The 72,089-nt window shown below is 34.1% G+C and overlaps 1 long non-coding RNA gene and 1 pseudogene across 1 annotated transcript; both read right to left on the bottom strand.

Moving 5' to 3' along the window:
* Positions 1-44,605: 44,605 nt before the first annotated feature.
* On the bottom strand, positions 44,606-52,781 carry LOC149233133 (cytochrome P450 71AU50-like; annotated as a pseudogene).
* A 1,691-nt stretch (positions 52,782-54,472) lies between these two features.
* On the bottom strand, positions 54,473-54,788 carry LOC149233132 (uncharacterized). Its single transcript, XR_016247601.1, has 2 exons — positions 54,702-54,788; positions 54,473-54,559 (listed from the first exon to the last, which is right to left on the bottom strand). It is a non-coding gene; the product is annotated as an uncharacterized LOC149233132 (long non-coding RNA).
* Between the last annotated feature and the right edge of the window lie 17,301 nt (positions 54,789-72,089).

Here is a 72,089-nt window from a genome sequence, read left to right as displayed (position 1 = left end):
CGGCAAATATCTCAAAAGGATCAAGCTCCATAAAATCCCAAAATATGGAGAAAGAAAGAAGTGCAAATAGAAAGATTTGGTATAGCCCTGTATGCTTAAGGACAAGAAAACCAGTGGTACATCGACAGTGGATGCTCAAAACACATGATAGGTGACAAAGAAAAACTACACTCATATAATGCCTTAGAAAAGGAAAAGAGTGTCTCATTTGGAAATGACACTCCTGTTGTCATAAAAGGTAAAGGCTTTGTTTTCTTGAAATAAAAAGTTAAAGCTGGGAATGTTATGTATGTTGATGGCTTAAAGCATAACCTGTTGAGTGTGAGTCAAATGTGTGATCAAGGAAATGAAGTAGTGTTTCGATCAAATGGATGTGTTGTTGGTGAGCTTGATGTAGGAGAAATTTTGATCAAAGGTACAAGAACTCCAAACAACTTATACATACTCAAGGGAGGACAACAACAGTGCTATCTAAGAAAAAATGATGAAAATTGGCCATGGCATAGAAGAATGGGACATCTAAGCTTTTCTCAAATAAGAAAATCATGCAGATTCCAGGTTGTTCATGATCTTCCAGATATCAACATTCCTGAAAATACTATATGCAAATCATGTCAATTCGGTAAGCAAACCAAATCTCACTTTATCGAAAAGGAAAAGTCAGCTAGTAAGCCTGTTAAACTTGTTCGTACTGGTTTATGTGGACCATCAAGGAAAAAGTCACTTCGTGGAGAAGAATAATTTAATTGTTCATTGATGATTTTTCCAGAATCTGTTGGATAGGTCATCTAAAGCATAAAGATGAAGCATTTGAAAAGTTCAAATCCTTCAAAGCTTTGGTTGAAAATGAATCAGATCGCAAAATCAAATGTCTCAGATCTGATCAAGAAGGGGAATTTACCTCGGATGAATTCTTTGACTTTTGTGAAAAACATGGAATGAAAAGGTAGTTCTCCACTGCAAGGACTCCTCAGTAAAATGGAGTGGTAGCAAGGATGAACAGAACTGTTCAACAAATGGCTCGTGTTATGCTAGATGAATCTGGAACTCCTGCATTCTTCTGGGGTGAAGTTGCATTTGCCGCCATCACTATTCTCAACCAAGCAAATGTTCAGGTAAACAACATTCAAACTCCAGATGAACTTTGGTATGGTTAGACTCCTACTATAAAATACTTCAAAGTTTTTGGAAGCAAATGTTACATCAAAAGGATTGATGAAAAAGTTGGTAAGTTTGAACCCAGAGCAGATGAAGGTATTCTTCTTGGCTACTCTTCCCGAAGTAAAGGATACAAATGTTATAATAAAATACTTGGGAAAATTATTGAAAGTATTGATGTTGTGGTTGATGAAGCATGAAAAAATCCAAAACAGATAAAAACCGAAGATTATGATTATATTGTGGGTCACAATATAATCAGAGCCGACATAACAATAATAATGTGAGGGCACAACAATAACAATAGTGGGCTTCTATGGGGCACAATAATAACAATATGAGGACAACATGTGCACAACAATAACAATAAGGGCTACAATGACAATAATAATGGGGGAATACACTAGTATTATAGGTACCTAACGTGCCCCTCTCCTTAAAAAAAATTGTTGTCCTCAACGCTTTAGTGGTTTCGGATGCTTCTGTATAAAATTCTCATCCTCCCATGTGGAATATTCAGTGGGTAAGTTCTTCAAATTGATGAGATACTCTAATATTAATCGATTTCGTAGATGATGAGTTCTTGTTTCTGTGAGTGCTTCAGGTTCTAATATGATTTTTCCTTCTTCACCAAGTTCTAGAAATATTGTATGAACTAGGAGCTTGTCACCTTTAAGCATGAAACATGGAAAACTGGGTGCACTCAGAAAGATGCTTGAAGATCTAATTTGTATTCCATAGTACCAATCTTTCGCAACACTTTGTACGAACCATAATACTTTGGTGATAATTTATTATCCTTCTTATATTGCTTAAGGGACATTTGTTTGTATGGTTGTAGTCGTAGAAATACCCAGTCACATACATTAAAATTACTTTCGCTGCAATGTTGATCTACCTCTTCTTTCATTCCATTCTGGGCCAAAGTTAGCTTATCCTTTAAGAGTTGAAGAACTTGTTGTTGATTCTCTATGTGATCATCCACTACTTGGACCTTAGAATTTTCTCATAAAGATGATGTGATGTCGGTGGTTAATATTCATAAAGTGTCATAAATGGGTTCATTTTTGCTGCAATATTGAAGGAAGTGTTATACCACCATTCAGTCAGAGGAAACAACTTGACCGATTGTGTCTGTTTATCAGATACACATCAATGAAGATATCCTTCCAAACATTAGTTCACTGTCTCAGTTTTCCATCAGATTGAGGATGATAAGGTGAGCTATGAGCTAGTGGAGTACCCACACAAGAAAATAATTTTGTCCAAAAATTTTCAGTGAAAATGGGATCTCTGTAACTTAAAATAATCTTTTTGTTTCCATGTAGCTTTTGTATTGTTTCCATAAATGAAGTAGCAACTGTACTGGATTTAAGTGGATGAGATAATTCACAAAAGCATTCATACTTGGTAAGTCTATCAACTACCACCATGATGAAACTCTCTCCTTTGGACTTGGGTAAATGTATGATAAAACCCATTGAAGCATCCTCCCAACTTTTACTTGGAATGGATAAAGGTTGTAATAGACCTGAGGTCTTAATTTTTTTAACTTTATTTTATTGGCAAACTGAAAATTCCACCACAAATTTTTTAATATAAGATTTAAGGTCATCCAAAAAGAATTCCTTCTTAACCCTATGGTATGTTTTTAAAAATCCTGAGTGCCCTCCTAATGGAGAGGTGTGCAATTTGAGAAGAATCTTTTCTTTGAGTTGGGAATTATTTCAGAGGTATAAGTGATCTTTGTACTGTAATGAATCATTTTCCCAGCTAAATGTGTCAGATGTACTGGGATCTTGTTGCGCCTTTTGAATGAGTGCTCACACTTCTTCATCATTATTCTATTCATCCCTTGCTTCATTTATCCAATCTTATTGGATAACATAAATGGCACAAAGAAATTCTTCCACATCCTCATCCTTTCTTTATAGTGTATCTGCAACGACATTTTGCTTCCCTTTTTTGTAGTTGATTTCAAATTCATAACCCAACATCTTAGTGACCCATTTTTTATTCTCTTATAAAGATAATCTTCATTCTAAAAATTATTTAAGACTAACACAATCCCTTTTTACCTTGAAGTGTCTTCCCATTAGCTAAGGTCACCATTTCTTAAGTGCATGTAGTATTGCCAAAATTTCCTTCTCATAAATAGCTTTGTGTAAATACTTTCCTTTGACTGGATTACTTTTAAAATAAACCGGTCTTCCTTCTTGCATTAAAACAACACCAATTCCATTTCCTGAGGAATTACATTCCAGAATAAAGGTTTTTTTGATGTTTGGCATAGCTAGTATCGGTGCTTGGCACATTGCCTCTTTAAGATGTTTAAAGGCTTGCGTTGCTTCTAGAGTCCAAGAAAATACATCTTTATTCAGTAACATTATTAAAGGTGCTTCTATTCTCCAATAATTTTTAACAAACTTGCGATAATACCCTGTCAACCCAAGAAATCCTCACAGATGCTTTATGGATGTGGGAATTTTCCATTCCTTAATGGATTTAATTTTTCTAGGGTCTACCTTAACACCTTGATGAGATACAATATGACCTAGATATTCCACCTCCTATACTACAAAGAAACATTTGGAAGTTTTTGCATATAATTGTTTCTCCTCCAATAGTTTGAGTACCCTGTAAACATGTTGAACATGATCCTTCTAAGACTTGTTGTAGATTAGTATATCATAAAAAATACTAACACAAATTTCTAAGGAAGGGTTTGAAAATGGAATTCATCAAACCTTAAAATGTAGAAGGTGCATTGGTAAGGCCAAAAGGCATGACCAAGAATTCATAATGACCCTCATGAGTTCTAAATGTTGCTTTTGGAATGTCTTCAGTCTTCATTCTAATTTTGTGATATCCTGATCGAAGATCCAACTTAGTGAAATAAGTAAGTCATCCAATAATTCATCAACGACAAGAATGGGAAATTTATCTTTAATAGTGAGCTTGTTGAGCTCCCTATAATCCGGACACATGAGCCATGATCCATTCTTCTTGTGCACCAATACTATTAGAGGAGATCAATAACTTTGATTAGGTTGAATTATACCAGCCTCTAGCATTTCTGGGACTAAATGTTCAATTTCACTCTTTTGGACATAAGGATATCTTTAAGCCATGATGTTTGGGGGAACATTTCCTGGAATCAAATGAATAGCATGGTCATGATCACAAATAGGTGGGATGCATTTGGGAGTCTCAAATACCTTGGAATGATTATCCAAGACCTTTCGGAGATATGGAAAAATAGATGGTTTCGATGTGGGAACCTCTAGTTAACATAATTGTGCAATTACACCCCATTGTTATTTCTTTCGAAAATTTTTCATGTTGTTAGAGTTGATTATCTTTCCCAGTTTCCATGCGATACCCCTTAACCACTTCTTTCCTTCCAAAAAAAATATTCAAGACAAATTCTTGAAAATTAAAAGTTATTGTACCCAAAGATTGTATCCATTGGACTCCTAGTACAACATCAACATCACCTATTGGAATCGAAATAACTTGAATATTCAATACATATTCTCCTATGGATAGCTTGATATTATGGCACTTTCCAGAGCAATTTATGGTTCCTCCATTTGCAACCATCACTTGACACTCTGGTGTTGGAATGGGAAGAAATACAATTCCTTGGGTATCTTACAATGTATTTAACTATGGGTACTACCCGAATAAATCAAAATTATTACCTTTTTCTTCTTGATATGTCCTTCTATCTTGAGAGTTTGGGGAGTTGTAATTCCTGCCAATTCATTACAAGATATGGCCGGATTCATTTCTTCTTTCTCTAGGGTTGGCTCCTAGTGTATATCCTATTCTTTTGATGTTTCTTGTTCTTCTTGTTCCTCCTCTTCACAATCTATATAAAATAATTTCTTCTCATCACACTTATAATGTTTAGTGTATTTGTTATCACAACTATAACAAAGCCCTTTTGCTCTTTTTTCTTCCAATTGTTGTGTTTTAAACCTTGTAGGTTGTGGAAGGCTAGAGGCAACAACACTTCCATCTTTATAGTTGTGAGTGGTAGGCTTCCTTGTGGCCATAATTTCTCTTTCAATTCTTCTTGCCAACCTGAATTCCCTCTCCAATGAATCAGGTTCCCAAAGACGAACCTCATCTTTGATTTTAACCTTTAAAGTACCTATGAACACATCAATCATATGCTCCTCTAGAATATCATTTACCATTATATTCAATTTTTTGAAGTCCTCAATGTGCTCCACCATTGAACACTTTTTTTTGAGATTCATCAATTGACTAAAGAAGGTGCTTCTCTTCATATCCTCATAATGTGCTATCACTTCCTATGTAAAAATTGACCAGGTGACAATTTTTTTATGAGAGAAAAGCCATCGATACCATGCAAACTAATTGGGTTTGAAATATAAAGTTATGATGCGTACCGTTTGTGTATTTTTCACATTATGGAGATCGAAATATTACCCTATCTGTAGTATCCATGTTATGAGATCCTTTCCATCAAACTTCCTCATATTGATATTTGGAACATGTTGGGTCTTCAATCCAATGTTAGAGTCTATGAAATTATGACTAATATTTCTTTTATTGTCATCAGGAGTTTCATTTACTACCCTTTCACCATTAAGAAGCATTTCTTGTAGCAACTTTGTTAAATATATCTTCAAATATTCCATGTTGCCTTTAAGCTTTTCTTCCATGCCATCCATATTAGCTTCCATGCCATCTAACTTAGTGTTCATGCCATCCATATTAGATTCCATTCGATTCTTTAAACCATCCATCTTAGCTTTAGTTACTTTTTGTGAGAGAGAAACTTGTTGCACTTGGTCTCGTAATTTTAATATGTCATATTGCATTTCTTCCTCTTCTTCATGTGTCATAGTAGAGATTTCAAGTTTCTTATTAGGTGTTTCCATTTTCTTTCTTTGGGTCATCAATTAATGATAATTATGCTTCAAAATTCCTTTTGAACTACTTCAAACTACTTTTTTAAACAAAACTTATGCAAATTTTGAAAAACTACACATTTGTTTTTCTCTTTGTAGGATCCTGATATTGAATCTGATTTGTCTCTATAATTGCAGATCTCCAAGATCTAAAATTGTGCCTTGCGGTAGCCCTATGAGCCTTATTTCCAAAACCACAAGTCTAATTACGATTGAATTCTCCAAGAAATATTTATGCTCAATCTCCCACGATGACCTGATTATAGACTTATTCAGCAGAGCGAATTTGTACGAAGTGCCATGTATCCCCGTTTCAACCTTCATCGCTGCAAACAATACCCAACAAACTACAATCCTTCCTCTTTTTTTCACTTTTTATGGAATTCAAATCCAATTCTGAGAGAGAAATTTATGACCATTTTTCCAAGGTCGTTGGTTTGAGATGGAATTATGAAACCTGCAAAATCCCTAACTTCCTCAGCTCGTATCTCTGCAAATATAGCAAGAAAAGGTCTAAAGTGTGGTCTCAACATTCACCACGATTTTGCCTAAAATGGGTTTTTTTAGCACTTCTGAAGCTTTGTAGAAAAAAAATTATAGCGAAAATTCCACGATGACCTATTAGAAGCAATGAAACCCTAGAATCGAAAGCTCTCATACCAAATGTTATGCAACCAACTCACAAAATAGAAGAAAAGATAGATCAACGACTTCAAAATTAGCCTCTTCGAGGGGGAAACCTCCTTTACATTACACAAACCAATAATTAGTTGATGATTTAAATGAAAAAACCTCCTTTCTATATATAGGAGTCTACGGGGTCACAATATAATTAGAGCGGACATAACAATAATAATGTGAGGGCACAACAATAACAACAGTGAGCTTCTATGCAGCACAATAATAACAATATGAGGACAACATGGGCACAACAATAACAATAAGGGCTACAATGAAAATAATAATGGGGGAATACAATAGTATTATAGTGACATAACATAAACCATGACGAATCTAATTCATCTCACTAGCGAGCATGATGCCTTATAAGTGGCACCTGTGCAACTAGTAGAAGAACGAAAATAAGCCAAAGAGATAGAGGGAACATTGAGATGTGAAATGGAGGAAATATAATATAAACTACTAGGTGTCCCAATGGAGATCAACACTCCCACAAAAGGAAAACTATCAAAAATTGAGGAGCTCATTCAAGAGCTGAAAATGCAAGTGGAAGAATCACAACTAAAGGTAAAACTAGCTACCTAACCAGAAGAGATACAAAGGACAAAAAAGGAGAATGAAGTCTTTGCATTGCTCGATATTATCTAAGGATTTAACATTGAATTCAGTTGATTATGTGAGTTAGGCTTATAAATTGGAATATGATTCAGGACAATGCCAAGCTAAAGGACCTTGAAAATCAAATCCATATTGTGTAATAGATGAGTAAAGTAATTTGTCGTAGTATAACCACTTTATGACTACCCAAATTCCCACTAGCTATGGAAGTGAGTGCAAATTTAAGTAAATAGATTAATCAATTAAGTGTACATAATTAAAGCTACCATAAATACCGGATTAGTTGTAGGATGAATCATTTCAAATCAGTGATAACAATTTTGCAGTGCAAAACTCAAAAAAGGAGATAATTGAACATAATTAAATATTTTTCTTAACACTATTGCTCGTCAATTAGTGGAGTAGATACTTAGTGAGAAAGAGGAAGAAATATAGAAGGTTGCAACAAAAAAGAAAACCTTTGAACGTTTTTTGTCAAAAACCAAGCAAGTACTCCCTTCGCCTGGCATGCCAATAGAGTGGAGTGGATCATTGTTGGGCCACAAATAGTGTTGGGGGCTTGTTTGTTCCATGTGGAAAATAGTGAAAATTTTGAATTTTTGACTAAGTATAGAGAAATTGCGTGGTAAGGAGGAAATCACACGTAACAGGGGTTGGTGGACACCACACACAACAAAGAAACAAGAAGTCATAATTGCAATATGTCCAATAGATGACACAAATGCACAACAAAAGTGAAAAATACCATGACATAGTAGAAAGATTCAGTGGTCAATATTGCACTCTCCATCTAAGTGGGTTATTTAGTTGGGGGGAAGCTCTTGGTTATAATTCAACATGTCATGGTCAAGCGATTAATTGTGGCTTAGCACATACATGAATAACTCATTAGGGTGAGTTGGATATGTGAGTTGGCCTAAGATTCCCAGTAGCGGAATGTTGAATATGGAAGTTATATAAAGGTTTACTACCGATTATGGATTGTTCTAGTCTATTTTTGTTTTGATGTAGTCTTTAGTTAATCTATTTTTATTTTGTTGATGGTTCTCTGTATAGTGTGTCCACTCAAATGTTCATTCTCTTAATCATATTTCTCTCTGATACTTTCTTGAACACTTATTCTACTAATTCTACTTAGATTGATTGGCTAATACAACATGGACATTGATGGTCTTATTTCTCTAATGCAGATGTATGATACCATGTTGTGATATGTTTTACTACTATTTTCTCTTAATATGAAGTATCTAGATGTTGTGTGTTAGTTTTTATGGTTTTTTTGTATTTGTGGTTTTGTGCCAATGATTGGATAAATGAATGAATGATGGAGTCTTGGAAGAGAGTTATGGGGAAACTTCCTATGTCAATATGATGTAGCTGAAACATAACATCAGTGACAGTTCTTATATATGAATGAAGCTCTATTTCCCTATTTTGTGTCATAGTTAAATTTGCACTCATATAATGAATTCATGTTAAATAATTACTTTGTTGGCTAGACAATATATGTTCAATTGACCGATGTATGTCGTCATTTATGGGAAATGTTATAATACATGTTGTAGGTTATATGAACGTGATCATTTTCAATTGGATGCATCTATGACATACAACAAATACAATAGCTCAAGTTGGGTTATTTTCAGCAAATGTTGTCTCTTTTCCCCCTTTTCCTTTGCATAAACTTTAAATGTTCTTGCAAAATGATTAGCATACATGAGGTGTGATCTCCCCTACTCACATGTGTTGAAGGAGAAAGTGTTGGTGTTTGAGGGTCTGAGGCTCCCTCCTAGGGTACTCTATCTAAAAACTAAATTTCTCTAACTTTAAACAAAATAAGATGAGAAATAACTTATGAGTGGCCCTCATGTCCACCAGAGCTTGAATGGTCTTGCCATGAACCATCAAGTGCACGAAACCCAGACTGTTAATCCATGATTTCTCCATAACCTTTCCCTGCATATATGTCTGTTCTCTGCGTTCATCATCAAGCAACGACTTCACTCCCTGTGAACCTGCTCTATCAAGCTTCATCAATCCTGAATCAGCTCTGATACCACCTGTCACTCCCCTAATTGTTTTTTCCTTAAATTGGCTGGGTGCGGCACCGCCTAAGTAGTTAACCTCTTCCATTGTTAGTCTACTTTACGAACTACGCCTTCAACATTCATTATAAACATGAATTATATTATTAATGTGCGGAATCCATTAATAATATGATAGAACATCAATAAGAACACAATTCATATGCAAGAGAACTTCTTTTATTATGTATATGAGAATTTTGTACAATGACCAGGCGTTGGGCTCAACCGGCGTTCATAACCAATGTCGGGCGCCCGCCCGTGCAAGAGCGCGCGGCTGCCACACCTCGCCTTACCCAAAGATACAACAATACAATATACAAGACTTTGCCCGAATGGGCGGGCGCGGCCATGCACACCTGCACGACCCACAAGCAAACTTGCGTTCACAACCGAACCTCCCTCCACCCGCACCTCCAACCGCCTACATGAAGAGCACCCGTGTCACCTTGCCCGACTTGGCGGGCGCATCACCTATGCACCTCAAGCTGCGGCTTTATGCGACTTCGCACTTCACCTTAGAGCGATGGATGATCAGTGAAGTTCGATGATCAAATGACCATCTCTTCCATTTTTTTATATACGTTCAAGTGTGGCGACCTCACTCGCGACCGACCCACCAAACGCTCCAATAAATGCAAGCCGATGCGCTCCCAAACGATGTGCGACGCCCCTTTATAAGTCGGCTCGCCCTCCATTTTCCATGCCCAGCTTGCCATATAAGAAGAGCGCCAATCTGCCCGCGCGCTCATTATAACCGTGCCTCATCTTTCGTCTCTCCTCACGCTGTGCCTTAGTCGCATTTCGGTAGGAGAGCGCATGCCCAGCTGCCTGATGACCGCAAGACGTTACAAAACTAGTCACATGAGCTAATCCCTCCACATTTTTCACTAGAAGTACATTGAAATAGATGACAAATAATATAATGATCCAATCTAGATCTATACATATAACAATAATAATGTAAATAAAATTTACATTTCAATAAAAAATAATAAAAATATATATATAATTTTAATCTTAAATTTAATATTTTGATAAATTATATATAATAAAATAAAAATTTTAAACTTTAAATATAAAAATATAAAACTAAGTAAAATTAAAAAATTAAAATTAAATCTTGTATCTCTATTTTAAACATATTTCTATTTTGTTAATCAATTTTAGAATATTTCTATTTTGTTAATCAATGAGTGATATTTATTCAAGATAATCCATTTTATTAGAAATTAATAAAATGTAATAGTTTTCTTGTATCTATATTCTGAACATATTTCTATTTTGTTAATTAATGAGTAATATTTATTCAAGATAATCTATTTTTATTAGAAACTACTAGTTTTCTTGTATTTGTATTTTGACCATATTTATATTTTAAGTAAATTTTATCATCATTATATTTCCATTTTGTTAATAAATGAGTCATATTTATTTAAGATAATCTATTTTATTAAAAAATTAAAAAATGTAATAGTTTTTGAAACTTGTGTTAAATAGTGATAATCATATAAATTATTTTTAAAATCGCTGAAATATCTTACGTTCTTTATAGGTCCTTAGTTATAGGTTCTTAGGTAATGACACCCTATGGATTACTTAGTATTTAAGTTGTTTAAACCGCACTCGTGCATTAGTTATTACTCTATGCATTACTTGGTATTTAAGTTGTTTAAATCGTATTTTGGCATTAGTTATTAGGTAAGATAAGTTGTTTATGATTTGGAATTTTTCAAAATTCATTCAAGTAAGAAATTATAAGAAATTATTATGGAGATTATAATTTTTTTTAATAATATAAATTATTTATTTAATTTCTAAAATAATATGATTAGTAATATAAATGATATATATTGATATATGTATATTAATCACATTTATAATTATATTAATAAATGTAATTGAAAGATTTATTATTAGTATAATAATAATGATGATGATAACATATAATTTATAAATAATAATAAAAGTATTAATGTTAATAAATAATAATAAAAGTAATTGATATATGTTTATTCATATTTATTGATTATATTTATTAGTATGGTTGTGAATATGATTAATATATATCTATAACTATATATCATCTATATTTACTAATATAATTATATTAATAATAATCAAAAATAATATATATATATATATAATTAATATTAATAATTAATAATTAACGAAAATTCATAGAAACAAGACACTAACGGAAATTACAAAATTTCCAATGAAGACCATAAATCTATTTTTTTTAAGAATATTAATTATTTATTTTATTCTTGAAATCGTATAAAAATATATGAAAATGTAAGATATTGAAACATATTATTTGACAGATAAATTTAATAGTAACAAATATATAAAAAAAAAAAAAAATTATATCGATAGCTTTCTTTAATGATATTATGCGTGGATTAAGTGCATGAGCCCAACATTAATATTTATGTTAGAAATATATTATGGAAAAAAAAAATTAAGAAAATATGGATATTTGGAATCATTAATTTTGTTAAAAGAAATATTTAATTAAATTAATGGATATAAATGTTAGACTTATTATTAGTATTTACCATGGTAGAAAATATAGATATTTCGAATTTTCAATTTTATTATTAATTAAAAGAAATATTCAATTAAATTAATTGATATAAATGTCAGATTTATTATTAGTCTTTACCATAAGACAATATTAGTCCTTACCATAAGGCAATAGGGACTAAAATAATCAATGTACTGGTTTTGTTAGTGTCTGCATAGAAATTAAGACTTGAAACCTAAGTTTTAAGCCAAACAATTTTTCTCTACCTTATTAAATAGTGATAGTGCTTTCTGTTGGCCAATGATACTTTGACCGACAAGCACAAACTATATTAAAGCTCCAAAATTTCTTAAGTTAAATGGAATATATCATTCAAATTTTTGTGGGTTCTAATAAAGGCTTCATTGCCCTTAGCATTACTCCTCTCACATTAAATCTTATGCGTTAGAAACATTATTATAATATATTTTGAACTTAGAAACTTTTGTTGACAACAGGCTATTAATTCTTTGTTGACACTTCTCTATTGATGTGTCATTTCCTTTGTTGTCACACGACTGTGCAATTCCAACAATTTTTCACTTCACATTTTCCACACTTTTACCACTTATTCACTTCAAATTTTTTGTAGATACCCTATCCCATAACTAATAAATATTTTGCAATATACCGAGGGTTCGTTCGATGAGCGAGCTTGGAGCTTGGATTCATGTTTACAATCACTGATTACTTTTTCTTATGTTCCAGGTCCACCTTATTGAATATATCATGTTTTTCAAATATGAGAATTTGAACTTCCCAACAAATTGGAAAAGACATCCATCTACAGACAAACATGAATTAGCAAAACAACTTGCGAAATGTTAGAGACGGAACACACATATAAACTGAGCACAGACATAACATAATGGTTGAAGACAGACCAATACATTATCAATGGAGAACATAATACATTATCTATGAGAATGAAATCACACTTCTCATTATGCAGAGGCCTTGGCCCTTAGCTTGCACTCCTCAAGCAGAGAAAATAAAAATTTATATAGCAAGATGAAACATCTAGAATTCTGCATGTGAAATTCATGTGGGTGGTGTGGTATGTTTGGCTACATCGGTCGTTGACGGTGATACCTTTTGACGTGGGTGACGGTTGGTGACAATGTCGATGTTGGAGCAGTATGCGTTGGTTTTTCTTTACATTTAACATTTTCCCACTTGAAGCCAAATAAGAGTCATGAATCAAGTCACACCGAGTCCTATCATGCCTCTACATAACTCATGTTTATTTCTTGGTAGAATCTTAATGAGCATATCAACAGGATTCCTACCTGTATGGATATTTTCCAAGGATAATTTTGCTTGCTCCAACACATGCCGCATCCAATGGTACCTTAAGTCATTGTGCTTGGTTTTTAAGTGAAATGTTGGGTTTTTCACCAAGTGAATGGCACTCTGATTATCACAATATAATACATACTTATTCTGCTTTATTCCTATCTCTCCTGGGAATTGTTGCATCCACAACATCTTTTTACAAGCTTATGTTTCAGCGACATACTATTCTTTTAATGTAAAGAGAGATACTATTATTTGTAGATTTGACTCCCAAGATACTACTCCTCCTGCAAATGTATACAAATAACATGTAGTGGAATTTTTGGTGTCTGTATATCCAGCCACATCTACATCTGTAAATCCTTCAAGCACAGTCTCATTATTACCAAAACACAAAACAATAATGACTAGTACCTTTGAGATACCTCAAAATCCATTTTACTGCTTGCCAATGTTGTTTTCCTGGATTGGAAAGGAACTTGCTCACTACTCCCATTGAGTATGCAATGTTTGGTTGTGTGCATACCATGGCATAAATCAAGATGCCAACTATTGAAGCATAAGGAATTCCACTCATCTCTTCCTTCTCCTTGTCATCACTAGGACATAACTCAATACTTAGCTTGAAGTGAGTTGCAATGGGTGTAGCAACTCACTTGGCATCCTTCATATTAAATCTGTCAAGCACCTTCTTGATATATTTTCTTGTGACAACCACAACCTTTTGTTTTTCCTATCACGCATGATCCTCATGCCCAATATATGTTGTGTTGGACCCAAATCCTTCATTGCAAATTTGTTGCCCAAATCTTTCTTCAACCTGTTGATCATATTCTTATCATGCCCAACCATTAACATGTCATCCACATATAATAGTAATATCATATACTTTCCTTGATCATACCTCTTGATATAAACATAATGGTCAACTTCCAACCTGTGAAAATCATGTTACAACATGAATGAATCAAATTTCTTGTACCATTGTCGAGGTGCCTATTTCAACCCATAAAGGATCTTCTTCAACCTGTAAACAAGGTCCTCTTGTCCTTTTTCTATGAAGCCTTCTCGCTGCCCCATATAAGTTTCTTCCTCCAATTCACCATGAAGGAAAGAAGTATTTACATCTAACTGTTCACATTCTAAGTCTAAAGTAGCAACATGACCGAGAATGACTATGACAGATGGCATTTTAACAACAGGTGAGAAAATTTCAGTGAAGTCAATACCTTCCTTTTGGAAAAATCCTTTCAACACCAGCCTTGCTTTATACCTGTCCTTCTTTTCGTCGCGTTCATGCTTAATCCTGTAAACCCTTTGTTTTGTGGAGACTTTCTACCTTTTTGGAGATTTACGAACTCCCAAGTTTTATTTTTCAACAAAGATTTCAGTTCTTCTTCCATTACTTTCTTCCATTCTGTACTGTGATAAAATTTACAATCTTACTGAGAACAATTAGGCTCACCTTCATTAGTTAATAAGATATAGTTTCAATGAGGATACCTTTATGAAGGCTTATGAGGCCTAGAACATATGCGAACCAACTATGGTGGTGCATTATCAGGTTGAATCTCCTATAAAGGTTCAAGAAAGTTTCTTTCTTCTTGGTGTTCATCATTTTCCCCTTGTTTTCCTTCCTGCTCCTGAATTTGTTGTTCATTTTCTTGCATTGGTGGGATGTCTTCATACTGCTCTGTAAACCTGCCAATAACCTTCTTGGCCTCCAACTCGCCTACAGTCCTCTTAAACATTTATGACAGTTCATTAAATACAACATCATGCGTCTAATAATTTATGTTTGACTGGATCCCACAGACGATAACCAAATCCTTCATCTGCATATCCCAGAAAAATGCATCTCATAGACTTATGATCTAGCTTAATTCTATTTTCTTTGGGAATCTGTAAAAACTCTTCACATCCAAAGATTTTCAAGTGAGAATAATTCAACTTCTTCAGGGATACTGCTTTCCAAGGTTGTAATTGGAGATTGATTTATAAGGTAACAAGATATCCTTACAAACTCTGCCCAAAAATTATTCTCCAAACCATAATTTGACAACATACTTCTCACCTCTTCCATAATGGTGTGATTCAGCCTTTCTGCGACACCATTCTGTTGAGGAGTGTTAGGCACAATCTTCTCATTCTTTATGCTAAACCTGTTATGATATTACTTGAATGAATTTGAGCAATATTCTCCACCATTATCTGTTCTCAATCACTTGAGAAATTTGTTAGTCTCTCTTTCAACAACAACATGGAATTTTTGAAATATTTCAAACACTTCACTTTTACTTTTCATAGGGTAGGCCCAAACCTTCCTAGACGCATCATCTACAAATGTTACAAAATATGATGTTCCTCCTAATGACTAAATGTTAATACGCCCAAACACATATGAATGTATAAATTCTAACAATGTTTTCTTTCTGTCATGACCACCTCTAAGGAATGAAAGCCTTCTTTGTCTACCATATCTGCAATGTTCACAAAGATCAAGATTGTAGGATTTCAAATCTCGCAATAAATTTTTACCAACAAGGCTTTTTAATCCCTTCTCGCTTATGTGACCCAAGCGCTTATGCCACAAATCTACTAAATTTCGTTCTTTTGTGACAACATCCAAATATGATTTTCTTATCATTTCCTTCAATTTCTATAATGTTCCTATCTCGGGTCCTTTGGCCACGACCAATGTTCTTTTGCTAATTTTCCAACCTCCTTTTCCGAAGCTTATGGAATAGCCTTCATCATCCATCCATCCCATAGAGATCAAACACATGCACATTTCGGGTACATGACTAACCTGTTTCAACAATATATCTTTGCCATCCTTCACCTTGATATAAGCATCTCCCACTCCAACAATATTGCAAAAGTGATTATTCCCCAAATGCACTCTACCATAATCACCAAGATTATATGCAAAAAAACTATCTTTGCATGGGGTTACATGGTGAGATGTCGCAGAGTCAAGGATCCAATCAAAGCTACTGCTAGATGTATATAAACATGCATCTTCTACTAAAACAGTAAATAACACATCACCATTTGTGACTGCAACAGTAGTCTCACCTTCATTTGTGTTGGATGACTTGTAATTTGTACTAGACGGTCTCTAATCCTTTTGTCCTTTCGTCTAGCCTCAACATTCTTTCTTCATTTGCCCGGGTTTGCCACAATGAAAGCAGATGATCTTTCCCCTCCTTGATTTTGATCAGACTCTCGATCTTGATCGCCCTTGTCAGCCTCGATTAATTCTCCTACACGATCAGCTAGAGCTAGAGCTTCTCCTCCCCGGTTTTCCATAATTGACTTGCATTACAACTCCTCATTCATTAAATTGTTGTTGACATTATCAAATTTCAAGGTCCCTGCAGTTGCTGAAGTGCTCATAGCTACAATTAAATTTTCCTAGTTGTCTGGCATAGAACACATTAACAAAATATCTCTACTTTTATCATCTAGAATAATTTTAAGAGAGGCAAGCTGACTAATAATAATATTGAATTCATTCAAGTGGTCAGAAGTTGAAACACCCTCTTTCATCTTGAGATTATAAATATTCTTCACCAAAAACACATTTTTTGATGTCGTGTTCTTGTCATATAGATCATGGATCTTCTTCCATAATCCTTTTGTCGTCTTTTCCCCAGCAGCATTGAAATACACATTATTTACTAGATATTGGCAGATTGTTCCAATCATCTTTCTATCTAGCTTATTACATTCTTCATCCATCATCGATGAGGGTTTATTTGTTGTGCCCTCAATCAAAAAATATTGATATTTTAAAATCAATATATCCTCCATATGTGATTTCCATACAACAAATTTAACCCTGTTCAACTTCTCTGCATCTGTAACTATTGTCTCCATTGACAATAAAATTCACGCCTCAAAAAAAAACCTCCACTTAAAAATTAAACTTTAATTATTATCCTTTTAAGCTTTAATAATAATGACCTTTCCATTTTTAAAATATTCAACTTAACAAAACACAATAATTATAAAACATATATAATTATATATGTTTCATAATAATTATAAAACATATATAATATTTAAACCTTTATTATAAAGACATAAAAACTTCACATATACGTGGACATGTTAATTTGAAAAACTTACGAACTCCAAATTTCACACTCCAGTGATACGTTTCACCATATGTCCATGACCATTTTTTTTCTTGCAACAATTATCTTTTAGTTTCAAAATTCCTAGACGTGGATCTCCACTCTCTTCTTTTCATCAATATCCTAGACACATCCTCCACCTCACATTCTCTATTGGAGAAAATCGGCCTAAGCTCGGTCTTCATAATCTGTGGTTCTGCCAGTTCTGCATTTTTTTTATTTTTCTTTTTATTTTTCTCCGCAACAATGGCGCTTCTAGCCGAGAAAGCTCGGTTTTTAGGGACATATCTTGACACTCTTCTTCTTTTGAATTAGTCCTTCTGAAGGCTTCTGTGTTGTTCGATGTTATGATCTTCTTTGCGAAGAATCCATCACTTCTATAACTCTATGCTCAACACTGGTAGCCCACTTGGCTCACACCATTCATTCTCCGAATCTGCGCTTCACTCTCTCTCAGTTGAGCACCACACACAAAAGAATTCAACAACAATCTCCACACTCACAACCCTTATCTCCGATATGAGTTGTTAGAGACAGATCACAGGACACAGAACACAATGGTTGAAGACATATAAATACATTATCAATGGAGAACATATTACATTATATATGAGAATGAAATCACACTTCATATTACATTATATATGAGAATGAAATCACACTTCTAATTATGTAGAGGCCTTGGCCCTTGGCTTGCATTCCTCATGTAGATAAAATACAAATTTATAAAACAAGATGAAACATCTAGAATTCTGCATGTGAAATTCATGTGGGCGGTGTGGTAGGTTCGGTTGCATTGGTCGTGGATGGCGATAGGTGACGGTTGGTGACGGTGCCAGCGTTGGAGCAATATGCGTCGGTTTGGCTTCAAATTTAACACAAAAAAATCCATGTACACACACACATGGATTAGAAAATACTTTATCTGTGAATTTTTGCCAAATATAGGTATATGTGTAATTCACATTCAAGTAGAATTTTATAAGTGTAAGTCCCTTCCCTTTCCATTAGCATTTCTTTTTCTTGAATGAATTATTTGGAAGAACATTATCTTCTCTTACATCCACTTCATTTAAATTTCCTTTTTTTAAGTACAGGTCAACTTACTGGAGATAGAAGCTACTGAGGTAATCAATAAGAAGTAAGGTAGTTTGATTTCCCTGCTATGAAAACGTTTTTTTCTTATTTTTCCCCTGCTACTTCATAAAAAATAGTTTTTAATATACCAGGTTTTTCTCATATATTTTCCCCTACTAGTTATAAGAAAAAACTCCCTCACTCGTTTTCCAGACTATAGGTTAGCAGGTATTCTAGTATCTAATAAACCAGAAGCAAAGGTAGTAGCCACTACTCTAGCAGATCTGTATGCAAAACTAGGTAAATCTCTTCCAATGAAAACCTAGGCAAGAAAACCAATCGAAGAAAAGAATAAAAAATAAAACATTTAGTTTGCATTACACCTTTTAAAATAATTAAAAGTTTTCTATAAAAAATGTGACCAGAAAAATGCTTCGTAGAACCAATTTTTTCATAATTACATGTAAAAACTATAATTTAATTCAATGTTTCTAGCATGTATTTATTTTATAAACAAATTTAAACAAGTTTAAACTTAAATTGCAATTTTAACATGCATGCCAGATTAGGAAGAAGGGAGGAGCATACCTGCCTCGCTACAATGTACGCTTATATTAAGGCTCCTCCTGTGCAAAGTGATTTGAGTGATTCTTCCGTTTAAATGAAGATTGTCCAAGGGGGCTCTAAAAAATATTATGGCGACCAATCGTTTAGTGATGAGTTCCCAACTTAACCAGGGATAGGATGTCCATCTTCCATAGTTAAATGACAAGTTTCGTCTGGACCTTTTCTCCTTCCCGAAACCCTTCTTGCGTGATGAATTTTGATGGAATATCTATGGGAAGCAGAAAACAACCCAAATTCAGTGAAGCCATCAAAAAATGCCCAATGTGCATCGAGGGCTTTGCGAGTTCATGACAATACTGGTACCCCACAAATTAATGCATTTTTAATATGTCCACTTGAGCACCCTATATTTCCAACTCACTCCATACTTAGGCTAAATTTCTAGCTAATATTTTTATTATGCATCACATTATATTATTGTTGACTATTAATAAAGTGTGAAATGATGTATAATTTACTCAGTTTAGCTATTCTTGATTTTCTTGAAATTCTGTACACGTCTTTGTATTTTAAGAATTGCAATCTTAGGAATAAAATCTGGCATTTTATGTCTTGCCACTTGATACTGTACTAATCAAAATGAGTTTCAAATTTTTACACGTCTTTGTATTTTAAGCATTGCAATCAAAGGAATAAAAGTCTGGTATTTTATGGCTTGCAGCTTGATACAAAATGAGTTTCAAATTTTTACAGTCTTGTGCTTTGATTAAAACAATGTTGACTTTGATTTCTTGTTCTCTGTCACATTCGTGTTAGAAAAAATAAAATTTCATAGGGGCAGTGGAGAGGAGTCTCGCTCAGAATTCGACAAGGTAAGTCTTATGTTTCAGAAAGGATATCACAACTACACATAGGCTTTAATAATAACCAGGAAATAACTCACGATAGAACATAGTAGAAATAAAAAGGTTGTGGTAAATTTACTCATGAAGGTTTGATACCAGATCTCAACATAACATACTTTGTATTCTAAGTCAAAACATATGAAAATAAATTCACGTGTAAATGGAGGCTACAGATCCAAGTGAAAACAAAAAAGACTTACTGCCATTTACGCATCACTCGGGTTGCGGAGTAAATGTCTATAAAACTCCATAAAAGTGGTAAGCATGGTGTTTGTTAGTGTGTTTAAGGCGATGGTTGTGATTAATATTTCCAACACTCCCCCTTAATAACAACTGTCGCCATTGAGAATTCCCAAACAATCTCTGAGATAAACAAAATTTTCACGTGCCAATGGCTTTGTAAAAATGTTAGCAAATTGTTTCTGTGACCTGCAGTGCTACAACACAATCTCATTGTTGTTAATCAAATCTCTAATAAAATTATATTTAGCATCAATATACTTGGTCCTCTTGTGAAAGACATAATTCTTTGACAATGCAATTGCAGAAGTGTTGTCGCAAAAAATAGTTGTCGTTCCCCCTTGGTAGTGGCGAAGATCCATCAACATCCTTCTCATCCAAACTACCTGACACGCTATAGTTGTTGCGGCGACATATTCAGCTTCTGCTGTTGACAATGAAACTATCAGCTGCTTCTTGGAGGCCCATGAAATGGCTCCAAAACCCAAATGAAAGACATATCCTCACATGCTTTTTCTGTCATCGGCACTTCCTCCCCAATCACTGTCAGTGTAACCAACCAACTTGAAATCATATGTTGTGACATACTGAATATCATACTCCTTTGTCCCATTGACATACCTTAGAACCATTTTAACTACTTGCCAATGTGTTTCCTTGGGTGTCTCCATGAGACACACTGCATACATTATATCTATCCTAGTGACGGTCAAATACATCAAGCTACCTATCATACTTTTGTATAATGTCAGATTGACATTGCCACTGCAATTTTCTCTGCTCAACTTCAAACCCCATGATAGTTGGAGTTGGTGTGGCATTACTGTTTTGCATATTAAACCTTTCCAAAATGTCTGCCACATACTTTTCTTGAGAGATAAAAATACTATTTTTTGTTTGCTTCAGTTCTATCCACAAAAAATACCTTAACAAAGCCAAGTCATTCATTTCAAATTCACTGTTCATGACTTCTTTGAAATTAGTGATGAAGAATTCAACATTGCCTGTAAAAATCAAATCATTTACATATACGATGACAATAAGAATATTACCATCACTTTCTTTGACGTAGAGAGTAGGCTAACCATCACATTTGTTGAAAACATTGTCCAACAAGTAGGCAAATATCGTGTTGTACCATGCACACAGTGCTTGCTTCAGCCCATAAAGAGTTTTCCTGAACTGATACATTTGTCTTCTTTTCCTTCTACCTCATAACTAGGCGGTTGCACAACATACACTTCCTCTTTCAACACTCCATTAAACAATGTTGATGTTATGTCCATTTGATACACTTTCCATTTCTTTGCATGGAAATCACCACAATTGTACGCATTGTCTCCATCCTCGCGACTAGCATGAACATCTCTACATAATCTTTTCCATGTCTCTGCTTGTATCCTTTGACAACTAGCATTTCTTTATGCCTTTCAAGCTTACCATCGACATTGCTCTTGGTCTGCTCTTGGTCTTATAGTCCCACTTCACTCCGATGACTTATTTTCCTTGCGGAAGGTTCACTAACTCCCATGTGTCATTCTTTTCTATTTCTTCTATTCTTCCTCCATTGCCGCAACCCATTTTTCTTCTTTGAATGCATCCCAAATGGATTGGGTCATCTACATGGAAAAATAATGCAAATAAGGAATTTAGATCAATGCTACTGCCAACTTCATCTTCCTCATAAATCTCATTTAAATTTCTGAATTTTGGTCTTCTTGTGTGCCTTACTAAAGTTGGGCTTAACATGTCACTTGGTGTTACACTTTGCGGCATGCTTGGAGAAACACTTGCTTGACTGCACGACGTTGTCCTATTATTTGTTGAGGGTGCTACTTTTTGCCTACTTTGTTGTGCTTGAATATGTGTAGAGGGAGTCACTATTGAGGAATTACTTGTCGTTGTCAATTCCTCTTTGACCTCATGTGGTATACATGCTTTGACATTGACTGTCTTCTCTAAACTTCCATCCCATGCTTCCTCCTCTATGAAATGCAAATCTCTGTCGATTATAACCTTCTTGGTTAATGGATTGTAGAGTTTGTATGCCTTGGATTCATCACTGTATCCAAAAAATATACATTTCCCCCCTTGCTGTCCAACTTCTTCCTGAACTCATCTAGGACATGTGCATATGTCACACAACCAAAGACTCTCATGTGAGTGACACTATGCTTTCTTCCACTCCATGCCTCTTCATGAACTACGTTTGGGATGCTTTTGGTTGGACATCTATTCATGATATATGCTGCACAAGTGATAGATCTAGCCCAATAATCATTTGGAAAATGCTTTGACTTCAATATACTCCTTGCCATTTCCATAATGGTCATATTCTTCCTTTTCGCTACACCAGTTTGCTAAGGTGTATACCTTGTTGTAAATTGCTTATGAATTCCATGTTCGCTACAAAATAAAAGGAAATCATTTGAGATGTATTCGCCACCTCTGTCAGTTATAAGGATTTTGATGTAGTTTCCACTTTGCTTCTCAACAAGAGCTTTGTATTGGCGAAAACGGTCAAACATTTCACTTTTCTATTTTACGAGATAGACCCATGTCTTCCTTGTGTAGTCATTTATGAAGGTAAATAAATAGTGGTTGTCACCAATTTATGGTGTCTGCATTGGTCCACATAAATCTGAGTGGACAATCTCCAAATGTGTCTTTTTCCTTGTTGAGTTTCATGCTGGAAATTTCTCTCTACGTTGCTTGCCCAAGATACATCCTTCACATAGGCTGTCTGGTTTTCTATAAGCAGCAACCCCTTCACCATGTCTTTTCTATGCAGCAAATTCAAACCTCCAAAGCTGAGATGTCGAAATCTCAAATGCCATAACCAATTTTCATATTTGACCTCTGCTTGATAGTTCACTTGTGTGACAGCTTCCTCTTTTCTTTGATCTTCTTGTGAGTTCATTGATAGTTATGCTTGTGCACCTTTTTCTTTCAAATATGATCTTATCCTTAGGGGAAAAATTATATTGTTTTTCATTTGAACCTTTGCAGTCAATAGTTTTTTTAGAGGCTTATCCAAAATTGTGCACACAACATTCCTTAAAAAGACATTGTGGCCCTTTTGCATGAGTTTGTTATGACACCAACTCAAGAAAAAGATAGAAAAGATAGATCAATGCCTTCGAATTCAACCTCTTCGAGGGGGAAACCTCCTTTACGGTACATAACTGAACAATTCTTGGATGATCCAAATGACAAAACCTCCTTTATATATATAGGAGTCTAAAGGGTCACAATATAACCCAGATGACCTAACAATAATAATATAAAGCCACAAAAATAACAATAGAGGTATTCTATGGGGCACAGTAATAACAATATGGGGACAGCAGGGGCACAATAATATTAATAAGGGATACAACTGCAATAGTAATGGGGTAATCACTAGTATTATAGGGACCCAACATGCCCCTCTCCTTCAAAAAAGTGTTGTCCTCAACGCTTGAGTAGTTCTGGATGCTTTTGTATAAAATTTTCATCCCCGCATGTGGAATCTTCAGCGGATAAGTTCTTCCACTTGATAAGATACTCTGAAATTGATCGATCTCGTAGCTGTCGAGTTCTTGTTTCTGTGACTGCTTCTGGTTCCAATATAATTTTTCCTTCCTCATAAAGTTTTGGCAATATTGTTTGAACTGGGAGCTTGTCGCCTATAACCTTCTTTAAACATGAAACATGGAAAACTGGGTGCAATCGAGAAGCTGCAGGAAGCTCCAATTTGTATGCCATAGTACAAATCTTTTGCAACAGCTTGTACGGACCATAATACTTTGGTGATAATTTATTATCCTTCTTAGCTTGCTTGAGGGACATTTGCTTATATGGTTGTAGCTGTAGGAATACCCAATCACCTACATCAAAACTTCTTTCGCTGTGATGCTGATCTGCTTGTTGTTTCATTCTATTCTATGCCAACACGAGGTTATCCTTTAAGAGTTGGAGGACTTGTTGTTGATATTCGATGTGATGTTCCACTACTTGAACCTTAGAATTTTCTCTTAAATATGATGTGATGGATGGTGGCTGATATCCATAAAGTGCCATAAATGGGGTCATTTTTGTTGTTGTATGGAATGAAGTGTTATACCACCATTCAGCTAGAGGCAACCATTTGACCCATTGTGTCTGTTTATCAGATACAAAGCAACGAAGATATCCTTCCAAACATTTGTTTACTATCTTAGTTTGCCCATCAGATTGAGGATGATAAGATGAACTATGAGCTAACTGAGTACCAAGACAAGAAAATAATTATGTCCAAAAATTTCCAGTGAAAATGGGATCTCTGTCACTTACAATAATCTTTGGGTTTCCATGTAGCTTTTGAATTGCTTCCATAAATGCAAAAGAAATTGTACTAGCTTTAAATGGATGTGATAATGCACAAAAGTGTGCATACTTGGTAAGTCTGTCAACTACCACCATGATGATACTCTTTCCCTCAGACTTGGGTAAACCTGTGATAAAATCCATTGAAACCTCCTCCCAACATTGGCTTGGAATGGATAAAGGTTGTAATAGACTCAGTGTCTTAATTGTTTCAAGTTTATTTTGTTGGCAAACCAAACATTTCGCCACAAACTTTTGAATATCTGATTTAAGGCCATCCCAAAAAATTCCTTCTTAACCCTGTGGTAAGTTTTTAAAAATCCTGAGTGCCCTCCTAAGGGAGAAGTGTGTAATTCCATAAGAATCTTTTGTTTTAGCTGGGAATTCTTACAGAGGCATAAGCGATCTTTGTAACATAATGAATCATTTTTCCAGCTAAATGTATCATACGTACTGGAATCTTGTTGTAACTTTCGCATAAGTGCCCACACTTCTTCGTCATTCTTCCATTCCTCCCTTGCTTCATTTATCCAATCTGGTTGGGTAATAGAAATGGCGCACAACAATGCTTCCACATCCTCATCCTTTCTTGAGAGTGCATCTGCCACCACATTTTGCTTCCCTTTTTTGTACATGATTTCAAAGTCATAACCCAACATCTTTGTGACCCACTTTTGTTGCTCTTCAGAGGATAATCTTTGTTCTAAAAATTATTTAAGGCTATCATGATCCGTTTTTACCTTGAAATGTCTTCCCATTAGGTAGGGTCATCATTTCTTAAGTGCATGGAGTATTGCAAACATTTCCTTCTCATAAATAGCTTTGCGTAAAAACTTTCCCTTGATTGGACGACTTTCAATAGCAACGGGTCTTTCATCTTGCATTAAAACATCACCAATTCCATTTCCTGAAGCATCACATTCCACAATAAAGGTTTTTGTGAAGTCCGGTGTAGCTAAGACCAGTGCTTGGCACATTGCCTCTTTAAGATGTTCGAAGGCCTTTGTTGTTGCTGGAGTCCATGAAAATGCATCTTTCTTCAATAATGTTGTTAGAGGCACTGCTATTCTCCCATAATTCTTAACAAACTTGCAATAATACCCTGTCAACTCGAGAAATCCTTGCAGATGCTTTATGGATGTGGGGATTTTCCATTCCTTAATGGCTTTAATTTTGCTAGGGTCTACCTTAACTCCTCCATGAGATACAATACGACCCAGATATTCCACCTCTTGTACTCCAAAGAAACATTTGGATCTGTTTGCATATAATTGTTTCTCTTCCAATAGTTGTAGCACCCTGTCAACATGTTCAACATGATCCTTCCAAGACTTGTTGTAGATTAGTATATCATCAAAAAATACTAGCACAAATTTTCTAAGGAATGGTTTCAAAATGGAATTCATCAAACCTTGAAATGTTGAAGGTGCATTGGTAAGGCCAAAAAGCATGACCAAATATTCATAATGACCCTCATGAGTTCTAAATGTTGTTTTCGGAATGTCTTCAGTCTTCATTCCGATTTGATGATATCTTGAACGAAGATCCAACTTGGTGAAGTAAATTGATCCATGCAATTCATCCAGTAATTCATCAATGACAAGAATGGGAAACTTATCTTTAATAGTGAGCTTGTTGAGCTCCCTATAATCTGGACACATGCGCCATGATCCGTCCTTCTTGTGCACCAATACTACTGGAGCAGAGAAAGAACTTTGACTCAGTTGAATTATACCAGCCTCTAGCATTTCTGAAACCATACGTTCAATTTCACTCTTTTTGGCATAGGGATATCTATATGGTATGATGTTTGGAGGAACACTTCTTGGAATCAGATGAATAGCATGATCATGATCATGAATAGGTGGGAGACCTTTGGGAGTCTCAAATAGCTTGGAATGATTGTCCAAGACTTTTTGGAGATCTGGATAAATAGATGATTCCAATGTGGAAACATCTAGCGAACATAATTGTGCAATTACACCTCTTTGTTCCTTTCTTAGAAGCTTGTCATACTGTTAGAGTTGATTATCTTTCCCGGTTTCCCTGCAATACCCCTTAATTCAACTTCCTTTCCTTCCACAAAAAATTTCATGAAAAGTTCTTGAAAATTAAAAGCTATCGTACCCAAGGATTGTAGCCATTGGACTCCTAGTACAACATCTGCACCTCCCATTGGAATGGAAAGCATTGAGGTAGTCAATACATATTCTCCCATGGATAGCTTGATATTATGGCACTTTCCCAAGCAATTTATTGTTCCTCCATTTGCAACCATCACTTGACACTTTGGTGCTGGATATAAGAAGCAATTCAATTCTTTTGCTACCTTACAATGAATAAAATTGTGGGTATCAATCAACACTATTACCTTTTCTTCTTGGTTTGTCCTTCTATCTTGATGGTTTGAGGAGTGGTAATTCCTGCCAATGGATTAAAAGATATGGTCGGATTCATTTCTTATTTATCTAGGCTTTGTTCATGGAGTATATCCTCTTCTTTTGACCTTTCTTGCTCCTTTTCTTCTTCCTCTTCACAATCTATGTAGAATAATTTCTTCTCTACAAACTTATGACTTTTAGTGTATTTGCTATCACAACTGTAACAAAGCACTTTTGCTCTTTTTTCTTCCAATTGTTGTGGTGTCAACCTTATAGGTTGTGGAAGACTAGGGGCAACAACACTTCCATCTTTATAGTTGTGAGTGGTATGCTTCCTGGTTGCCATAATTTTGCTTTCCATTTTTCTTGCTAACCTGAATGCCTTCTCTAATGAATCAGGTTCCCAAAGGCGAACATCATGTTGGATATTATCCTTTAAATTCCCTATGAACACATCAATCCTATGCTCCTCTGGAATATTTTTTACCCTTATGTTCAATTTTTGGAACTCCTCAATGTGCTCCATTATTGAACCCTTTTGTTTGAGACTTATCAATTGGCTAAAAAAAGTGTTGCTTTTTATATCCTCATAATGTGCTGTTAATTCTTCTATAAAAATTACCCAAGTGATAATTTGTTTACAAGAGCAAAGCCATTGATACCATACAAACTGATTTGGTTCCAAATATAAAGTTGCAATACATACCTTTTGTGTGTTTTGCACATTATTGAGATCAAAAAATTACTCCATCTGTAATATCCATGTTGCGGGATCCTTGCCATCAAAATTCCTCATATCGGTTTTTGGAATATGGTGGGTCTTCGATCCCACAATAGAGTTTATGAAATCATGATTAACATTTCTTTTGTTCGCATCATGAGTTTCCTTTACTACATTTTCACCATTAGTAAGTATTTTTTGTAGAAAATTTGTCATGTTTGTCTTCAAATCTATCTTCAGATCATCAATCTTAGCTTCTGTTAGCTTTTGTGAGAATGAAATTTGTTGCACTTGGTCTTGTAATTTGATATATCATGTAGCCACAAAAATAACAACAGAGGGATTCTATGGGGCACAATAATAACAATATGGGGGCAACAGGGGCACAACAATATTAATAAGGGATACAACTGCAATAGTAATGGGGTAATCACTAGTATTATAGGGACCCAACAGAGTTGTCCAATGCTTATGAGGTTACGCTTCAAACCAAGGACAAAGTGAACATCTGAGATGTATTTCTTCTCTCCCTTCTTTGTTAGGATATTAACTCTTCATTTTCCCATGACAGAGACTTTGCTATTAGTCCCTAATATCACTTTAGATTTCAAAATTTCATCTAGATTGGAAAACATTTCTATGTTCCCTGACATGTGGTTGCTATACCTTGAATCTAGATACCTTATATCACTTTGTTTTTCTTGTGCTACATTACAAGCTAAAAACATGCTACCATGGTTATGATTTTCTTTTGTGAAATTTACACTTGGTTTGTTACTAATGTCATATTGCTTCTTTCTACATTCATTTGCATAATGACCATACTTCTTACAGTAATGACATTGAACTTAAGATTTATCATACATCTGAATTTTTTCTTGATTTTGGCTTGGGCCTTGACTTGGATTTTGATTGTTGCCCCTTTCACTTGAGCTTAAAGGGCTGCTTCTTCCACATCTGTGTGGGCTTCTTCCTCTTCCTCTAACATATGATCTTCCTCTGCATTGACCTTGACCAGATGAAACTTGTTTCTTGAAGGCATGCTCCAATGAAGAACTTATTGCTCCATTCAATCTATGCTCATGAGAAATTAGTGATGCATGAAGCGCATCCACTGAGAACTGTGAGAGATCTTTTGTCTCTTCTATGGCCACAACCATGGTATCAAACCTTGCTGGAAAACTTCTCAAAACTTTCTCAACTATTCTCATTTCCTCAAGTGTCTCACCATGAGACCTGATTTGAGTAACCAACACAATTACATGTGTAAAAAATGAATCTAAATTCTCAGACTCTTTCATACAAAATGTTTCAAAATCTTTCATGAACATTTGTAGCTTTGATGTCTTTGCTTTTGCCATGCCTTGTTAGGCTATCTGTAGTGTGTCCCATGCTTGCTTGGACTTCTTGCTGCTGCAACCCTTGAGAAAATACTTTCATGAACTAGTTGAAAAATGTAGAAGAGGCCTTTTGCATCCTTCTTCCTGCTGTCCCTCAACAAATCCCTTTCTACTTGACAAGGAATTGTATGTTGTTGCATCTGCTGGTTCTTGAAAAACATTCTCCATCAAATCTCAAATGTCTTGAGAAGAAAACAGGGTCTTCATTGTAATAACGTAATAATCATAATTTTTGTCATTAAACTGAGGTATGAGGATTAGTCGAGCTTGTGCTTGATGTTGCCATTTCTAGGTGAGAGAAAAAAAAATTTCTACATACATATGCTAAAAAAAAAATACATCAAGAGAAGAGAGGAGGAATAGGATATCACAACTACATAGAAGCTTAAATAATACACAAGAAATAACTCACGACAGAATAGAAACAAAAGAGTAAATTTACCCATGAAGGTTTAAGACCACATCGCAACATAACATACTTTGTATTATAATTCAAAACATAGGAAAATACACTCCCATGATAAATGGACAGTTGTCTATAATGAGACTTTTTGGAAGCCTTTCCGGTGGGTTTTTCCGGTCAAAATCCGACAACAATTTATTGGAATCGCAAGTTTGATAGCTAGTTTCTGCACAATCAAGGCGTCCCAAGGGTTTTTCAGGGTGCTTAATCCAAATATGCAGTTAAAAAACCATTTTAACTACAACAAATCAAGATTTAACCTCAATTTCTTCCGCGGGATTCCGTCACCGGAATCTCCAAACAGTCGCATTATAGACAACTCCGATAAATGGAGGTTGCAGCTCCAAGTGAAAACAAAAAAGGCTTGGTGTGATTTACTCATCACTGTGTAAACGCAAAAGACTTAGCGCGATTTCGGCATCACTTTGAAAACACAAAAGACTTAGTGCGTGGGGTCTTTAAAACTCCGTAAAACTAGTTTTCATACCCCACCTATATTTCCTCCACGTTTTTCTCCTCATTACCTCTCAAAGTTTCACCCTCTCTCGCTCTCTCACACCCAAACAACTTTTACATTCATATTTATCTCAACATACAAATTTGACATTAATACATTCATATTTATCTCAACATACAAATTTGACATTAATACATTACAAAGAAAATAATTAATACACAGGATGGGCGTTTATACAAAATAATTGGATTTCTGAAATTAGTGTTGTGGAGTTTCGGAAAAGTACGGAGTAAATGTTTGCCCATATCTATTTACCAAAATTTATTAAATGCCTTAAAATCTTTGTTGTGTAGTGAAATGGTGAGCGGAGTGGACGTGTGTAGCTAATATGTCATTAGTATTCGAATATTTGTGATGGATAATGCATATACTATCGGTTTATTCTCTAAATTTGTACACGTATCTCATTTGTTCAATAGCTCGGATATGTTTTGCCATATTACGTGATATTATTACCCACACCCAAGATTGTTAGATTTTAGTGGGAAATACTTTTCGAGGTTTTCGCAATGTAATAAGCACATTTTTTCGACGTTCTCGCAATGTAATAAACACTGAAAACGTTGAGATAAGTCGTTATATCCAACTTTGCTATCATGCATTCACAAGGTTTTAGGGATTGGGTCACAAGGGGTTAGTGGTTGGGTTGCATCGTTTCCAAGACTCCTCGTCGTAAATTATGATGATGAACAGTAAATTATGATGATGAACATTTAAGAGAGAAGGACCTAGAGTACGTTTTCTACATTTAGATTTCGTTTGGATATTTTTCATTGGAATTGTGGGATGGTCAAAAGTGGTTGGCAAAAAAATTTCAAAAATTCCTGTAGAGGCAGTGTTTGTATAGTATTTTTGATGGTGGAAATAGATTCAGCACCATCAAAAACTTCTTAGACACCTAAAATTTTGAAATTTAACCACTATAACTTGGATTTACGAAAATCTTTACCAAATTTTTTCTAAATATAACCAGAATTTCAATAATTTCCTGAACAACTTCTCCATCTCCTTAACCTCCACCTCCTTAACCTTTTCCATTTGTTTGAAAATCGGTATTATTGCTTCATGGACTTGAAGGATGAACCATCCTTAGGGTGGCGAGGCAACCCTATCCCGATTGCAGATTATGAAAACCTAATTACATGGCGTCTCGGGCCCACCTCTCCGTCTCCGTTTATATAGACGGCGTCGTTTTTAATTACCAGAATCAATTATTAAAAAAATGGGCGTGCATACATGGAACATGAAAACCGGATTGTACATACATGAAATATACATCTGCCACGGTTTTGCTGAATGACCGTTGCATACCATGGTATTACAATGACCATCACAGTCATCCATCGAGCATTTCACAGTAAATTCAAGACGCAAACCCCACCCTTTGAAATTTAAAATTTGAATTTTGAAAACTATAAACAGGGCCTTCCGTGAATACTGGAGAACCGTCTTTTCTGCACCTTATTTCATCATAGGCATTTTACTAAGTGTTTTTCAATTGTTGATTTTTTTGGGTGATATTTTTTTTTTTTTTGCTCAAAAGGTCAATCTTAAGTTCACTTCTCCACTTAAAAAATATAGTATATCAATCTTTAAAGTAGGTCAGTCTTGAGAAAGTAAGTGAATAAATACAGTAATTTTAACCAAAATGAATGAATACAATAATTTTGACTATTTAATTAATTAGTAAAGTCAGATTAAGATATTTAAAGTATGAAAAGTTAGGATGGCAATGGCCCATATAACCAAATCTATTTTACTTTTGTATAATTCACCATTCAATCAACCATGAAAATACCTCGCTCCATAATTTTTTTTTTAATTAATAAAGATATTGTATTATTTTTTATGGTATGCAATACTTTTCTAAAAAACATAATTTTATAATACTATTGATCAATATGTATTAAATAATAAGCTTAATAATTTATTATTACTACTACTTTATTGTTTTTGAGAAGATTTCTTCGGCGGAGATCACATTATAATATTTTTGTCGACGCGTTTTGAACCAACAAGTGTGGTTTATCCTCGAGACAAGTAGAAATTTTTTATATTTTAGAGTTGTATATTAATTTCACATATTTCGCACAACAACCTATTATTTAACAAGTGTGGTTCATCCTCAAGACAAGTTGAAATTTTTTATATTTTAGAGTTGTATATTAATTTCACATATTTTGCACAACAACCTATTATTTAAGAAAAAAATATTAATACTAACGATAAATAAATAAGTGTAATATGTTACATTTTGTTTTAATGTGTTTAAAAATTAAGATTAAAATATATATTTTTAATTTAATTTATGAAGGCTTACTCTAACCTATAAAATAGACTTTTTCACTGTGTAAAATAATTTCAAAAAAGAATGTGATTTTTTGTTGTTGTTTAGAATGTATTTTTCAATGCTTAAATGCATTTAGCACCTTAAAAAACATAGGGACACTCCAATTAGTTTTTAAAATACCTGTCTAAGTTTGATTAAAATTAACCATAAAACATATCTATTTCCTCTATAAGTTAGACTAAGCCATTTATTAATTTTATTTACCTATTCAATTATTAATGTTAATTAAAATAAATAATTCAATTTTATATACTCATTTATTAATTTTAACTAAAATACATTATTCGGTGGTTCCAAATTTGTCCTTAATAACCACAACTACCGCTCATGAGCACCAAATTGAGAAAGCTATCCCTGAGAAAGAAGAAAGTGACAAAGAAATTGTATTTTCCACTCCAAACTCTGGTGGGTTGGGGAAAAGTGGAGAAAAAGAAAGGTAGAAAAAAATAGTTTTGTCTTATTTCTATGAGAGTTTTTCTTTTTAAGATATGAAATAAGGTTGGTTTGCTTGAATGCTTACTAACATCTGCAACATGTAATTTTGTTCTTTTAAATAAATTTACCATTTTTCCTTTAGGAAAAATTTGAAATAAATAATTATAAAATAATAGCATAGTTTTGTGTATTTTAATTAAATTTAAAATTTGTATAATATTTTTTTCTTTCTTCTTTTAATAAAATAAAAATATTTATTTTATTTTATTATTTTATAAATATTAAATTTGTAATTTATACATATATCTATACATTATAATTCAACTAAATCAATTCATATTTATTTCAAATTTTAAATTTTAAAATATTTCTTAAAATTAAATAAAGTTTAAAAAAATATGACATAAATATTTGATAAATTTGCACTAAATATTTAGATTTATATTTATCAAATTAATTTAGTGTGAATAATTTAATTTAAATGATAAAATCAATATATTGTGTTATAATTCATTTTAACTTTTAATTATAAAGTATTTATTGAGATGAAATAAATTAGCAAAAATGAATCTATATAAATATTTGATAAATTTAAGTTAAATATATTTATGTGAGTTCATATATTTTTGTCAAACTAATTTAATGTAAGTAGTTAATTTTAAATGATAGAATAATTAAAATTAATGTCTTGAATTATTTTCATTTTATCGTTATAAAAATAAATGAAATGAATTATTTTATATTATACCAATTTGTTATTTTTTAGTTTGTGAAGTGAATTCTATTAACTTTGGAAATTAGAGATTACGTCAAGGATTACAATAACTCATATTGATCTATCACAAGGGAGATTAAACCATACCAAAAGAATTAATGTACTCTTCAAAGCGACAAGCCACATAAGTGGAAACAAAATTTTAAACATCATTAAATAAGCTTAAATAAGGATAGTAGCCTATTTTTCTTTGCAAAAGACCAACTACAAAAGTGGAACTATGAGGAAGAATCATTAAACAAAAATAAATCACGATAGTAACATATTTTTCCTTGCAAAAAACCAACTACAAAAGTAGAACCATAAGGTAGAATCATAACAAAGTCAAGTAAGGGGATCATAACTAGAGCCCACCATCTGGATAGGAGTTATTGGATCTGCAGGAGGTATATCAATTATTGGTCAAATGTGGAGATGGTGTTCTATCCTTGCCAACATATGGTCCATATTCTTCATCCCGCTATTAGAATCTTTCAAGTGCCCATGCTTGTGATCCAAGGATTGTAGCAAATTCTTCTGAGACTCATGGCAATCCTATATAGCTAATACAAGTCTATTGTCTGCATATATGTCTACCAACACTTTAGTATCTAAGAGGGAAGTTTTGTGGGAAGAGGCTACCCCTCTAGGCCAAGCCATTTCCTCTTACACATGAACATGTATCTACTCCCTATATTTGGTTGTGAAACTATTAGTTTAGTGATGTAGACATAGATTTACTTTAATGGAATGTTCCTCATTATAAGCATCCTATTAGCTTACTTGAGCTCTTTGTCTACGCATGGCAAGGGAAACACCTAGAGCCTATGCTATGGAAAACAATCTACTATGATAAAAAAGAATCTTAGTTTTGATTATTTGAAAAATTTTATGAGGAAGACATAACATTTCATTCAAACATTCAGCACAAGATTAATGTCTCATAGGTTCTGTTCTTTTTCAGAATATAGAAAAATAGAAAATATATATAGATTTTCATGAAAACGAAACTTTAAGAACTGAAATAAAAAACTATGAGAAATGAAAATAGAACTGTAAGAAAACTGTGTTGTAATTGAAATAACTAACTTGGATATACTGTCAAATGTTATGTGATGGTTTGTCTTCAAGAGTGATGGATAGTTTGAATGCATAACATGCAACTTCAACAGTGTTTGAACTTCTTTTATAGTTTTTTTCACTTGAATTTAATTGGTGGTAAGGATGGACATGGATTGCAATGGCTTCATTTTGAAATTGTGATTTGGATTTACTTGGATGTGATCCAATGGTTGGTGACTTGTTATTTGTTGATCCATGTGCTTTGATCTATTTTAATGAGAAATAGAATGGGTTGGGTGTCATCTATTAAACATGTGCTTTGATATGTTTTAATGAGAAATAGAATGGTTTGGGTGTCATTTGTTGAAGTTATTGGGTTAGGTGTCATTTATTGAAGATAGTGGGTTTAAATGTTATTGGGTTGGGTGTCATTTATTGAACACAATGGGTTTAAATGTTGAACAACATAGCAGTTATGGATGACATACATTCACTTTTGTTATGTGCAGGTATGGATATTTATTTGGACTACATAACTCCATTTCTGATGAGTGGGGGTTCAAGTGATTGCTACTTTGTACTTTTGGAATAGTCCATTTTCGAAGGATTTATGGTTTTATATATTTTCTAGTTGGGTCAATATGATTTGTACTCTTAAGTATTAAGATACTATTTCTGGACAATTGTGGGCTCAGTTAATGTACTGGGAAATTTTGGACATAAATTAAAACATATTTGCACTTAATGTTATTTATTTTTGTTTAAATATTTGTTGTATATCAATCTATTTTTGGTAGTTTAGTGGAACCAATACTATATCAATTACTGGTCCTTGCACAAAATTAGACATCTTTGCCCTAATATTGCAACACAACAAAGCACATGCATGGACTACAGGAGATAATGGAGAATAATGGAGAATATCTTAAAATAGTGAGTTGGTTCACGAGACCTCAGGATAGGAATTAGTTTCTATTGTTTAGGTTATGTTTCTAACTTCCCTAAATCTGTGACTACTATATAATGTGTGATGTACATGAACAATGTAGAGCGTTCTGTAGAGCCAGACTCTCCTAGTTCAGACTCTCTTTTGTAGAGCTGAGTAGTGGGTTTCATTTTATTTAATACAGAACATTGCATTTTTAACATGGTATCAGAGCGACAGGGCTAACAAAACATGTTCGCTGAGTGAGGAACTTGCCAGTTGCGCCTAACGTGAAATCGTCGCGTACCTTTGAGGAAAAGCTACGAAGATCCCACTGTGAACCTTCTGCACAGATTCATTTGCCAATTCAGCACAATCACGTGGTGGATAGTTGAGACGATCTCCGCAACTCCATGGTGGATAAGCGCGACGACCATTGTGAGAGATGTTGAGAGAAGGCTGCGAGGTCGAGCAAACAACAAATAACACAAAAAAAGAGGGGTTGTGTTTTGGTGGTGGACGCCGAGAGAAGGTTGTGTGGAGGCTGAGAGAATGCTGCGTGGAGGCCGAGGCCTGCTGAGAGAAGACCGGAAGGATGCCATTGAAAACAATAGAGATCGAACTAAGGGAGATAAGCGATTTTTTGTCTTTGACACAGATCTATGGTAGATCTAACATTCATTTTTTTTCTTGTCAAGGTCTTTTTTTATCGCCAAGATGAATAATCAAATGTTTGAAGCATGCTTGAATGAGCATAACAAGCTCGATGGCTCCAATTATGCAAATTGGAAATTCAAGATGCAGACTCTGCTAGAAGTGCAGAGTGCTTGGACGATTGCAAATGGGGATGAGAAGAAGCCAGCAACTAGATCAACATCAGTCCTAGATTGGGATAAGCGAGAAGGTAAAGCAAGGACACTGCTGAAGATGTCAGTGAAAGATTGCATCATACCACACATTAGAGAATGTAAAACAACAAATGAAATCTGGGGAATTTTGAAGGATTTGTATGAGATCAAGAATACAAATCGTCTTTTGTTCCTGAGAAGCAAGATCTTGTCCCTGAAGATGGAAGAAAATGAAATAGTTGCTTCCTTCATAACAAGGATCAAAGATCTGAAGAAAAAATTAGCAGACATTGGTAATACAGTTGAAGATACAGATCTAGTAGCCATTACCATGAATGGTGTGACTGATGACTACCAAATGTTCATCACTAGGATAAATTCGAGAGAGGAGATCCCAAAATTTGAAGAACTGGCATGAATACTGATGCAGGAGGAAGAAAGAAGACTGACTCTGAAGCCCCATAGTGCAGATCTTGCGTTGATGGCAAAGTAGAACTTCTTCAAAGGGAAAGGAAATCCACAACAGCAAAACGGAGGAAACTCACAGAAAAGACCAAATCAGACTCAAGGTATGCATATGAATATAAAAAACTCTGAAATTAAATGCTTTTATTGCGGAAAACTTGGTCATATAGCTAAAGAGTGTAGAAAGAAGAAATATCATGAAGAACAACAGAAGCAGAAAAGACATGCAGGTCATCTCGCAAATAACACTCATGAGCAGAACTTCAAATTGTTTATGGAAGACTTATGAGAATGTTGATGCAAACATCTGGTATGTAGATTCATGAGCATCAACACATATGACAAGGAACAAGCAATGGTTTGAAAATTTTAAAGAAATCAACGACGGAGGACAAATCTACCTAGGTGATGATAGAAGTCATCAGATCAAAGGGTGTGGGAAAATTTCTATCATTTTACCTAATGGTACTGTAAGACAAATTCATAATGTCATGTATGTTCCCGGTGTAACAAAGAACTTGATTTCTGTATCCATGATTACAGATCAAGATATTAAAGTTGAATTTTTTAATTCTAGCTGTTATATTAAAGATATTCTAGATGACATGAAGACTATTGCTAGAGGAATTCGAACAGGAGGTCTGTACAAATTGGATGTAAGAGCAGAACTAGTTTGAGCTTTAACAACAACAGGTTTGACTACAGAAGAGTTGTGGCATCAGAGATTTTGTCATCTCAACTACAATGATTTGTTGTTACTTCAGAAAAAGGAAATGGTAAGAGATCTTCCTATGTTAAAACAAGTGCATAATTATTGTGATTCCTGTACATTAGGAAAGATGCATAGAGAATAATTCCATGTTCGAGTAGAGAAGAAACAGAGAGATATACTTGAATTATTGCACACAGATCTTTGTGGACCCATGCAAACAAAGTCATTAGGAGGTGCATTATATTTTTTACTATTTATTGATGATTGCACAAAGTTTTTTTTGGGTATATTTCTTGAGTAAGAAGAGTCACACATTTGAATACTTTAAGTAGTTCAAAAACATGATTGAAAAACGAACAGGGAAGCATATAAAAATTCTTTGCTCTGATCAAGGGGGAGAATACAGGAAGGATTAGCTTATCAAGTATTGTGAAGACCATGGGATATTACAGCAATTCATAGTACCCCATACTCCTCAGTAGAATGGAGTAATAGAAAGAAAGAAGAAAACATTGGTGGAATGCACTAGAAGCATGTTGAAAGGTAAGAATATTTCGAAACGGTTTTTGGGCTGAAGCATTGAATACTGTAATTTATTTGAAAAATAGGAGTCCTACAAAGAGTATTGAGTTTAAAACTCCTTATGAAGCATTATATGGATTTAAGCTTGCATTAAAATATTTAAGAGTATTTGTGTCTAAAGCATTTTCCCATATTCCAAAGGCAGACAAAAGAAAACTAGATTCAAAAGCCATCAGATGTACCTTTATAGGGTATTGTTCACAATATAAAGCTTATAGATTATTTAGTCCCTCTACTCACAAGATTTTTGTTAGTAGAGATGTCATATTCGATGAGTAGGATCATGAAGAATCTGATAAGCACAATGAGGAATGGGATATTTCGTTCTTGGTGGAAGAAGAAAGTGAAGAAACAGGAAACAATCAGGATCAGCAATAGACAAAGGAAGAAGATGAACAACAGCAGATACAATAGCAATAGCAGCAGATACAATGCAACAGCAGTAGCGACAAGAAAAAGAAAATGATGATCAGACAAGGTTTGAAGCTACCCCACCATTAAGGAGATCATTTAGGAAAGCTCAATTACCTGCAAGATATAGGGAAAATGCTTTTATAACTAGTATTATGAATGTTGTTGAACCTTCTAGTTATAAGGAAGAAAATGAATGTAGTGAATGGAAAACAGTTATGGAACAGGAATATGAATCTATGATCAGGAAAAACACTTGGGAACTGGTTGAACTTCCGAAAGGGAAACAAACCATAAGTTGCAAATGGTTGTATAAACCCAAGATTAATGCAGATGGAACCATAGATACATTAAAATCTAGATTGGTAGCAAAGGGATATTCACAAAAAGAAGGTATTTACTATGAAGAAACCTTTACCCCTGTAGCTAAACTAAATACCATCAGAATGTTGATTGCTTTAGTTACTAAGAAACATTGGATGATTCACCAACTAGATGTAAAGTCTGCATTTTTAAATGGAGAATTGAAAGAGGAGGTTTATTTAGAGCAACCTGGAGGGTTTGTCCAGAAAGGGAAAGAAAATTTAGTCTGTAGATTAAAGAAATCTCTAAGTGGACTAAATCAAGCACCCAAGTCTTGGTATGAAAAGATTGATTCATTTTTTCTAGAATTTGACTACAACAGAAGTAAAAATGACCCTAATCTATATACCATGCAAGATGAACAAGGTTGCATAGTGTTGATTTCTTTGTATGTAGATGATTTGATTATTATAGGTGATGCTACATATCTAATCAAAGATATCAAGCAATGGATGTCACAGGTGTTCGAAATGAAACACCTTGGTGAATTAAGATACTGTTTGGGTCTTGAGATCTGGAGAGATTCAGGAAAAACATTTTTGTCACAAGGAAAGTATGTCAAAGGACTACTAGAAAGATTTAGGATGGATCAGTGTAAGCCTATAGCAGTACCATTACAGTAGAACATCAAACTGTAGATTAAGGATGGCTCTACAAAGGCAGGCGCGACACTTTACAGACAGCTGGTTGGGAGCCTAATCTACCTAACCACTACTAGACCAGATTTGGCATATGCAGTCAGTGTGCTAATTCAATACATGTCCAAGCCACTTGAAAGTCATTGGAATGCAGCAAAAAGTGTTTTGAGGTATCTACAAGGTACTATAGATTATGGTATTATTTATACTGATTCCTCTGATGTTAGATTGACAGGATTTACAGACTTGGATCCGTGGTGATTACATGGAGAAGTAAGAAACAAAACATAGTTTCCTTGTCTTCAGCGAAAGAAAAGTATCAAGCTATGTTTGCAGCAACATGTGAGGCATTTGGTTGCGGGGACTTCTCCAGGATGTTGGGGAAGAAAAAAAAGATGCAACAATAATCAGATGCGACAATCAGAGTTCAATGAAACTTGCTAATAATCCATTGCTTCACAAAAACACTAAACACAATGTACACAGTTCCACTTTGTCAGGGAGAAAGTGCAATCAAAAGAAATCCATTTGGTATATTGTAATACATGTGATAATGTTGCAGACATTTTCACTAAGCCTCTTGGAAAAGTCAAGTTTGAAATTTTTAGGGAGATGTTAGGCATAATTGTGAACCCCTTCTCCATTAAGGGGGAGTGTTATAGATAATGGAGAATATATTAGAATAGTGAGTTAGTTCACGAGACCTTAGGATATGAATTAGTTTCTATTTTTTAGGTTATAGTTCTACCTTCCCTAAATCTATGAATACTATATAATGTGTGATATACATGAACAATGTAGAGTGTTCTGCAGAGCCAAACTCTCCTAGTTCAGACTCGCTTTCGTAGAGCTGACCAATGGGTTTCATTTTATTTAATACAGAACATTGAATTTTTAACACTTCTGGAATAGACCATTTTGGAAGGATTTATGGTTTTATATGTTTTCTAGTTGGGTCAATATGATTTATACTCTTAAGTATTAAGATACTATTTATGGACAGTTGTGAGCTCAGTTAATGTACTAGGAAATTTTGGACATAAGTTAAAACATATTTGCACTTAATGTTATTTATTTTTGTTTAAATATTTGTTGTATATCTCTCTATTTTTGGTAGTTTAGTGGAACGAGTACTATATCAATTACTGGTCCTTGCACAACATTAGACATCTCTTCCATAAGATTGCAACACAATAAAACACATGCATGGACTACAAGTGCCACTTGTCTCATTTTCCTCGTCGTTTTTCTTCCACATTGTTCTGCTCACTCATATTAAAGCCCATTCCAGAACTGGTAGTTGGGATTTACGAACCAGGGCCGATGTATTCAGACTAGAAATCCCAAATGAGATTGATGGCATCCCCTCTGATATTCTTCATCCAAAAAATGTAGTAAGATTCTTACCGCCCATTTATGTTCCTAATTGATTGATTTGGTTTTTTCTGGTGTGTTTTTATTTTCACTCTTCATATTGTAATCCTTGGAGATGATTCGGTGTTGTACGGTGTGGTTGTAGTGCCCAGACTAGACCTCATATAGAGAAACGCTACTCAAACTGGTAGGCCTTTTTAGTAACAACTTTAAGAAGTTTGCAAATTATAAAATCAGAAAGGACAGAGACCTTACCGAGGAAATCCAGGCAACACGTACTCAAATTTAGTCGTGTGGTAGGTTCTCAAGTTTTAGTCTTTAAATTATCCTTCTATGAACTATGAGGGTTAAGTGGTGGTAATATATGGCTCTAATGCAGTAATAGAGCCACAAATTTATCTTTTACAAATGATAAACCTTGAATAATACCTTTTACATGTAGAGAATACAATGAATATTGATTTCAAATGATAAGCATAACATTATCCGATACAATTAGGTAATTGCATTTCTTCTCCCCAAAAATCCGTGGTTTGCAAGGTTTCACTTCAATGACAGATTTGGTGCTCTTTGTCTATAGATTCAATATATCCTTTGTATTTTGCCCTTCTTCATTGTTGTTCCCTCAATTCTGGAATGTCAGCTTTGAACCTCTGACCCTCTTTAAAGAAAAAAGAAGTGGATCACACTTGATGTGTATTCTCTTAAAAGAGCCACAACTTTGTCCCTTGGTGGTTTCAATATGACAGTGATACCTACTCTTTCTTCACCCTTTCGATTTCTTGCTTGTAGCTTCTTTATGTGGCCCACAACTCTGCACAACACTCTAAAAATATTTAGATATTAAATACCACAATATAATAATTGAAATACATGCTTTGCACACAGAGTTTTGTTTATGAACAATCCTGAGGCAAGGTGTTGGGGTAAATTTTTATTGAAGGTTTGAGTGAGAGATTTTAGCAATAGGCTTTATGATAAAGTCTCCTTAGTAATTGCACATATATTTACGTAGTTTGGAATGATAGGAATACTTAAAAGGTTGGGCAACCATGCCAAGGAGGCTAGCATTATGAGTGAAGGGACAAGAAAGCCCATACCTTCCTTCTATAGCCGTCATACCAGAGCAAAATAGAGATTGAGTTCCTGTTCTATAAGCAATGAATTGACCAATTCTAGATTGATAGCTTGTTCAAGTGCTTTTGCATGCAACCTTTCTGGTTTTATAGTGATAACCAAGGTCATCACAATAGTTGCATTTGATTCGGTGATGTAAAGGGAGCAGGATCGAGCCCAGAGCTACACTGGATTGGATTATTTCCAAGGAAATCACATTTTTGGATTAAAAATAAACGGTGTATAACCGAAATTGCATGGAAAATTAAAAACAGAGAATAGATTATGGGAATTTAAAAGCATAGAAATAACACATGATCTTTAACGGAGCAATTAACAAGAAGTTTAAAAAAATTCTATCTCTATTTCTAAATATAAAAATTTCGAACAAATTTGATATATATCAACTGAACTGTTATATTATATCAACTGAATTGTTATACTAATCAAATTTGATATATATGAACTAAACTATTATACTAATTCATCTCAACTAGTTTTGATGCAGAGATGCAAGTGATATAATTCAACTAAATTTGCATTAATGCAAAAATGCAAGTGATATAATTCTCTTAGCAATAGTTTTGTTAATATTTTTTATGAAACAAATCCCTCATCATAATTGATAATTTTTATGTCTCTTTTATTTGCAAGTAGCAGAAGACTTATTATACATGTTATAGCTCTTTTATTTGCAGGTCTGAGATAGCAAAGGCTTTTGTCTTAATTCTAACATATTTTTATATGTATGAATTACATCTACAAGAAGCTATCGAATCCCTTGGGAACATGAGACCAAAGTTTCCTTTGGTATTTTATAGAAGGTTTTTGATTTCCAGGAGTCATTGCCAAGAGTCTCATCACTAGGAGGCCTAGCCTGCCTCTTCTTGGCACACAAGCAACAACACTCCCTCAGCTCAATAAACTAAGGTGAAGTGGTAAACATTCAACCATATCAGCAAGTAAGACCGACCTTTTCCAACATAAAATGCTATTTGAGAATCATGGGCATTCCCTTCTACAGCTGCTACCAGAGAAGGAGGAAATTCATAATGGATTTACTTCAAAAATAGATTGAGCAACTTCTTATCAACTCCAGGAAATCAAGATAGGCAGTAGCCTAGGAGGCAACCCGTAATGGGGTGAGAAGGATCAGGGAAGGACAGGGACCCTAAATATGTATGAATTACATCTACATGCAGCTCTCCACTCCCCTGAGAACATGCGACCAAAGTTACCAAAGGAAGACCATTAGAACAGAGAGAGTTAAGCACAAAAAGAAAAAAACATAGACAAACTACCCATTTTATCAACGAGGATATGAATTATATCTGCTTCTATCAAGGGAGGATATGAATTTTATCTGTAGAACATAGAGAGTCAAGCACACAAAGAAAAAAACATAGACATATTACCCATTTTAACAAGGGAGGATATGAATTATATTTGCTTCTATCAAGGGAGGATATGAATTTTATTTGTAGGAAGCAGCTATGGTTTATGTGATGATAAAGCAAAGGTTATCATATTCATATGTCATAAACACAAAGATGGAAAGAATGGAAAATCCATGTAGTTAAACATTACAGTGAAGCAATTCTAGCATTACTTCATTACTTCACTGGGAGAAAAACTAGTTAATAATGTATTATATATACTAGTTTTAGACTAATCTAAACTAAAACTAGTTAATAATGTATTATATATACTAGTTTTAAACTAATCTAAGCTAATATGGTTGGGTGTTGGTTTGGTGTTGCTTAGGTGCCTCAACCTATGGCCAAACAAGACCTCAAACTACGAGACTTTGGTTAGAATTTGGTTAAAACTAGGGGACTTTGGTTAGACTTTGATTAAAATCATCGGATAGTTTTGAGAATTATATGTTTTTGAAATTTTGGCTTAAAATTTCTGAATTTCTGGAATAATTTTGAAAGATTATATGTTTTTTTGAAACTTTAGCTTAAAATTTCTGAAATAATTTTGATATCCGCATGAACTACATCACAGAAAAATCCATTACTATAGTCCCTTCGTGAAGGGAACTAAAAATACAAAAAGGTTTATGCACTTTGAAACACCTCAATGCTTTATGAAAACTATAACATTTATTTACCTACATTCAATGCTTTACATATACTACATATAAAACAATAGAAAGCTTCTCATTAAAACTATCTTCTAGGTAATGTCCTCCTAATAACATCTACCTTTTTGAAAACTATAACATTTATTTACATACATTCAATGCTTTACATATACAACAATACAAAGCTTCTCATTAAAACTATCTTCTAGGTAGTGTCCTCCTAATAACATCTAGAACGACAGGTTTCCCATTTTACTAGAGTTGGAAATCTCATATGCTTTTATTTGCGCTGGCTCTCCATATCTATTCTATTTGTATCCACATCTATCCTATTTGTATTAAAGTAATCAACTAGGAATACAAACATATCTATATTGTTACAGTCACGGGAAGGCGAGGAGATGGAACAACAAACAGTGCATGTGCTCTTGATACTGTAATTCCGTGATGCTTTTCAAACATGTCCAATTTATCTTTATTCATATCATCAGGGAGCCTCCAGTTGAAACAGTGCAACAGTTACGCCACAGCAAACTCTACAACAATCAGTCCCAATTGTTGTCCTGGGCATCGTCTCCGGCCTACTCCAAATAGAATCCATTCAAAATTTTCTACTTTTGTATCTAGGAAGCCGGATTCAATGAATTTTTCCGGCTTAAAACTTTCAGCATCCTCCCTCCATAACTTCAGGTCCCTTCCAATTGCCAAGATGTTCACTAAAAGGTGAGTCCCGTTGGGGATTTCATAGCCCAACAGATTGCGCCTGTCCATTGATATGTGGGGAAGCGACAAAGGCCCCGGTGGGTGAATTCTAAGCATTTCTTTGACCATGGCTTATAAATAAATGAGACAAGGCAGATCAGATTCTTGTACCATGCGCCGCATTCCAACTACGCGTTCGAGCTCATCCTAAAGCTTCTTCATTGTTGAAATTATAATTCCAACTGCCGCATACTTTTCCAGAAAGCCGCCAGTCTTCCATCGCACCGCTTTTCACAAGTTGGTGGTATTTTCTCAATCGACAGTGATAACACCCAGCATTGACACGTGCACAACAGTTTTGCAAAAGTGCTTTTTTCCTGGAGCATAAAGTTCGTGTGGATTGAGCGAGCGATAGCCGTCTGATTGAAATCAAGGTTGATGTCTGTCGATTGAAACCAAAGTTGTGTACAGGCCTGCACCACATTGCATGAAGTGAAATGAATTTTGTTTGACCGACAATTTGCCAGTAAAATAATTAATGAATTTACTATGGTCGTAGATTATAGGTAGAGTTTTAATTTTATTGTTTTTTTTATTATGTAAGGGAGTATGGCAAAATTAAAAACGTATGGTCATTTTTGTTAAAAAATAGAATATGCAATGTAATACGATATATGCAGTAGTGTAAATTTTTGTTTGTGTTGTTCGTTGAAAACAAAAGGAGAATGCGCAGCAGTGCGAGGGTAATTTTTGTTGAAACAAAAGGAATACACACAACAGTGAGAATGTAATGTGTAATGTTCACACAGCAGTGTGTTGATTTTTTCCAGCAGAGACATAATTTTTTTTTAAAGAAATATGTAGTAGCGTGAATGAAATGAGAAGATTTTCTTTTACAGCAGTGAATGTAAAGAAAATTTTTACACATAGTAGTGTAAAATTTTCAGCTAAGACATAGTAAAGTTTGAAAGGAGACAGAGTAATTTTTTTTGTGGAACTGAAGTGTTCCTGGTGTAATCCCTCAGGAAGAGGAAGAAGTTTGGAACAAGCAGTATTTATTAATGAATATAAAGTTTTTATGTGTGTGAAAGACTCTGTTCTTCTTCAGCAAACAAATTTTTGATCATGTGGTTAAAACAGAGCATCATTCTCTGTTCAGTTCATTTTTGTTCTGGAATTATCATAAATTCCCAACATGGCATTCGAGATTGTCCAGGCTCTTTGAAGGTGTCAAAGAAGTTGAAGGAAGGATTTCTTGCTGCAGCAGCTTCTCCAGCAGAGTGAAGACTCAGTCAAGGTATTTCTCAAGTTAGTTTATTGTGTTACTGTTGAGGACAGTCAGTCATTTTAAAATACACAGTCAAGTACTTTGAAGCATAGTTAAGAGTGAAAGAATGGCTGGAGCCAGAACTAGCATGGGTATCTTTAATACTCAGCTCCCCCAGTTTAATGGAAAAAACTATGAATATTGGGCAATAACCATGAAAGCTTTGCTTGCTTCCCAAGACTTATAGGAATTTGTTGAAGATGGTTTTGAAGAACCAGCAGATGAAAATGAGTTTAATAGGTTAACTCAGGCAGAGAAAGATCTGTTGAAGAGCTATGATAAGAAGGATTCTAAAGCCCTCTGTTTTTTGTATCAAGCAGTGCATGAGAGTGTGTTTCCAAGGATAGCAGCAGCGAAGACATCCAAAGAAGCATGTCAAACTCTCAAGACAGCCTATCAAGGCATGGAAAAAGTGAAGACAACAAAACTACAGTTGCTGAGGAGAGATTTTGAGAATCTTTGCATGAAGGAGTCAGATAATATTGACTCATTCTTCACACATGTGATTGGTCTGGTCACACAGATAAGGTCTCATGGAGAGATTCTTCGAGAAAGGAGGATTGTGGAGAAACTATTGAGGATCCTACCCTCAATGTTTGATGTGATTGTCACCACCAAAGAAGAGACAAAGGATCTCACAAACTTTTCAATTGATGAACTACATGCATCACTGATAACACATGAGCAAAGATTGAGTAGGAATGAAAAATCATCTCTAGAGCATGCCTTTAAGACCCAGATGTCCTTTGGAAGAGGAAGAGGTCAAGGCAGAGGAAACAAGAGATGAAGAGGCAGAAGCCAAAACAGAGGTGGAAGAAACAGTCTAGCAAATGCTCAAGGAAGAGGTAGCAATCCAAATCAGAACCAAGGTCAAGGCAACAACCAACAAAGTGGAAAACATCATGCTCAAGGACAAAGGTATGAAAAACTCAATGTCCAATGTTAATACTGTAAAAAATATGGGCATTATGCAAATGAATGTAGGAAGAAGCAGCATGATATGAGTAATATAACTAGTGCAAATTTCACTAGAGAAAATATCAGCGAAAATAATTTGTTTTTAGCATGTAATATGGCTGAAGAAAAGAGTGAAGATGTATGGTTTCTAGATTCCGGTTGCAGCGACCATATGACAGGAAACATAGCCATTTTTTCTATGTTAGATTAGAATGTGAAGTCACAAGTCACACTAGGGACTGATAATAAAGTTTTTGTTATGGGAAAAGGAGAAGTAAAAGTTTTAACAAAGAAAGGTGAAAAGAAAACCATAGCAGATGTTTATTATGTTCCTGGAATGAAATGTAACCTCTTAAGTGTTGGACAGCTTGTGCAAAAGGGGTACAATGTTTTCTTTGCGAATGATGTATGCACCATCATGGATAAATTACCCAGCAAACAATGTATTGCAGAAGTGAAGATGACAAGGAACAGGATGTTCCCTCTCAGAATAAAGGAAGATTTGAAAAATAAAGAAGTAATAGCAGCAGTGACTCAAGAGGCTTTCCAAAGCGAACCAAAGGATGAAAACTAGTTGTGGCACTTGATATTAGGACATCTAACTTTGGAGGTCTTAACTTGTTGAATAGAAAATGAATGGTAAGAGGATTGCCATTTATAGAGAAACTAGACAGCCTTTGTGAAGGTTGTATCCTGGGAAAAAAACACAGAGAAAGTTTTCCATTTGGGAAAAGCATAAGGGAAAAAGCACCCTTAGAGATTGTCCACTCAGATTTATGTGGACTGATGCAAACTCCATCACTTGCAGACAACCACTGTATACTAACATTTATTGATGATTTTACTAGAAAAACTTGGGTTTATTTCCTGAAGAACAAAAGTGAAGTGTTTGAAAGATTCTGCAATTTCAAAGCACTTGTAGAAAACCAAAGCGGGCTGCATATCAAAGTTCTAAGAACTAATAGAGGAGGTGAGTATATCTCCAAACAATTTCTACATTTTTGTAGAGAAAATGGAATTCATAAGCAGTTTACCACTAGGTACACTCTGCAGCAAAATGGAGTTTTCGAAAGGAAAAGTAGGACAATCATGGATATGGCGAGGAGTATGTTAAAGGCAAAGAATTTGCCAAATGATTATTGGGTTGGAGCTGTACACTGTGCAGCGTACATTTTGAATAGATGCCCTACAAAAGTAGTTATGAACAGAGTGCCGGAAGAAGCATGGAGTGGAACAAAGCAAGGAGTCATCCACATGAAAGTTTTTTGGATGTGTGGCTTATGCACACATTCCAGATCAGCTAAGGAAGAAGTTGGAAAACAAAGGGGAGAAATGTATTTTCATTGGATACAATGAGGAATCCAAAGCTTATAGGTTGTATAACCCATCCACCGAGAAGCTTATTGTGAGTAGAGATGTTCAGTTCATTGAGGAGGAAGCTTGGGATGGAAGCATAGAGAAAACATTGAATGTTAAAATCTCTTTGTCACATGATGAAGATGATGAGGAGATGGCTGAAATACATCCCCATACAACAACGCCAACACAAAGACAGCAAGAGATACCCTTGAGGAGAAATGAAAGTGCTTCTCCAAGCACACCACATGGAGGAAATTGAAGTGCTTCTTCAAGCACTTGTACACCAAATGAAAGAGGTCAGAAGTTCAGAAATTTAAGTGACATTTATGAACAAGAGGCAACAAATGAAGGTATGAACTCTTCGTTTGCTTTATATTGTCCTATTGATGACCCTGTTCATTTTGAAGAAGCAATTAAGGATAGGAAATTGATAGAAGCTATGGATGAGGAGATCAATGTCATAGAAAGAAACAAGAAATGGGATTTAGTTGAACTACCAAAAGGAAAGGAAGTCATTGGAGTTAAATGGGTCTACAAGACCAAGAGTAATGTTGAAGGCAAAATAGAAAGACACAAAGCAAGATTGGTTGTCAAAGGATATAAGTAGCAGTATGGGAGAGACTATGAGGAAACTTTTACATCGGTTGCTAGAATGGAAACCGTGAGAGAAATGCTGTCCATAGCAGCACAAAACAAGTGGAAAGTTTACCAAATGGACGTGAAGTCAACATTCCTAAATGGAGTGTTAATGGAATAGGTTTACATTGAACAACCTCTAGGCTATGAAAAGAAAGGCCAACAACACAAAGTGTGCAAATTGAAGAAAGCTCTTTATGGGCTGAAGCAAGCACCAAAAGCGTGGTACAGTAAGATAGATTCCTATCTACTGGAAAATGGAATTGAAAAGTGTGAGGGAGAACCCACTCTCTACATCAATGAAAAAGATGGTAAATTACTAATTGTTGTGTTATATGTTGATGATGTTATTTTCACAGGTAATGATGATCACCTTATTGAAAGTTTCAAAACATTCATGAAAGAAGAATTTGAAATGACTGACATGGGTTTGCTGAGATACTTCTTAGGAATAGAAGTAGAACAAAATGGAAATGCGATTTTTATCTCACAAGAAAAATATGTTAATGAAGTGTTGGAAAGATTTAATATGCAAGAGAGCATAGCAGTGATCACTCCCATAGTGATGGGATTAAAACTCAGTAAAGATGACAACAACAAGGATTTTGATCCTAGTTTGTACAAGAGCATAGTTGGCAGCCTCAGGTATTTGACTGCAACTAGGCCGGAAATAATGCACGTTGTTAGTTTAATTTCCAGATTCATGGAGAGGCAAAAAGAAGCATATTGGCAGGCAACAAAAAGGATTCTGAGGTATGTTAAAGGTACTAAAAGGTTTGCCATTGTATATACTGTTTTAGAATGTTCAAATTTAATTGGATACACTAATAGTGATTGGGCTGGAAGTGTAGATGATCGGAAAAGCACATTCGGTTATGTTTTTCACATGGGTTCAGGAGCCATTTCATGGGATTCTAAAAAACATCCTATTGTAGCATTGTCTACAGCAGAGGCAGAATATGTGGCAGCTACAGCAGCAGCATGTCAAGAAATTTGGATGAGAAGTATGTTAAGGAGCTTAGTCCAAGAACAAGCAAAAGGAACTTTGATTTTTTGTGACAATAGCTTAGCTATTGCATTAGCCAAGAATTCCGTGTTTCATAAGAGAACAAAACACTTTGACACAAAGTTTCATTACATCAGGGAATTGGTAAACAGTGGAGAAATTGTTTTACAACATTGCAGGACTCATGAGCAGGTTGCAGACATTCTAACCAAGCCTTTGGGGCATAAAAGTTTTGAATTTTTGAGGAAATGTCTGGGTATGACTGATAACCCATCAGTTGAAATTAAAGGTGAGTGTTGAAATTATAATTCCAGCTGCCGCGTACTTTTCCGGAAAACCGCCAGTCTTCCAACGCACCGCTTTTCACAAGTTGGTGGTATTTTCTCAATTGGCAGCGATAACACCCAGAGCTGACACGTGCACAACAGTTTTGCAAAAGTGGTTTTTTCCCAGAGCATGAAGTTTGTGTGGATTGAGCGAGCAATCACCATCCGATTGAAATCAAGGTTGATGTCCGTCGATTGAAACCAAAGTTGTGTACAGGCCTGCACCACATTGCGTGAAGTGAAATGAATTTTGTTTGAAACGACAGTTTGCCAATAAAATAATTAATGAAATTACTATGTTCGTAGAGTGTAGGTAAAATTTTAATTTTATTGTTTTTTTTATTATGTACGGGAGTATGGCAAAATTAAAAACATATGGTCATTTTTGTTAAAAAAATAGAATATGCAATGTAATATGATATATGCAGCAGTGTGAATTTTTGTTTGTGTTGTTCATTGAAAACAAAAGGAGAATGCGTAGCAGCATGAGGTTAATTTTTGTTGAAACAAAAGGAATACACATAGCAGTGCGAATGTAATGTGTAATGTTCACACAGTAGTGTGTTGATTTTTTCCAGCAGAGACAAGTTTTTTTTTAATGAAATATGCAGCAACATGAATGAAACGAGAAGATTTTCTTTTACAGTAGTGAATGTAAAGAAAATTTGTACACACAGCAATGTAAAATTTTCAGCTGAGACAGAGTAAATTTTGCAAGGAGACAAAGTAATTTCTTTTTGTGGAACAGAAATGTTCCTAGTGTAATCCCTCAGGAAGAGGAAGAAGTTTGTAACATGCAGTATTTATTAATGAATATAAAGTTTTTATGTGTGTGAAAGACTCTGTTCTTCTTCAGCAAACAAATTTATTATCCTGTGGTTAAAATAGAGCATCATTCTCTGTTCAGTTCATTTTTGTTCTGGAATTATCAGAAATTCCCAACATTCATCACTGCTGGGTTTCTTAGCAATTCGGACATTGCCCACTCTATGGTTACAGACGAAGTATCCAAGCCAACAGACAATATATCCTGCCAATCAAAGACACCCAAATAAATATCACGATTATCATATTTTGTAAAAAGCCCTTGAAATCTAAATAGGAAGAGAATCGATAAACGCTTGTGTGCGCCAATAAATAATATACATAGAGTACGGATTTTGTATTGTTTTTCCTTATTTGGAACCCTAATTTTTTTTATTTTTTTTCTGCTGAGGCTTCCAACAAAACATCCACAAGATCTGGCATGGCGTTGGGCTTATTCTGCGAAAAGTGATCCTCTAGTATCTTCTCTAACAAGTTGTCTTATGCCTTGTGTATGTTCTTCAAACGACGGTTGAGACCTTGAAGATCCATCCACGCCAGGTATGGTATGTAATCTCTGATGTTGAAAGACCCTACTAACATGAATGTTTCCTTTATCATTGATTGGATCCCTCTACTACCCATTAACTGCTAGTCAGTATACTTTCTACTAAAGGCAATCTTGCTGATTATATCAATCCCAAGGGCTGACACAACCTTGCTAATGTTCACTCGCTAAAACCCTTCATGATATGAAATATTAATAGAGCGAATCATAGCATTGACTTCATCTTCTCTTATGAAGCGAAAGGAATCTATTCATCTTGAGCTGAGAAACTGTGAGACGCAGAGTTTACGCATTTGCCTCTAGTAGCGGCCATACGGAGAAAATGTGATGTCAGAGGAATTGTACCACAAGTACTTAGTGGCGGTGGATGTAGGTCCGCTCGCGAAAAACAGATCATGTGTCTTGAGGAATTCCTTGGCCATATCTAGAGAGGAGACGACTAAGGTGAGGGTCGAACTGAGGCATAGAGACTTGAGTGGCCCGTATTTGAGACAAAGCTCTGCTAACGCTCTGTGTGGAAGCTGTCCCATCAAGTGAAGGTTTCCAATAATTGGAAATGGAAACGGTCCCGGAGGCAACGTCAATTTTCTCCTCCTAAAGAAGAAGGTCCATGTCGTCACCAATGCAAGGAGAAGAGCAGTATTGTTTCTCCTCCTGAAAAAGTTGGTCCATGTCGTCACCAACGCAAGGAGAAGAGCAGTATTGAAGAAGGTCCATGTCGTCACCAATGCAAGGAGAAGAGCAGTACTGAAGAAGGTCCATGTCGTCACCAATGCAAGGACAAGAACAGTACTGGGGAGTTTAACGAAGAACTCAAAGCATCTCTGAACTGCGGAGTCAGAACCCAACTGGATCGCCATTTTCACACTCCACAGGCTTTCCTGGTATTTGAGTTTAGTGTCCGTGAGGGTACATGTTTGTGCAGAGAGGAGCTTCTTGAAGTTTTATAAAAATATATATATAATTAGGGGGTAACTCCAGGGATAGAATTTGTCAGGTGATTTTTTAAGCTGATCTTATTAGAATTTCATAAACAGGCAGGATGTTTCAAGGACGTGAAATAGAAAGGCCGTAGTCTAATTAGTTGGAGGAATTGCCTCGAAAGTTATAGAAATTCTGGTCATATTTAAAGAAAATCTGGTAAAGATTTTTGTAAATCTAAATTATAATTGTTAAACTTCAAAATTTTAGGTGTCATAGATGTTTTTTGATGGTGCTCAATTCATTTCCATCATCAAAAACACGATTCAAACGCTGTCTCTACAAGATTTTTTGAATTTTTTTTACCCAGATTCTAGCCACTTTTAGCCATCGTGCAAAAGACTCCAATAAAATATTGAGTATATCATTGGCCCACCACATGTATATGTGTTGTCATGTAATTATTACAGAATAACAAACCACATGCATATGTGTTATCATGTAGTTATTACAAAATAACAAACCACATGCATATCTGATGTCATGTAATTATTACAAAATAACAAACCACCATACCACGTCGTGTAATTATTACCAAATGACAAACCACTCCACATTTCAAATAAACCACCAGGCCCACCACCAAAACAAGACTTCAAACAGATACATTCGATGTACAAGACTCAAACAAATACATTCGCTGTGAATCGGTGGATTGGCATCAGGGGTTAAATTTGACGGGTGACCCTACCCGTCAAGGGATTTTTTTATGACGTTTTTATTTTTAAACTGCCCATCATATGACTTTTAAAATTTATTTGTACAAGTTTCCATAATTGTTTTTGTATATCAAGACAATCAACATATGCATATGGAATTGCTACAAATCTTAATTCATGCTTGTAAACAAGCCCTTCCTTATCACAAATTTTTAAAAAACAAAATTTAGAGGCATCTATAAATTTAGATAAATAACATGTGCGTATACGGGTATACGGGTATACGGGGGTAATCAGTACATGATTCTACTGCTTTCTACTCAAGGTTATAATCTTTAAAAATCACTATATATTATCATAAGAATATACTAGTCGAAGGTTGTGGATTAGTCCTGGAAGTTTTGGGAAGACAATTATATTGGATAAATTATCCAACATCATGTACATGTCATATTATCAAAATGAAGTGGATAGAATGAAAAGATAAATTCATTGTTTCTGAGTTTACTTTACCAATCACAGCCAACGGCTAAGTGAATAACAATCAAAGGCTCTGGATCAGTGCTGAAAGTTTTGGGCCGATAATTATACGGGATAGGTTATCAAACATCATATACATATCATATTATCCAAATGAGGTGAATAGAATACAAAAGATAATTTCTTGGTTTCTGAATTTACTTTACAGGTCACAGCCAATCGGCCTGAAGAACTTACTGTAGAAAATATCACTCCTTGAGATATAGGAAACAACCATTCAATAATAATTGATAATGAGGAAGTGTTTCAATAGATAACTCTTCTTTGCATTGATAAAGGGTTTCTAATAAGAATTTGAGTTAAAAACACAGGAATGAAGAATAAATACCTGGATTTTTTGCTTTGCTGTTACCTAAGAGGCCCGAGAACTGTACTTGTTTACTCATGTATTTAGATGAACCCAGGCGAGTTTTCGTCCGTGCAGAACATGTTGTAATGTTGTTGCACCATGATCCCCCCTGAATCCAAATAAAACATCATGCTCATATAATGTTACCTCCTTTTTTTCCCTTTCGAATAAAGCAAAATTACTGGCTATAAATAAACAGAAACATGATCAAATGCAGGGCATGCATATTAGTCACTGATGTAAAATCTTGCCTCAAAGTGAACAAGCCAGTTATTTACTCTAGATCCAAATCCCTTGCTCAAATGGTAGCCTGGTGGGCTTCCATCTAAACAAACTGCATGAAAAATATGGAACTTGAATAAGTTTATATATCTCATTTATAAGAAGATGCTCATAAATTATGTAAAAAAAAACAGTTACAAACTTACAAGCTAAACCCATTTCTTTTACGATTCCATTGATTCACAATCACTGCGACATTCACATATTAAAAATGTAGACACTAGTTCTATCACTCCCTAACTCAAATACACAAAAATTTTGAACATTGCAACAACAAAAGGAAAATTAAGGACATGCAAGTGCCTAGGAAAAGAAAATCTAATCTCATTTGCTCTTTTGTCTGAACTTTGAGGGGATTAAACTACAAATGTTTGGGTATAAGAAATTCAAACTAAGTTATAAATGAAGAATATAGTTTAGTAGAGTGAGGCGTGTCTGCTTGACGATGGATAATTGTAAGATGCAAGAATCCTGCCATATTGTGAAGAGATAGTGGTTACTGTGAGCCCTACTCTATATACTATCGAGTAATTGCTAATGAAAAAAGTGTACTGTCCCATGAAGAATGCATATAAAATCAATTTGCACATTAACAGCTCTGGACTAACCTATACCTTAAGGCTTGCATGAACTTGTATGAGTGCTTAACCTGTCAAGAGGGGGCACTTCATGGCAACGAGGTTAGTTCATGGCAAAGATAAGGGATGTGAGAGTACGCTCAAGCAAACGAAGGTCAAAATCATAGGGCTAATAGACTCGAGAATGCTTTAAGAAAAACATACTGGTTCCTTGCTTCTGTCAGATAAACTAAACATCGAATCGACCGGGAACTATCACTATGTGAACACTTATACAATTCAGAAACTATCAGTATGCAAACACTTGAAAAATCCTGATTAGAAGCTCAGTCTCTTCATATGATGTTTGGGGATTTGCTATCAAACGCAAAGCTTATCCACTAAAATGCAAAACAGAGTGCCTTTAAAAGGTTTCAACAACTCTTAACTTAACTGGAAAGAATAAGCAAAAACTCACATATATGATTACAGACAATGAGGGCATCAAGTAGTGAAGAATGAGATTAAACGATGTCTGATATCATCAGCTCCAATATGTCGATTCCTTTGAGGCCTAGTCTCATGATCATATAAGTGTCAGGGCAAGTACAGACATACAACATTGGCCATCAATGGCCTCCACAGATGCCTAAAGTCCACTACAATGTACTGTTGCTCAACTATATACAATGTTAGCCAAAGGAAACAAACCTTTTAGGCTGTTTCTGATTTCTTTTACACTTGTTCATGCTGTTTGAATTAGAGAGTAGAGTCTGTCATTTCTTCAGATACACAACCACGGATTAAGAAGTTTTTGTTATAACTTTTTTGGATCTTTTTGAAGAAGGTGAGTGGAGATCGCAACTGTACAGATCATAATGATTGAAATTCATCTGTAACCGCTAGGAACTTTCAATGCCACATTAAAATTGTAGGTACTTATGCCACCATAAAATTGTCTGTACTCAATAGCATGAAGTTACTTTTGAACACTGAACTTTGCCAACCAGAATCAAAATTAGACTATTGCAGAGCCCTTTTTATGATGCTTGAACCCAAAAAAAATTGACACTTTCAATTTCAAAATGTGTGCCTCTTACAAAAATTTTCTAAGCTCGGAAATTTACTGAACCACTTTTCATGAAACCAAAACAAACACTGGCACTGAAACAGGGGCTTAAATTTAAAATAAAAATATATACCCATAAACAAGAGAAAATGGTACTTACCAGCTCCTTTGGCCACTGCATCTTCCACCAAAGTCAGATCCACCAAAAATGCATTCGTTGACACAACCATCAGAACCAATACTCCCATAGCAAACCAACAGTCGGCGAAATCTGACATGTTTTTGTCCACCATTTTGCCAATCTAAACAGAACCCAAGTTAGGACCAACAACAATCGCAGCCAAGCCCAGTTGGCATAAAGCCAAGAGGATACTTCTGGACGAAACCCAAATGGGAAAAATCCCCAAAGAAGCAGCAGTTATGACACCAAATCTATCACAGAGCGAAACTAGCAACTTAAAGCACGAAACCGAATTCAGAACATGAATCACTTTAAGTTTTAACTTACGGGTGCCAGGTGGATTGGTTAAATATATATATATATATATATATATATATATATATATATATATATATATATATATATAAATTTATAAAAAAAAAAATTAAAACTTTTAATTTTTAAACCTGCATATGACGTTTTTAAAAATTAATGGCACGTTGCACATGACGTGGAGATTTGAAATTAAAACGTATTTTACGGGTAAAAAGGCTAAATACGGGTATACGGGCGTCAAATTTAACCCCTGATTGGTATCCGTGATAAAATAATATAGAATTAATACATAAGTCAATTATATCTCAGTCGGTGGATTGGTATGCGTGATAAAATAATATAGAATTAATACAAAACTCAATTATTTGGTAAAGGTACAATTATGGACATTAAATTTTATTATGTTATGTCTTTTTAGTAGCGGTGGCTACCAACAACGTCCCTTAATGCGATAATTTAATTTTATATCACGTCATAACTTCTATCGTGATATTTTAATTTTAAATAATATGTTTTGGAATATTTTTTATTTAATTTTATATTATTTAATTAAAATTGAATATATTTTTTTGTTTGGAAATAGTTTTTATGATATATATATATATATATATATGTATATTTTAGCAATTATGAAATTTTGAAATTAAAAATAATAAATATATTAAATTAATTTTAATAAAAAAATTTAGTAAAAATTACATAAGAGATATTTTCGTCTACGGGTTTTGAATTAGTTAGTGTGTTTCATCTTTAGGATAAGATGAGTAACAAGAAGCTAGTTCATTTTCAGGACAAGATGAGGAATGAGAGGCTGGTTCATCTTCAGGACAAGATGAGGAACCAGATATAGGCGTTGTAATAAATAGATGTAGAGAGTTGCTAACTAACCGTTAGGGAGTAACAACTAGTTTGACTAAAAGTAGAAATTATAGCTTACGTTCAAAAAGGTCCTAAGAATAAGATTGATCCAAGGATTGGTCTTCTAGAGTTCATCTTTCTTTTATTGAGAGGACCATAGATAAAATCACTACGATCTTGAGGAAGCATAACATTCATTGTTATTTAGGGCCACTTAACATTATATTATCTTCGGTCTGTTAAGGACCCCGTTAACCCCAAGGATGGGAAAGGTGTTTTCATCATTCTCTGTTCATGTGGAATTCCTTATATGGAAGCTCTTGCTCCTCGGCTTTGGGAGAACATGCAGAAAAAACCAATCATCACATGTGCATTGAAGAGGTTACGGTCATTGCTAGAATTGACCATTTTCATTATCGTAAATTTAGGGAGGCTTTAAAAATTGAAAAGATACCTGTTAATTTGAATAGGGATCGTGGATGTTAATTTGAATAGGGATGATGGCTGGAGTATCAACACATGCTGAATTCCTGCTCTTTCTTCCTAATCAAATAATTTTTTTATATAATTTTTATTTAATTTATAATATTCTAATTATTTAATATTTAGGTCTGAACTTATTAATATTAATAGTTATGAAGATATTATAATATATAATAATAAGGTTATAAAGCGATAATTTTTTTTACTAATTATTTTAAAATAATATTTATTTAATTTATAATATTCTAAATTTAGTTATTAGTTAATATTTAGGCTTAAACCTATTAATATTAATAATTTTGAAGATATTATAATATATAATCATAAGGTTATAAGTGGATAATTATTATTATTATTATTATTTTAAAATTGTTTGGTTTATAATAATATTTTATTAGAATCCCAATTAATATTATTTCACAAAAAAAAATTAATAAGAATTTAATTAAATAAAATATCCTTACCCTTCTTTTTCAACTTTTATGCAAACTAGCTCTTACTCCCTAAAGGCTAGTTAGCATCTCTCTACATATATTTATTACAAATCCTGGATCTAATCCTCATCTTGTCTTGAAGATGAACCACACTGGCTCGTTCGAAACGCATCGACCAAAATATCTCTTATGTGATTTTTACCGAAAAACGTTGTTAAAATTATTATGGATCAGGAAAGTCTAATTTGTGAAATATTAAATTAATTTATTATTAATTTGAAATAGTTTTTTAAAAGTGCATTTTAATTATTTTATACTTTGTTTTTAAATAAATTTTATTATTAATAAAAAATTATTAAAATTATAACTTTAAATGGTTTACAACATATTTAATTAAAAAAATACAATTTCTAAAATATCTAATAAAAAAGTAACATATAAAACAATTAAATTAGATGTCGTGACCTAGGGGCATTAAGTTATCAAAATTAAACATCTAAGTTATCAAAATCAAAGGGATTGCACTTGATGTGGGCATGACTAGACTTTTACTCACACAATTTCAAACCAAAGACTTTTACACATAAAATCAAAGGGATTGCATTTGATTTAGGCATGACTAGACTTTTACTCACACAATTTCAAACCAAATACTTTTACACATAAAATCAAAGGGATTGCATTTGATGTGGGCATGACTAGACTTTTACTCACACAAATTCAAACCAAAGACTTTTACACATAAAGTTTAAAATAAAATTTATTTCTATTTATCATGATTGGTTGAAATGTCTCCCCTCTTATTGTGTAATGATAATGACAATAATTGACTTTTGTGTACTCTATTATTAATTACTATGTACTATATCACTAATTACTATGTACAATAAATATAAATAATTTGAAACATAACATTGTATATTAATTACAATGTACCATAAACACAAATAGTTTGTAATTAATTTCAAAATTTTCATTTTCTCATTTTCATTCGTGTAAAGTATTGAATAGACAATTTTTATAAGTTTTATTTTCTAATTTACAAAAAAAATAATTTAAAAAATATAAATTTGAAAAAAATATGTAAAACATGTGTACAATTTGTACAACTCTCATTATATCAATCTATACTCTAATGACATAACATGTATACTATAATATGAACATTATATAAAAAAAGACATTATTTAATATTAAATAAATAATTATTAATGTGTTATTATTCTTTTCAAAATATATATATAACCTTTATCTATTAAAAAATATTTAATTATATTAAAAAATTAATAAATAATATTAAAATAACTTATTTTACGATTTTATGAATAACACATTTTTTATAAATTATACCTAAGTTTCTGCCCTAACTGCAAGGCAGCTTGGTCACCAAACAATAATAATAATTTCTCTAAAGCTTTTTGGTTAATCTAAAACAAAACTATGATTATGACATCCTTAATAATTTATTTAATTATATCTAGAATAACGATGAGGTATTTAATTGTGATGTCACCATATTCATAATTATATTTAAAAGAAATTGTGTGATGCGATATGTAATTGTGTTGTGATAAAATTAATTAAAAAGGTTTGAAAAGCTAATTAAGAAATTTGAAGGATAGGATTGGAGTTCATTCAATGAATAAGAAGAGATATTATTGCATATTTGCATACGCAATATATGGTTGAAGGGGGCATTTTCGTTATTCAAGTGATTAAAAAAATATTAATAATTATAATAATTAAAAATTAGTTTTCACAAATATCTTTTTTATATGGTTGAAGGGGGGCGTTTTCGTTATTCCAGTGATAAAAAAAAATATTAATAATTATAATATTAAAAATTAGTTTTCACAAATATCTTTTTTATATTGGTTGTTTGTCTTATATTTTTATAAGGAGTTGTTTTTTGAAAAAATTTAAAAGTTCTTTTATGAAATTTTTTGGTTTAATTTTTTTAAAATCTGACAAAAAATTATTGAAATCATAAGTTTGATGGGTAACCCACAATCAAAGTGCTCTCAGAGTTTTTCAGGGTGTTGAATCCACATATACAGTGAAAAACCAGTTTAAATAACACAAATCAAGATTTCACCTCAATTTTTCCACTAAATTCTGGCATAGGAAGTCTAAAAAATCACACTAAAAACAACTCCTTTATAAAAAAATAACTTTAACATTAAAATTATAATATCTATATATTTAAATTATTAAATCCTTAAAAATAATTAAGTATTATAAAATCATGATATATTATTTTCACGTATATATTGAAGATTGGTACAATTAATATGTAATGTTTAACTCTATGCCTTATTAGAGTGTGACTTATATTATGTTTGTTTGTGAGGAGTGTTTATTTAGAATTTGTAAAAAAATAGTTTAAATTTATTTAATAAATAAAAAATTGTTTTTTAATGAAGTATAGAATGTCGTGTGAAATAGTGTATTATTAAGACATTCTTTTTTATGTGAAAGTTGTCGTGGTGTTTTATTTAATAAAGAAGTATAAGTACAAATAGTAAATTTATTCAAAATGTATAGGGGATGGTATTAACTGGATAAGTTAATGTCATCAATGGTACATAAAGTAAATTGAAATCGTAATCGTCAGAAAGATCATCTATAATATTGATTATGTAAATCCTAATTGTTAGAGGATAATCTATAATATTGACATATTAGTTTTAGATTTAGATAATCTACATGGTTTTCATTTTTTAAAATGGCATAAAAAAACCTTAACATTAAAATTGTTGAGCACCGATCAATACATCATTGTTAAAAATTAACCATTAACCAAGAAATTATGTTATTGAGAAACCATGTCACAGTCTCTATAACCCTTGTACACAAAAAAAAAATGATATCATAAATTTAGCAATACATTTTAGTCTCAACAAGTTTGTATTAAACAATTTCTAAGAGTCCTTGCCAAGAGATTTAAGGTCCAAAAGTTATTATATTGTTGAGGAATCATTTCTTTCCTTTTCTTAGAATACTATTGATCCATTTTAATGTATGACCTTTCACTTGTGGTCATTCACACCAACCATTTTCTTTTCTCTCTTCCTCTTTTCACAATGTGCCATAACTTCCATTAAGTATCAAGTGAAGTTTTAGAACACCTAGTCATATCTATAACTTATGTTGAAATCCATGTTATGTGGTGGTCCTTCACGTTTAAAAATTTCCCCACATTTTGCACAAACTCATCCTCCACACATACTCTTCCCCCCCTCGCCAAATTGACTTTCTCTACACTTCACACTTCTTCATTCTACACTCCCGCACTCTACACATAACATTCTCCCCAGTTAGATTTGTTACACACTTCATTTTTTTATTATGATTATGGTGTGGAAAGACTTCAATACCTATGCCTCGCATATTTCCTACCTCTGCACTCTCATATATTTCTTGTATACTTGGTGAAATTTCAAGTTTTTTAATTATGCATCCTATGCATTTCTTGAGGGTAACTTAGGGGTCATTAATAAAATTTCAATTTACAAAGTGAACAACATTGACTTGGGGTTAATTTGGGTTTATTATCTCCTTTTCCCATGAACCACTAACATTTTCGATTAACTTTCATTTATGATATGCACATGTGCCGAAAAAAATGACATGTGATACAAAGATGTTTTGTTAAATGATATTCATGAATCAAAATCCCAAGAAATTGAAGTTCCATAACTCATGAAGTGATAGTCCAATATATGTCAAAATTTATTGGAAGAATAAGGAAAATGGAAACAACAAGATAAAAAATCCTTCTGTAGAGATATTATCAATACCCTCTCATGTCAATATCAAGACTTCCATTGGTTTATTACATATTAATGGTTGTTGAATTACCTCTAAATTAGACTCTCTTCTAGACTCTCAGGGTAGGGGTGAAATTTAATACAATATTTCTTAGCTCCATCAACTCAAATTTTTGTTGACCTTTAAGCTATTGATATATCTCAATTGGTGTAATCATATTGAGATTTTTTGTGTTCATTTTCATATTTAATGGAACAATAGTCCACAACTCACATTACTAGGAATATTCTACATTGCTTTTGTTTTTTTTGAAAATGGAAGCTATATTTTATTGGGTTGAGAGAATATGTTGGGTATCTGTAATATTATTTGCATGCTTAGCCATGTTTGGACCCCAGTTCCTAACGGGGGGTCTTGCACTCCCTTGGTGAGGGAATTTTGGGCTAACAATGTCCCCCTAAACATATGCTACTTCTATTAATTGTTCATTTCTCTTCTTGTAGATCCCCCTGAGCTCACTCTATTTTATTCTGTCTAACTTCTTGGCATACTACACATTGACACCAACTGATTATGCATATTTTATTATATGTACTCCCCCTAAATTGGTGCTTTATAACCAATGAGTAATCTGATAATAATGACTAACTTTGATTACTTATTTCTTTCTATCCAATTAAACTTTTCCATTCACTTCACTTACTGTTAGTAATACATATCCAAAAAAAAATTGAACCATCATTCTTCTCTTGTAGCTCACCCTAAAAGGTTTTTTTTCTTTTTTTGTGACTTAACTTGCTACAATATCTCACTTTTATTTTACTAAAAATATGATAGAGATAACACTCTCATAAAATAATCTTTTATTTTACCTTTATTAAGGATCTATACATTATTTGAGGTCCTAGTTGCTTTTGCAACTAATCTTCCATACCCTTCCTTCCTTATTTTACAACCTTCAAAAGAAAATGTGACCTCGTATCTGTTATCAACCACTTGAATTACACTTTGAATATTATGCTTTAAACCCTCAACAAACATGACATATTTAGTATTTCATTTTACCACATGGATATGTAACCATTCTCCTATTATTCTAGTTGATGTATTATCTCCAAGAATGACATTGCCACATTTGACTTCCTTTAGAGAGAGAAATTTTCTTTTGTCTCCCGTCATGTGACTTGAACATCCACTATATACATACCACTGATCTTCTTTATCTTAAACACATAGAGCTAAACTACATTCCCGCTTCATCTCTTCTTTCATTTTCCATATCCTTGGCCTTCGCCATGCTTGTTTCACTTAGGAGAACTTATTGAGTTACTTCTATAATAACTTGCTTGGTGTACATAATTTTCATATTTAAAGCGTTTATAATGATCAATTAAGTGAGAAACAAATATGTATCCATTAACACCACATCCATGGGGATTAATTTGTTTGATGCTTACATAACTATATGAGAAGATACAGTTGGCATTATGATGTATGTGTTGTACTTGATGGCGACCCACTTGTAGCAGAACAACTCACTTGTATATGGTAACTAGATGAATCTACAAAAGAGATATCAGATGTGACAGAATGCATGACAGTAGTGTTTACAGATGTGATGAAGTATAGGGCAGCTTCAAGGAATCAGTTCAGAAGGCAACTCACTCAAATGAAAGATCACAGTATAGTAGGTAAACAGTAAAGAATTACAGACCAACCTTCATAGAATTAAGAAATAGAGGCATACGCAGGTTCACCATTGACCAAGCTACGTATACACGCAGTTTCACTATATACAAGTCACGTATACGTACACATGCACTTTCACAGAAGGAAAAGCGCGTATACCTTGGAAAACTAAATTTCCAAAGTATTTGGTCCATGATCCGTGGTATTGGTCCAAGGTATCTGGTCCGAGGTATTGACCCTAGGTATTTGGTCCAAGGTATTGGTCCTAAGTGGTTTTGGTCCATGGTATTGAGAAAGGCCTAGAACTATAAAAGGAGGAGAAGATCATTAGGCCAAAGTGTGTAAGTATCGAATATCTGATGAAGTGTGAGATCTAGTATGCAAGTTATTGGATTATGGTGCATTGCTGGATCTAAACCAAGGATGAACCTTAGCTAATGATGAGGGATCAGATCTAATGATAAATTGGGATCTTGAGGTGTAAAATGAATTATCATTAGGTGTTTTTGCTCATGTATATTCTAGATTTGAATTCTAATGCATATGTTATTCTAAAAATGATATGATCTAGGTATAACTAAAGTGTGGAACAACTGCCGAATTCTGAATTTATATTTGCAGATATATACGTTGGTTGGCTTTGAGGAAAGCACGTATACACATAGGTTCAACACAGGGAAATAGTGTATACCTTATAAAATATGTTTTAGTTTCTTCTGTTTGTTGTTGCAGTGTTCTGGGTTCTCGCTTGGGTTCTGGGGACTGTATTCTGGTGACATCATTCTGAAATATCAGATTAATGGTTTCTCAAAGTGATTGTTGACTCCATTGTGGTTGGTTCAAAAGGAGATTGGTTGATGTAGATATATTTAATGATCGAATGATGTTGTTGATGGATCCAGTCTGAAAATTTATGAAACAAGGTCCCTCAAGGAAGAAAGAAGGTCATAGGCTTTTGTAGGTCGGCGCCTACGTACTAGAAAACATATTGGCTGGTACAAGAGCTAGGGGGTTGTAGCTCCCTTCTAGTAGAAGATGGAGAATGAGAGAAGGTTGTAGCCTTCCGCAGGTAGAAGCCTACGTACAGGTATAAGACTGCACCAGTACAAAAATTATAAACAAAATTTTCTTATTATTAAAAGAAGACAGAGACGACAGTAGCAGGTCGTTTTCACCCACATTGGGTTTCCACCTTATATCTTGGTGTTCATGTGTGTTTCTTATATGTGATGATTTATTATACTTTTACTGCACTGTCTAATGAATTCTTGATATACTAATTAAAGTTCAATACATGATAATTTGGGTAAATGAAAAGATCTCTGCATATATGCTGGTTTCATTAAGTACAGTTATGTATACACGCTAGTTAACTGAGCTGAAGTAGCGTATACAAAGAAGTTTTGAAAATTAAATTATTGATTTGATAATACTGATTCAACCCCCCTCTCAGTATTATTTCCAACAATTGGTATCAGAGTAGGTCCTTCAGAAGAAGCTTGATCGCTTGAAGGAAGATCCAACATCATGAGTAATCGAGAAAGCAAGGTATCCATCAGACCGCCAATCTTTGATCGAAGAAACTTTGTTTATTGGAAGGTAAGAACCACAACCTATCTTCAATCTCTTGGAACATATGTCTAGGAAATCGTGGAAGAAGGATATACATTTCCATAAGCAATTCCTACACATACAACATGTAAAAGGTAATATAAAACCAATGCCAAGGCTGTCAATATATTATTGGGAAGTCTGTCAGAATCAGAGTTTGTCAAAGTTATGTAGCTCAAATCAGCCAAAGAATATGGGGCAAAATCGTTCTAAGCTACGAAGGTGAATCTCAGGTAAAACATGCTAAACTGCAAACTCTCAGAATTCAATATGAAGCTCTCAAGATGCACAATGATGAAAGTATAGCTAGTTACTTCTTACGTATAGATGAGGTTGTTAATTGCATGAAGAATCTGGGTGAAGAGATAAAGGAAGTTACCTTAGTTGAAAAAGTTTTAAGATCCTTATCTGCTAAATTTGAATCAAAAGTATCTGCCATAGAAGAAAAGCAAGATCTACAAACTATTACTATGACACAGCTTCACGAAATATTAACTGCCTTTGAGATGAGAAAAGGAGGTCCATCAGATATGAGAGAAGCTGCATTTAAAGCTTCAGCAAAAGGAAAAGAAGAACTCAATGAATCAAGACATATTTTAGAAGAAGAAAAGGAAGTAAACTTTGTTAAGAAGCTTCAACGGGGTTCTGGAAGATTCAAAGGTAAACTACCTTTCAAATGATTTTCCTATGGTAGAGTCGGTCATTATGCTTCCAAATGTCCTCATAATGATAAATATGATAAAGGAAAGGAATCTGCAAAATGGAATAGAAAACAAAATGTAATTGAAAAGAGCTACTATACTCATGAAGATAGCGATGGTTTATCAAATAGTGATGAAGATGAAAATAGTAGTGACTATAGAATTCTGATGGCTTATGAAGATGATGATTTTTTAGATGCTTCAGATGAAGATGACCTTTATGAAGAAATATCTAAACTCAAATCTATTTAGAAGAAAAGAATATGATTATAGATACCTTGACATACCAACTTGCTGAAAGAGAAAAACACAATGAAAAACTACAATGTGAAATTGTGGGTCTAAGAAAGGATCTTGAGAAAACAAAAGCTCTCAATCTTAAATTTGCTAAAGGATCAGAAACCTTAAATGAAATTATCAAAGTGCAGTGTTCTCCTTTGATAAAGACAAGTCTTGGATATACTGAAGAAGCATCTCAATCACAGAAGCCGTCAACCTCCACTAAAAGCTATCTTGATGCAGAAAAGAGTAGTGAATAGTTTGACAATCATCAGCAAAGGCATAAAGTATATCACCAGGTGAATCGAGCTCAATTTAATTCAAGGATGAAAAAAAGCCACAATCAACCTCAGGTAAATCGTACTCAATTTTCTTCAAAGATAAATATCAATAGAAAATACAATCACGAGGTCAGTAGATTCGATAATCGCAGGAACTTATTTAATGGTAAATGTTTCTCATGTCATAATTTTGGACACAAAGCTACTCAATGTGATGCTTACAAAACCATCATTACTAGAGAAGCACGAAATCAAAGGAAAGTGACAGGGATCAAGAAAAGTTCCTATAATAACTTTTCTCTTGTTGAAAATGAAATAGAATGCTCAATTTGTAACAACTTTGGCCATGAAGAATATAAATGTAGGAGTAAATTTCGGCAAATATCTCAAAAGGATCAAACTCCATTAAATCCCAAAATATGGAGAAAGAAAGAACTGCAAACAGAAAGATGTGGTATAGCCCTGTATGCTTAAGGACAAGAAAACCAGTGGTACATCAACAGTGGATGCTCAAAACACATGATAGGTGACAAAGAAAAACTACACTCATATAATGCCTTAGAAAAGGAAAAGAGTGTCTCATTTGGAAATGACACTCCTGTTTTCATAAAAGGTAAAGGCTTTGTTTTCTTGAAAGAACAAGTTAAATCTAGGAATGTTATGTATGTTGATGGCTTAAAGCATAACCTGTTGAGTGTGAGTCAAATGTGTGATCAAGGAAATGAAGTAGTGTTTCGATCAAATGGATGTGTTGTTCGTGAGCTTGATGTAGGAAAATTTTTGATCAAAGGTACAAGAACTCCAAACAACTTATACATACTCAAGGGAGGACAACAACAGTGCTATCTAAGAAAAAATGATGAAAACTGGCCATGGCACAGAAGAATGGGACACCTAAGCTTTTCTCAAATAAGAAAATCATGCAGATTCCAGGTTGTTCGTGATCTTCCAGATATCAACATTCCTGAAAATACTATATGCAAATCATGTCAATTCGGTAAGCAAACCAGATCTCACTTTATCGAAAAGTAAGGGTCAACTAGTAAGCCTGTTGAACTTGTTCATATTGATTTATGTGGACCATCAAGGAAAAAGTCACTTCGTGGAGAAGAATAATTTAATTGTTCATTGATGATTTTTCCAGAATGTGTTGGATAGGTCATCTAAAGCATAAAAATGAAGCATTTGAAAAGTTCAAATCCTTCAAAGCTTTGGCTGAAAATGAATCAGATCAGAAAATCAAACGCCTCAGATCTGATCGAGAAGGGGAATTTACCTCGGATGAATTCTTTGACTTTTGTGAACAACATGGAATAAAAAGGCAGTTCTCCACTGCAAGGACTCCTCAGCAAAATGGAGTGGTAGAAAGGATGAAAAGAACTATTCAACAAATGGCCCGTGCTATGCTAGATGAATTTGGAACTCCTTCAACCTTCTGGGGTGAAGCTGCATTCATCGCCATCACTATTCTCAACCAAGCAAATGTTCAGGTAAACAACACTCAAACTCCACATGAACTTTGGTATGGTAAGACTCCTACTATAAAATACTTCAAAGTTTTTGGAAGCAAATGTTACATCAAAAGGACTGATGAAAAACTTGGTGAGATTGAACCCAGGGCAGATGAAGGTATTCTTCTTGGCTACTCTTCCTGAAGTAAAGGATACAAATGTTATAATAAAATACTTGGGAAAATTATTGAAAGTGTTGATGTTGTGGTTGATGAAGCATGCAAAAATCCAAAACAGATAAAAACCGAAGATTATGATTATAATATGGGTCATAATATAATACGAGCCGACATAACAATAATAATGTGAGGGCACAACAATAACAATAGTGGGCTTCTATGGGGCACAATAATAACAATATGAGGACAACATGGGCACAACAATAACAATAAGGGCTACAATGACAATAATAATGGGGGAATACACTAGTATTATAGGTACCTAACATGCCCCTCTCCTTAAAAAGAATTGTTGTCCTCAACGCTTTATTAGTTTTGGATGCTTCTGTATAAAATTCTCATCCTCCCATGTGGAATATTCAGTGGGTAGGTTCTTCAACTTGATGAGATACTCTAATATTAATCGATTTTGAAGATGATGAGTTCTTGTTTCTGTGAGTGCTTCAGGTTCTAATATGATTTTTCCTTCTTCACCAAGTTCTAGAAATATTGTATGAACTAGGAGCTTGTCACCTTTAAGCATGACACATGGCAAACTGGGTGCACTCCGAAAGATGCTTGAAGCTCCAATTTGTATTCCATAGTACCAATCTTTCCGAACACTTTGTACGAACCATAATACTTTGGTGATAATTTATTATCCTTCTTATATTGCTTAAGGGACATTTGTTTGTATGGCTGTAGTCGTAGAAATACCCAGTCACATACATGAAAATTACTTTCACTGCAATGTTGATCTACCTCTCGTTTCATTTCATTCTGGGCCAAAGCGAGCTTATCCTTTAAGAGTTGAAGAACTTTTTGTTGATTCTCTATGTGATCGTCTGCTACTTGGACCTTAGAATTTTCTCATAAAGATGATGTGATGTCGGTGGTTAATATCCATAAACTGTCATAAATGGGGTCATTTTTGCTGCAATATTGAAGGAAGTGTTATACCACCATTCAGTGAGAGGAAACCACTTGACCCATTGTGTCTGTTTATCAGATGCACATCAACGAAGATATCCTTCCAAACATTTGTTCAGTGCCTCAGTTTTTCCATTAGATTGAGGATGATAAGGTGAGCTATGAGCTAGCAGAGTACCCATACAAGAAAATAATTTTGTCCAAAAATTTTCAGTGAAAATGGGATCTCTGTAACTTAAAATAATCTTTTTGTTTCCATGTAGCTTTTTTATTGTTTCCATAAATGAAGTAGCAACTATACTGGATTTAAGTGGATGAGATAATTCAAAAAGCATGCATACTTGGTAAGTCTATCAACTACCACCATGATGAATATCTCTCCTTTGGGCTTCGGTAAATGTATGATAAAATCCACTAAAGCCTCCTCCCAACTTTTACTTGGAATGGATAAAGGTTGTAATAGATCTGAGGTCTTAATTTTTTCAACTTTATTTTATTGGCAAACCAAAAATTCCACCACAAATTTTTTAATATAAGATTTAAGGTCATCCAAAAAGAATTCCTTCTTAACCCTATGGTATGTTTTTAAAAATCCCGAGTGCCCTCCTAATGGAGAGGTGTGCAATTTGAGAAGAATATTTTGTTTGATTTGGGAATTATTTCAGAGGTATAAGTGATATTTGTACTGTAATGAATCATTTTCCCAACTAAATGTGTCAGATGTAATGGGATCTTGTTGCACCTTTTGAATGAGTGCTCACACTTCTTCATCATTATTCTATTCATCCCTTGCTTCATTTATCCAATCTTGTTGGATAACATAAATGGCACAAAGAAATGGTTCCACATCCTCATCCTTTCTTTAGAGTGTATTTGCAACGACATTTTGCTTACCTTTTTTGTAGTTGATTTCAAATTCATAACCCAACATCTTGGTGACCCATTTTTTCTTCTCTTCTAAAGATAATCTTCGTTCTATAAATTATTTAAGACTACCATGATCCCTTTTTACCTTGAAGTGTCTTCCCATTAGGTAAGGTCACCATTTCTTAAGTGCATGTAGTATTGCCAGAATTTCCTTCTCATAAATAGCTTTGTGTAAATACTTTCCTTTGATTGGATTACTTTCGAAATAAATCAGTCTTCCTTCTTAAATTAAAACAACACCAATTCCATTTCCTGAGGAATTGCATTCCACAATAAAGGTTTTTTTTTTAAGTTTGGCATAGCTAGTATCGGTGCTTGGCACATTGCCTCTTTAAGATGTTTAAAGGCTTGCGTTGCTTCTCAAGTCCAAGAAAATACATCTTTATTCAATAACATTATTAAAGGTGCTTTTGTTCTATCATAATTTTTAACAAACTTGTGATAATACCCTCTCAACCCAAGAAATCCTCACAGATGCTTTATGGATGTGGGAATTTTCCATTCTTTAATGGCTTTAATTTTTCTAGGGTCTACCTTAACACCTTCATGAGATACAATATGACCCAGATATTCCACCTCATATACTCCAAAGAAATATTTGGAAGTTTTTGCATATAATTGTTTCTCCTCCAATAGTTTGAGTACCCTATAAACATGTTGAACATGATCCTTCTAAGACTTGTTGTAGATTAGTATATCATAAAAAATACTAACACAAATTTCTAAGGAAGGGTTTGAAAATGGAATTCATCAAACCTTGAAATGTAGAAGGTGCATTGGTAAGGCCAAAAGGCATGACCAAGAATTCATAATGACCCTCATGAGTTCTAAATGTTGCTTTTGGAATGTCTTCAGTCTTCATTCTGATTTTGTGATATCCTGATCAAAGATCCAACTTAGTGAAGTAAATTGCCCCATGTAATTCATCCAATAATTCATCAATGACAAGAACGAGAAATTTATCTTTAATAGTGAGCTTGTTGAGCTCCCTATAATCCGGACACATGAGCCATGATCCATCCTTCTTGTGCACCAATACTATTAGAGGAGATAAATATCTTTGATTAGGTTGAATTATACCAGCCTTTACCATTTCTGGGACTAAATGTTCAATTTCACTCTTTTGGGCATAAGGATATCTTTAAGCCATGATGTTTGAGGGAACATTTCCTGGAATCAAATGAATAGCATGGTCATGATCACGAATAGGTGGGAGGCCTTTGGGAGTCTCAAATACCTTAGAATGATTATCCAAGACCTTTTCGAGATATGGAAAAATAGATGGTTTCTATGCGGGAACCTCTAGTTAACATAATTGTGCAATTACACGCCATTGTTATTTCTTTCAAAAATCTGTCATGTTGTTAGAGTTGATTATCTTTCCCAGTTTCCATGTGATACCCCTTAACTCCACTTCTTTCCTTCAAAAAAAAATATTCAAGAAAAATTCTTGAAAATTAAAAGTTATTGTACCCAAAGATTGTAGCCATTGGACTCCTAGTACAACATCAACATCACCCATTGGAATCGAAATAACTGGAATATTCAATACATATTCTCCTATGGATAGCTTGATATTATGGCACTTTCCAGAGCAATTTA

The sequence above is a fragment of the Pinus tabuliformis genome, chromosome J, assembly GCF_031772625.1.
Source record: "Pinus tabuliformis cultivar Carrire ecotype Pingquan chromosome J, CPIR1, whole genome shotgun sequence".
In the NCBI taxonomy this organism is placed as follows: domain Eukaryota; kingdom Viridiplantae; phylum Streptophyta; class Pinopsida; order Pinales; family Pinaceae; genus Pinus; species Pinus tabuliformis.
The sequence above is the reverse complement of the archived record's forward strand: the minus strand, read 5'-3'. Positions and strand labels throughout refer to the sequence as shown.